Source organism: Ambystoma mexicanum, chromosome 10 (assembly GCF_040938575.1).
Source record: "Ambystoma mexicanum isolate Mex_15411 chromosome 10, UKY_AmexF1_1, whole genome shotgun sequence".
Classification (NCBI taxonomy): Eukaryota; Metazoa; Chordata; class Amphibia; order Caudata; family Ambystomatidae; genus Ambystoma; species Ambystoma mexicanum.
Genome location: NC_090932.1, coordinates 904,188,992 through 904,261,080, shown reverse-complemented (window position 1 = coordinate 904,261,080; position 72,089 = coordinate 904,188,992).

Here is a 72,089-nt window from a genome sequence, read left to right as displayed (position 1 = left end):
ATGTACCTGTCAAAAAAAGAATTCAACCAATTCTCTAAAGACCATTTGATTTGAAGTAATCAACCCAAACCTTATTATTTAGGACAGAGGTCCCTGACGTTCCCATGTGGTTACTTAGCCATGTTTGCCCTGGGGCAAGTGGGAAACATTATTTGAATTCATCACAGAATTAAGATATCAACTTGTCATGGGAGCAATGCACTGAAGTAGAAAAGAACCCAGATGCCACCTGCCAGTGATGTGCTGAAATTGATTAGCACACTGGCCGCTTTTAGTGTGACTCTTGCCATAGCCCACATTTTACAGACATGTTGCTTTAATCACAGTCTTTTTGAAAGAAATACAGAGAAGAATGTTACATTTTTCGAATACACGCGTCAACTGCTCAAACGGTCTCTACAAATAGCAGTCCGATCTATTGCGGCGCAGATCAGTGGCTACACAATGGAGGCCCCTTACTGCACCAGCCTCCGATAACAACATCCTTTCTGAAGGCCCTGCTTGCTGAATCCAGATGAACATGTTTAAAAAGAAAACTACTCCTTCAGGAGAGATTGACAATGAGTGAAGCATAGTCTGTTCAATGTCAAAAAGGTTATTCCCCCTTATGCTGAGTGCTCTACCCTACCACAACACTGCCCTCATCCCCATTCGTCTTTGGAGGATAGCTCAGTGTCAACGTGCGCGCCTTGGATGCAAAATGACACGCAGCACGCAGGTTCGATCCCCGGGTCCGCGCTTAGAATCCTCTGGGTATTAAGAGCGTTATAAATAACCTATCATCATCATCATAAATAACCTATCGTCAACATGTACTTTGCTTCGGGGAATACCATGCCCCTCTGAAATAATCTGGAAGACTAGTTCATGGAGCATCGAGAATGACAATAAGTACAGAGGTAATCATTGCTGAGCTAGCAAAGACATTTAAGTGTATGTAAAATATTCTATTGAAGAAAAAAAGATACTCACACCGGGAAGCTATATGTGTCGCCTGTTTTAAAATTCTCCTCCGGCCCTATAAACAATTAGAACTTCACAACACCGAAAAGTGTCAGTAAATATCTTCATTGCCTGAATATCTGCTTTATTGCATGTCCTTTTACCAAAAAATGCACACAGACAGAATGCCCCTCAGCTGTGGGTATATTAAATGACACAGAGAATGAACAACAAATGTTCTTTAATCATTCTTTGCACCAACCTTTTCAGGAGAGAAGAATATTTGCATACCGTACTGTAGCGTTGCATAACTGCTGTGCGTGTTGTTGTTGTTGCTGAAACACTGTCATTCCTTGGATTTTGGGAATACAGTTGCAATCGCGCATTGGCAACAATTACAGAACAGCGTGTCTCCTAGGAGCAGGGAAATCCCACTATGGCAGGTGCGTCGGCATCAGCAGAGTGCTATTTAAATTTTCCCAGTTCCCCTAAGGCAAAACAACTTAACAGACACTGTCATGTTCGATGCCGCTGAAAAATGAATTGATGAACCGCGTAGCAGTATAAAAAAATAAAAATAAAAAAAAAACAGATAGTGTCCCCTTTTCACTGCGTTGGACGGCTAGGCTTTTTCGTTTAATTTGTTGAGAATTCAAAATTACAGTAATTGTCTTTAAATAACTGACATTATTTGACACTGCAACAACAGAGGAGTGCCACTGAATGACAATAGCACAAAGGACTTTTGTTATCTTTGTTTGTCTGCCTGAATGAATCTCAACAAGTTTTCGGGGATTTAAATTTGCTGTGCACATAATAGTCATTAAATGACCGATCCAATTGGCTTTAATCTCCGCTCCAGTGATACTCGACAGAGTCGCGCGGAGCCTACTATGAGCAGGAACGGTTTAGGAAATGTACTCTCATTGAACACGATTATTGATCACCTAGAGATCCTTGTGCCTTGTTAGGTGTTTGCCAAACAGTGAGCGAAAGGCTTTTTCCCTAAATGTTCTTGACTGAGTGCAGATGAATAATTTCATTTTCCACATTTTTTTTTCCATAAGCACTGTGAAAAGATATTGAGGGCGGGAGGGCACGTAGATTGTGCTGTGAAATAAAACAGAGGCAACATTTTCTATTGTGTGATAATAATAGATGATTTGACCATGTCCGTAATTCGATTGCTTCTAGTAGATGTCCTACTAAATATGGCAATTGTGAAATATAGTTTATTAAGAACATAACATGCTTCTTTTTTTGATAAATTTCCTTGCAAGATCATTTCCTTGTGTGTCTAAATGTTGACCCAATCCTGAGATTCTCCGAATCAATGGTTTTAATCAATATTATTAGTTCATTGTTACCCTTAAATGAATTCTAATTCTGAAATGCCGCATTGCAACTAATAATGACCAAAGCAGCATGACACAGGACATTGTCACAAAGAATAAAGGGTTGTGTAAGTAAACCAACGAATGGAGCGAAATCTCCCATTTGGAAGTGCTCCTCATAATCTGCAGATTAGGCCCACACACATTCTGTATAATTCGGTAGGGGGGCTGTGGACTAAGGGGGCGAGGGTCATGTGCGTGGGCTCTCACGCAGAGACTCTCACAGTAGCCCCCTTTTAGCTGAGATAGTTCTCTTTATAGATAAAATATAGCTCTTTAAAGCAGCAGTCAACCCCCCAAATGGCAGGCCCGCGATGCACGGACGTGCACAATGTTTTGTGAACACTCTATTGTGCTCCTGTTAGAATTAAGCACTATCCACTTCTTAGAGTCCCCTAATTTGCCAAGTCTTGACATTACAGGAATGGATAACGCATCAGCCCATTGGCACGGTTCATGCACGAAGCACAGCATTGCGGCAAACAAACCCATCTTCGGAACACAATCCCATGCAGACGGTACCAGAATAACACATATTGCGCTGGGACTGCATGCAAACAAACCTTTAGGAATGAGAGTAACATTTTGGGAATTTCAAAGGTGTTTGAGAAGGTATGTATAGAAGCAAGAAACAAGCAAATCCACTGCTTGAGTCTTTGAAGAAGCTGTGCTGTATTAGGACCACTTTACATCCAGTTCCGGTTTGTGTGCATGGGCACTCTACTTAGTAGGAAAGTCCTTCAGTTGACTAGGCGTGAGCCATTTTGAGAGCTGGCTGGTTGATGGTGGAAAAGAAGGAAGGTGATGGAGTGGCATGGAGGAGAGGAACATGCATTTTAAGCTATGGTAACAAGGCAAGGTGCATATTACAGTGCAACAGTGTTGCGCCTCATACAGCAAATTGTGACTTGCTTGGAGAAGGTCTTGCTATTTTTCTGAGGTTCGGTCACATTGCACTGTATGTACAGTGTACAGTGTTTTAAAATCAACAATTTAATCAGAATTGCTTGATCTTACGTCTGCACGTGTTGTTGTTATTGTATTTGTTTACATGTTTAACTTAACAAATGTTAACAAATTGTGTCGTGCTTCATGTGGCTAATTTCCCCTTCAAGCAATAGTTATTACTGCATTCTTAATGACATCAAATCAACGAATAATTAAAAAACTCTTAACCTGACAAAGAAGAAATATGCTTTTGCGTTTTCTTTTTGGAAAGTGTGCTTCATTCTTTTATAAGTTATAGACACACAAAGAACATCTCTAAGAATGTGAAGACGAGTAATTCAGAAGGAAACATCTACATCCCAACATGCGGCAGGTCAACATGCATACACATAACCTTTGTTCATGTTGCATGGAACTATTGAATATGCTATGTTTTGTTATGTTATCAAATATTTGTACGTTGCCCATCACCACCATAGCGATCTCACGGCGCCTGACCTTCTCTGAGAGGTGGAATATTGTGACCCCTCCAGGGTGTCACTAGACTTTAGTCTGTGGATAGTAAAATAGATGGGAGCAGGAGAGCCATGGCAATAGAAAAGAGGGATTAGCCAATCAACAAACAATTCAGTGCTATAGAAAAATGACTGAGCTTTCGGGATGAAAATCGTGCCTTCTAAAATTCGCAGCTCATAAGTGCAATGCAGTATTTCAACCAATCAATGAAAGTTTATTTCGGAATTCCACATTCCATGTAATGCAGTGTTTGAAGACAGACATTCCGCACCCGAGTATCAAACAGCTTAAAGTGTGCACGCTGCCTCTACCCAGCCACCCACTCACCGCCTAGTCATCCACCGATGAACTTCACTGAGGTACTCCTTTTATCTGAATGTGTGTATTCTTGGCGTATTGTGTATACCTGCTCATCTGCTCCTGCAGCATCTGCTGAAAGTTCAGCGAGCTAACCTACTGCGTTTCTGAGTGTGTGTATCTGCAACGTGTCATAATGTAATGTTTCTGATGTACTGCACTGTATCCACATTCCAGCAAAAGAAGTAATTACCACTGTAAAGTGTCAGTCTCTTTCAACTTACCATTTTGAGGGACTGCATCCATCTGTATGTATGCACCTGCAAAATGTGTCATAACCTTTATGTGGTAATGTATGCATTTCTGCCTAGTACCTGCAAATTATAATCTGTCTCTGTATTATTGCATGTATGTGTAGCTATGTTGCTGTAGATCATGCCATAACATCATAGGAACTGTGTGTGTATGTATGTAGGCACCTGCTGACCGGCCACAACCTTTCTGACATACTGCTTGCAGCTGTATGCAGAGACGTTTTTATGGGAGGGCAAAAGGGGTACTTGCCCAGGGACCCCACCTTGGAGGCGGGGGGGAAGGCTGCCTGATCTCAAGAAGTAAGATTCCATTGTTCACCAGCCTTAAATCGCACACGTCAGGATATTTTATGCGGTGCTGCTGAGGCTCTAAACCTATTGCCTTTCTGTTTTGACAAGAACATTCTGCCTTGATCAATTCATCATGTATTGCTTTCTGTGTTAACTATGTTCCTTACGGCACAACTCTGTAGCATTTTTTCCTTCCTGTAGGAACTATGTTGATCATGTGCAATAGACAACAGTGAAATGCACATTGATAAATTGAGTGCCACAATGGTTCAGAAGATAGCTCAGGGTGTGAAGCACCCATTGCAGAGATGTGTTCATATGCAAAATTAGAATATCAAATTCCAGCCAGGCTGGCTGAGCCTTTCCTATTTCTGAGGTTTATAAAACTGCCTGCATATGTACTTGGTTTTGCAGAAAAACATCTGCTGGTATCATCAATGTACCTGCACCAGATAGGGAATGCTATAGAAATGAACGCATCATTTGTTTGGTGAAGGTCTAGAAATTGGTTTGTGCAGATAGGGTGTTGTAAAACCTAGGCAATTGCCTCCAACAATGGCATAAACTTTTAGTACAAGAGGTGAATAAGTATCCAAATTCAAGACGATGGAAAGAAAGTGTTCATGCGTGTATCCTGGATTTGCCAGCAGACAATACAGTGATCCTGGTCAAATCATCTAATATATCTTACATTATTTTGCTGTCTTCTGTGAGGTTTGCCTTCTTGCTTTCTGCTGGTATCGTTTAGCCCATTACTTGATCTTTCTTCTTATGTAGGTCATTTTGGTGTAAGGGTTGGTAGACAGAAGAGAGCGGATCATATGTTGCAGGCCTCAGGCAAGCATATTTTAAGGTCTGCTTGTTTGACACAAAAAATGGTTTGCTTTTTGGTAAATGTCAAAGGTTTTTATGCACATTTATAAATGAAAATGTCACAAGCCATTGTGTTGGAAGTATTTAAAGCTTTAAAATACAAAAGACAAACACAGATTAAATGTGTTAAGTCACATTGGGCCTCATTACGACTCAGGCGGTAAGGGGTTTACGCCGGCGTAAACAGCGCCGACCCTTACCGCCTGATTCCGAGGTCCCTTAGCGCCATGGAGGTTTTAACACCTGCTTTTAGCAGGTGTTAAAATCCATGGCGCTAAGGGACCATGGAGTTAATTACGCCACCGTAATTTACGGTGGCGTAATTAACGCCTTCCCCACTCCCATTATGCCCTATGGGGCAAAAATGGGAATGGGGAAGGGTAAATGGGGATTGGGGACTTACCGCCCCGCCAACCTCGGAATGGGGTGGTAAGTCCGCCAACCACCATGGCGTAAACATAGTTTACGCCATGGTGGTAAAGTCACGGCCCAGGCGGTAACTTACCGCCTGGGTCGTAATGAGGCCCATTGATTGGTATGCTGGTACTTATATACTTCCCTTGATGATGGAGAGAATGAAGCTGGAAGCATTCACATTTTGCATAACACCGTTCTATAATATTTTGTTAAAAAATTGTCATGTTTGGTAATGTGATTTGTGTACTTTCCAAGTCCGTTTTTATAAAATGAGATTGCTTTAGTTCATGCTAAGAACTGGAAATAAAGTGTTCAGATGCAGAAATTGCAAAGTTGGCACACTTCCGAGCTTCACCCCTTCAGCCCTTAACCAATGTGTGATCCTGGGCATCTCATTTAATCTTATAATGTCAGCCCCTAAACTTTTCAAAATTGTCAACCCTTCAGAGTGATTTCCTTCTCATGGTATGATCTTCATAAAAGACGTATTCATGGTTTCACTGGCTATAGGGTTGCTTCCACTTTAATAGTGAGCATATTTATATCACACACCACAGGCATGTTTTCCTTTCATATCTAATGGCAACGCTATTTGAAAACCATATCCCATTTCTAATCTCAGTCTGTCTGGATAAAGACACCTTCCTGGTAGCTTCTAATCTGCATCCATTATCCATGCTACGGTATGTGTAGCTTTCTCCTACCTTTCAATTGGTCTCCTCTATCCATGCATGAGCACTTTTGCATTCTGTGAGGCAGCTAATGTGAGTTATCTGTCTATTAGGGGTTACATATTTTCATACAGTTCTGAATTAATACTACAGGCTGCATACCTTCCTTGATGTTACTGACAACAATCATCCTGTATGCATTAGACTAGTAACCTCTTCGTAGACTGCTAATGTTGGTCTTCATGCTACTTTGTTATCATTCTGATTGGAGCAAGATTGAAGAAAGTAAGGGGACTTAAAGGGAGTAAACATACTTATTGTGCTGTGAGACAGCATATCAACCTATCAGTTGTAAGCGTGACGGGTGGGGGCAGGGGGACGCTACCAGTATTCTTGATTCCTTAATTCCTTTGGTTTGGAGGAGGGGGGCCCCAAAGATGTCCGTGCCTAGGGCACCAAAAGTGCTTAATAAGGCCCTGGCTGTATGAACATAAAATAATGAAACATGGCCTTGTACAGCATACCTTCTGCTGTTTGGATGGTGTTGTGAAAGAGAGAGGAGTTACAATTAGGTGTCAATACAGTAAGGTGAGCTTGAGTTGTATAGATCAGACTAGATTGGGGAACTGAACCCAGGAAATGGGTGTAATGAGAGACTGTTGAGGAGTAACAGGGATATGCGTTGGGATGGTATAGTTTAACATATCCATGGCGTAGCAAGCTATTGAACACTATAGGATTGTTAGAAAAGCCCTGTGTATAAGATCTTTATGAATGTACTATAGTTATGTGGTGTCTGAGTGACTATATGGCTTGTTCTTGGTTTTGGATCTGGCTTTTCAAGAATTCAGCCTCTTTGTCAGACTCATTTCAAAGTCAACATTACTATTTTGACATCAATTGGTGATGGTAGGTTACTTCTAGGTTTGTTTGTGCTGATGCTTGCAGTTAAGTAGCTGGAGCCAATGTCCCCCCATCTTCAATGGATTAGGAATAGGGTCTGGAATATTATTCTTCCTATTATTGGTAACCTATGAAGGGCTTTTAGGGTCGGTTGACAGAGTCATCTTCAGTCAGGACTAGAATTAAGCTGGACGCGTTGATCTGGATCAGGTGGAGTTAGTGCAGTAGGTTTCTTCTTAGACACAAGTACTATGCCTCTGCATATGGTCAACCTTTAACAAAACTAGTGCTCTTGGTACTTTGCCCTATTGGTTTTTTTCCAGGTATAGTACATTTGTCTTGATAATCTGGAGTCGGAAGTGTTTTCTTTGTGCCACCTAGTTAATTCAAGGAGATGCAGTACAGCTCTTATGAAATGTTACTCCAAAGTGTTTATATTTTCCCAAATGGAGACATTTAATTGGTAGAGGGTTTGTAGAACATTATCTCTGTTTTTTTATGCATTTTTATGCACAGAGGTTTGTTCATTCCTGGATATTTTGTAACAATGCCTGCTGGTGTCGGTCTTAACATTGGGCAAAAGCTGTGAGTCATGCAAGTATATTTGGAATGTTAAGGAGAACAATTCACTTAAGCCAATCAATGGTCTGACGTACATATTAAATAGCCATGTGGATCCCAACACGTTACAAAGGATGAGGCAGATTTGGAATCGTCTATATTTACTTGGGTAGATCAGTCATGTAGTTTGCTGGAGAGCGATACTTATACAATGCCCTTCCTATCCATCAGGTTATGCAACCTATATATTAGACATTGGTAATTTACTAAATCATAGGTCACTGATAGATCTGGGAATTTGCATTACTCTGGAGTTATTGTTCAGCGATTTCATTTTTTTCTCACTGGAAAGAATGCCTATTTCTGTACTTTTTTAGGGTGGAATACTGATGGATTTTCATGTTTCAGCTACATTTCATGATTGAGAGGGTGTCATTCTTTCCATGTTTTTAGATGTGTATGGAAGTTTGGATATTAGATGGCCGATGTCCCTGTTAGTAGGATCAGCACCTGCTTTATAATACCAGCATGATTCTGCCCGACATGAGAATATATAGAGTATATCCTTTTATCCGCGGTCTATTAAACAAAACTATGTGAGGTTACGCTAGCATGTGTATTGATTATTTTGTTATTGTAGCTGGACTGGGATGATTTTAGTTTTATTGTCATGTTGCGTTTAGGTCTTGTTGACTTTACGTACCTCATCTATACATATCATTGCAAAGGCCAGGAGATTTGTCGTGGTTGTGGTGGTGCTATTGTCTATGCTTGGAGAGTCACTGGATCTTCTTTGCATTGCAATGCTGTCTTTGATCTTTTTCGTTTTTTTTGGCAACCGAAGTCTAGTTTAATTCCATGTGCGACATATGGTGTAGGACAAGCATTTATTTGTTGAGGGTTAGTAATTTCACTACACATTCTGAACAGGTGCATCTATTTACCTTCTACAGCAGGCTGAGCCTCTCCCATGTATTACATGTTTTTGCATCTGTGTACTGTATGTGCTTTTCCTAACTTCCCTTCCCTTAGGTCCTGCAGGTGTCTGTATCCACATGCTTGCAAAAACTAGCACAGCCAATTTCGTGTCGCGTGAGGCATGTATGGGTGCACTTGCATGACTGGAAGTGACCCGCTGATGTGTATGCATGTCTTTCTCATCAAAACCATACCACCATTACACATTATGATGTTGTGTCCATATTCATAAAGTGACACATCTATAACTGATTAAATTATCGGTTTTTGTATGGGCAAACAACCTCCCAATCTCACCACCTTGCTGTGACTGGACTATGACAAGCCGCAAACTCAATCAACAAAACGTTGATTAAAGGTTGTTATGGATGTTCTTGCAACAGAATTCCTCATAGTTTTGCAATTGTTTGTTCTTGAAAATGTTGCCTTTATTGGCTGTGCTTTGATGGCATGCACTGTATAAACCCAGGGCTCTAACTTTCTATTGACAGAAATTGTGCCTCTCTAACAAAACTTGCATGTCTATATGTTTTTCACCATAGTGTGTTAGTAGCCCTATAGACTGATGGAGGGTTCGTTATCTCTTGGGATACCTGCCATTTCGGAACTTAGGCCCCTGCTTCACCTGGATCCTAATATGGAATTATCTCACAGTGGCTATAATGCTCAATTAATGGCTTGAGCAAAACAAAAGAGGTCATGATTGGAAAGTTTAGAATTCATCTTAAAGGCTGTCAGCTGTTCCAGACGATTCTCCAGACCATTGTTCTTCAGCTTCCAAGCCATTATAGAGAGGGGAAAGGCCATATGCAAATACGGCTTGGTCCTATTTCACAAGGGTTGGTCTAGGCTGAACTGCTTGGACACATCCCTTCTCATGAGACCGAAACTGTGGTGGCATGCAGAATGGATGTGACCAAGCAGTTTGGTCTGGGCTTCCCCTTTTGGGGTGGGAGCAAGCCTGATGTGCATATAGTCTTTCCCTTTTCTGTAATGGCTTGGCAGCCTGACCAGCATGGTCTGGAGGTAAAGACGAATTTCAAACCTTCCAGCCATCAACTCATTTGTTTTGTCAATTAGTGACACACTACTTCAAACCTTTATTGGTCCCTCTTTGATAGAAGGCAAGTGTTGAGCATTTATTCGTAGATCGTTTTACACATCAGGCTAATCGTAATGACCTTCGCCAGGTTTCATCGATGTGCATGACGTTGATACATATGTTCAGACATCATGGATCACTCAAGAATGGATTAACTCGGGGGATTGCCATATGGTGGCATCAAGGAAGGTTAGCAAACTGGCAACACATGTGCAGGCATCCATCCTCACAGAGTAAGACCGTGTAAAATGTTTCTACTTTCAAGATCAGTTTTACAAAGGGTTCATATCTTTTTGAACCTCTACCCTGATACCTCTGTATTTTGGCGTCCATTTATAACAAAACCGTGGCAAAGTCTGGATCCCCAGATCAGCAAAAGAGAACAGAGATTTCTTGATGGGTCTTTTATCAGAGAGTGCAAAACACATGGGTCATGTTTTCATTCTCGTTTTTGAACTTATAAATAATCCGCCCCCCTGACCCCCCTCCCCCTCAGGAGATGTTTATAGACAGGGCAAGTCCCACCTACAAACACTCTTACAAAGCACAGAATGCATAATAATCATTGGGTCATTTCTAATTACCATATTATGACCACAGTTGTTACTTCTCAATCCGCCCATGTCCTAGTAACTTCCGTGCGGTGTGCAGTTATGCACACGTCTGGAAGACTTCTAACAGAATTCATCAATTTCATTTAACAAGGGTATATCCTCTGGCTGGTTTGTTTCCAAACACCTGGGAGCAGACAGAACCTTTTCACATAGAAGGGAGCTCAAATACTTCCATTAATCTGTACCCCTCACACATGTCTGATAAACACTTCCTGATTGTGTGGTGGGAGGACTGGCTACTCCCAGTGCAACATGGGATCTGCTGTGCAGTCAAGGTCATCCCTGGGCTTTCTGATTAAAGGGTGTTCTTACCTGTATAATAAACTAGATGCCTTAAAACCCACTGTGGGTTGGGCTGCTAGGGTTAAGTGGACCACCTTTCTAAAGCTTCGCTCCTTCTAGCATTGTTGGGGTCTACTTCAGTATACTCAGATGAACACCCAGGATGGGGGGGGCGAGTTCCAAAGCTAACATTGAAAACATACATACATGCAACACATGTTTGATTGTATATAAAGGTATATGCTTTACATAACCAGAACTCAGTTTTAGAATTCGTTCTCAAAATGTCCCAGTTAGATTGTACTTTGTCAGCGTACTGGATAATTCACGAGAGAAGTGCTCGACTCTGACATGGGGACAGCCTAACAGTCACAAGCTCAAGACCCAGCAAAGCTTCCTCCTCCTTCTTAGGTTGATGAACTGAGCATCATTTCACAATACAACTTAATTTGATAGCGCTTAAAATTGGGCAGAATATATTTTTTATTATGATAGGAAAAGGTATAGACTTTGGGATTTTAATTAGGTGCCAGCATGAGTTGGACTAAAACAAGTCACCCTACCAGCTCCCAATCAGCTCCCAATCAGCACACAGGCTCCCAATCATCACACTGTCTGCCAATCAGCACACAGGCTCCGAATCAGCACACAGGTAACCCCTAGAGCTCTCTTCCTTCTCCTTAAATGCATTTGGGGAATAACTGCAAAATAGCTCAGTAACAAAATACAGCATTATATCGCTGGGGTCTTCCTGTCCTTGTCTTACCAAACCCTAAAGAAAATCCCACAAATAAGATGCAGCTTAAACCAGGAATTCTCCCTACCACGGATCACAGCTGTGGAATTCACTTTTGGCAAACATTGACCAAAGCTAACGACCTTGATTTTAAAATGAACCCTCCAAAGACTCATTACAAAATCTGAGCAAAGTTGCGAGCGCAATTAATAAATGTTTGCACCAGAGCAAATATGGCACTGATGCCAGGACTAGGGACAGCATTTTCCAGTGGCAAACATGCATTGAAAGAATATGTTGTTTGCACCTTGGCCATTTTTGCGCCAGTGCTAATTTTCTGTAACATGGCTGGAAAGCGTATCTTTTCGGAATTTGCAGCCACATCTCTTAGCCAGTGACGACCTGAGGAGATTACCTTGAATTAGTGCTTCTTTACAAGTCCCGCCTTCATTGAAAGAAGCGGCATCAAGGGCGGCAAAATGGGCCGAAGTCGTAATCCAGAGCAATTGGTTGCATTCAGAAAACTTGCAAACACTGACATGTTAGTTCTGTGAGTGACCTCGCTAATATGGCAGCCTACTACAGAAACCTTACACAATGCAAGTGCAATGAGCATATGGGTAAACATTTCTCAGATGCAAAATGCATTTACTTTCAATGCATTTTCTGCACCACGGCAAACGACTATGACTAGAACAAACATTGCCCTTGTGCAAAATGCACTGGACGAATATATGTATTGCACTGTGGCAATTCCTTCCCTGGTTCTAATTGCACGTGCACTGGCGAAATTGCATTTAGCACCAGGATAAAAATGTCCCTAGTGCAAAACATACATTTCAAGTGCATTTTGCACTGGTGCAAAGTTTCTGTAATTCTGCCCCCCAACTCCTGCTGCCCCACCAGTTCAACGTACCCATGCCGTACGATGGCAACATTAGAGGTAACGTTTTCCAAACGCAGAAAGCGATGTGAAAAAAACAAGAAGGATGTTGTAAGAGAAACCCCTCATTTAAAGGTGCTGGGGTCTCAGACGCATTTTAATTGGACACCAATTGATTCCGGCGTTAAACACACCAATTCTCTGTTGAGACATTAAGAAGGTTGCCCACATATTTTTGAACACTATTACAATTATGTTTTAATTTTAAGGAACAAATGTCTGATTTTTCAGAGAAGCACCTTGCAATCTGGCTGAGCGATTTAAAGCGCGCCCTAATAGCATCTGTTGGGCTTGATGTCTTGGCCATGGTTGGCGGCAGGGAACAATGGCTGGGCACCCCAGCGCCGCCCGTTGGCTATCTCTGTGTGTGCTCTCCAGCCGATAGGATCAGCAAACTTCCTACAGCTCGCAGGATGAATGGATGTTTCCCAAAGACTTGTTTGGGAAAACAAGGGAGGCGAGTGTTCCTCCTCTTTCATCCCGCGCCCCCCAAGAAAGACAACGCTCAGCCGGGGATTACCTCCTCGTGGAGCCAATTCGGACACAAACACAGGACAAGTTGCTGTGACAATGTTATGCTTGAAAATATTTGTTTATGCAACTCCATCAAAGCGCCCAGGAGATGTGACGTGCATGCTAAACAGTGAAACCTCTAGTGCCATCTTACAAACATTGTGCATAGTGCCACACAAAGTGTTCGCCAATACATTTTTGAACCCAGGCAATTTTGGACAGAATTTGATCTTTCGCAAGAACACACTAAAATAATACTTGTTTTGTACCAAAGTAATTTTGTTCCCTTAGTACTAAAATGTCTGTAATATGAGCCCTAATAGTTGTGGGCAATAGTCTACAACCAGGCCTTGTGTAGACTTCCTGAAATTAGAGCAAGACTGTTATGCAGATGTATGCATTCTCTTTCAGACCCTTCTGGCCTGATGATAGCACTAGACTCACAGTGCTCTCTAGGGCAATAGAGCAATACTCAAAGGCAAGACAAGTAGGCCTTTGTGGGATAGTTTTCTGGGCAAAGGTGTGCCACCTTAATGACAAAGGTCCTCATTCCGAGTTGGGCGGTAAGGGTTTACCGGCACCGGTAAGGATGCCGGTGCTGGTAAACCCTTACCGCCCTATTCCCAGGTCTCTTAGCGGGACCCGGGGCTAATTATGGGCCCGCTATTTGCGGGTCCATAATTAGCGCCTTCCCCATTCCCATTGAGCCCTATGGGGGCTCAAATAGGAATGGGGAATGCTTTACTGAATGGGGATTTACCGGGTCCTCCAAGGTCGGAATGACCCGGTAAATCCCCATTCAGCCAGACCGGACCCGCACCCGGGTTTGGAGGCAGCCATGGTGCTAATAGCACCATGGCTGCCTCCAAACATGGAATGAGGCCCAAAGTCAGCTGCGGCGTTGGTATAGCTGACCCAATATAGTTTAGAAAGGGATAGCCACCATCTGGCCTCCTGGGGCATCTCATGCCATTTTACTGTGGTGTTTTATGGGGGGGCAATCCACCATCCTGCATTTTCACCCCACTAATCTCTACTTAACAAAACCCCCTCATTCAACTCTGTATGTACCACCCTATACCATATACCCACTACAAACCTACTGCAGTCAATGCAGTGAAATTTCCCACAGCAAAATGCGCTCACCGGTCAGATGGAGGGAAACCTTAGAAAGTACCCTTTTCCACCAGGTACTACTCAATCATTTTTCAAGAATATGTATGTGAGCCACTTTTTTTGCATGCCCAGGGCCTATTTGAATTCTCTGTCCGTCCCCATATGCGACTAAAATTATACGAAAGCCTTTGGTGAGTGCGGGGCTGGTGCTTTGGTCAATTTTCCGTGCTGTGACATTCTGCCAGTCGGTGATGTGATGTCATATATGATTTAAGAAAGAATCATCCTTTATGAAGGAAAGTAAATCTGTCTGTGCCAAATTAGTATTTGCACAATTTACTCCAAAAGTCAAAGGAAAGAAGAAGGTTCAGAGGAAGTGGCAAGCTGATCATCCAATGCTCAGAGGCCTGCAGTATGCATACGCTGCATAGAACGCTGTCTCACATTGAGACATAAGGACATTCAAACCATATGTTTTTTTTCTCAAGAGCAAACACTGCAAATCCAGTGCACTACACGTGATCTTCGCTATGACTTAACAGAGTTTTTTCTTTTTCTGTTGTAGAAGCGTGCATGGATTGCCGAACCTAAATCGAACATGAATTCAGAGCACAAAGCTTTTCATTCATTTTTAGGTCTGGCAGAGGAAGGTTTAGCTTTCTCTCAGAGCTCTTGGAGGGGTATGTAAAATGAGCCTGGTGTCAAACAGCTGTTCTGCCATGAGGAATACATATGTGATTACTCCATTACACTTCGTTGAAGCCTTCACTGAAGGCACTGGCAGTAGAGTTCTAATCAGGGCTTCTGTACATGTGTGGGGAGGTCAGGGGGGAATCAAAGCTTTTTCTGTAAGATTTCATCATCTTCCTCTTTCTCTCTCTATGGTGATATTATCGCTCTTTGTACTCCATGTAATGCCCAAATCCCCCCACCAGTCTTTTGCGCGCATCTTGTGGACCTTTTAAATCCATCATGGTCACAATCGTTCAAGTGATCTTGACCTGAAGATTGGAATAAGGAAGCTACCCAATCTATCATGGCCGACCTTGACTGAGCCTGCTAGTTATACAAAATGTAGTAGCACATAATATCAATTTTCTCGTGCGATCATTATTAGTGCAATTATTTTAAAATACCAGGAAGGTGCTTTTTTGAAGTGTACAACAGAGTATTTATAAAAATCGGTGAGCAACTTAAAAATAAAAAAAGTATCAAAAGTGAGGGAGATTACTTTAAGCAAGTTTAATCATACTATCAAGATAATATTACTAGCCCCAGGCAAAGAGTGTTATGTTTTTATTGAGAAGCCACCCTCAACACGGGGAGTTCCTTCTCGCCCCTCTTACGGGGTCATGCAACAAATTGTTTAGCAGTTTTTTTTTTTACCCGCATCTCAGACACATATCATGCCCCTTGTATCCCTTTCTCCTGAGCTAACAATGAGCCAAGAACCAGGCCGGTGTATGGAAAATATCTTGGTATTTCAATTAAAAGTAACAGAAATTAGAACGAAAATGTCAACATCACTCTGTGGCACAAGACAATCAACTTCTGTCAGCATAAATACATCACAAAAGTGAGTTAAAAAGAACACCATCACACTTCTTCACTTTCTGCAAATTTCACTTCACGAAAAAATTACACTGATCAATAACAAAGGAACTTATGAAATGTGCGATTTGGATTTTCCTGCAGGCTTAAAAGGGTAGCAGTAGGATTTCAAGATTGGTAAAAAAACATATGCCAATTATAATATCGCCCACACTTTTGGCTTAAAATAAACACAGGATTTGTTTTTCAGACCCCCCTTCCTTTGATCTAGGTTGGGTAATCAGACAGAAAAATTGGAATCCTTTGGGGAATTTTGGATTTACGACTCCACTTACTGAAATGCCTGTATTGGGAAAGCTGGATAAAAAGAGTGGACAGATGTAAGAAAAAAGATACACCTCTTCCTTAAAGAATCCGGGGTCAGCTGGAGAACAAGGATTACCCAATTAAATTATAGGCTATCATTTTTAGCGCACACTGGGAACTGAGCTGTGTTCATTTTGAATTATAACAAAATCCACCCTGCAGTGTTCTGCAAAATAGGGAATTAATTAAATTGATTTGTTAAGTTAAACAGGCTCAGGATCTACACAGTTGTGCCCCCTGCCCACCTGCACAAATATAGCAAGAGCTATCACTGGATCACGGTTGGACTACTGCAATGTTCTCTTCCTAGGGACCTCCACAAAAAATCTTGAGAAACTGCAAGTTATTCAAAACAATGCCTTACGTGCAGCACAAGGCATTTCCAAAAGAGATCACATCTCTACTGCCAGAAGAGCTTCCCACTGGCTCCCCATAAAAGAGAGGATCATCTTCAAAGCCCTTACCCTCACCCACAAATTCATTCACCTCGCGACACCAGCACAAAGGACCCACCCTGCCTCACCCTCAAGATCAACTAGGACCCCCTATGCAAACCTACTCACCGTACCCATGGTAAAAAGAGCAAGAGCAGGCGGTGCCAGATTCCCCTACCTAGCTGCCCTGCACTGGAATGTCCTCCCCACTGCCCTGTGAGCTGAACCATCACTCACCGACTTCCGCAAAACCTTGAAAACCACCTTATTCGCCTGATCACCATACTCCTGTCATGGCATCCATGGATATGTTAACTATGTTCCTTTTATGTATAACTTGTATTACATCTGTGCGGTCCAATGTTGTAACTTATGCATAATGTAACTAAGCTTGCTGCAAGTAACAGCGCCACAATGTCTGTGCGCTATATAAATGTAAAAAATAAAAATAAAATAAATAAAGTAAAGGGATTCATGGCAAGCAGACTCTCCCACCTTTTTTGGTTTCCCGGGGCTCAGTTCCACTTACACAGCAAGCCTACACAGCAAGCCTCTGTGTAAGGTTCAGGAAAGCCAGCTGCATCTCAGGACACTCTGAGATAAGGCAGGAGTCTGGTCACTCTACTCTCAATAATTGACTCCCATTCTCCACCATAAGACCCAGTCAGCTTTGAGACTTTCCTAGAGATAGCCGGCTCCACCCAGATGTACTCTCAGCAATCTCCTCTCGTGTCTCCTTACAGCTGTCAGATGGTAGGTTTCAGCACACTTCCTGATGGTCTCTCTCTTCATTTTGTCCTCCTGCCTTTCTCCTTTTTCTGTGTCCCGTCCTAGTGCAGTCCCCCTTATGTAGCAGCGATGACACCACCAATTTTGCAATCTTGGAGTGGTACCCTGCAATCATTCCTGCAACTAGAATTGGACAGTTACCCTTCTTTCTCCGCCCAAACCCATCCTCCAAGTCAGGATTGGTTTAGGGGTCTGGAGGAACATCTGGCAATTCCCATTTGTCACCATCCTGTGTTCTCTTTTCAACTTTTTGGCAAAATTAGTTATGTATCACAACTTCATAATTTTACTTGCAACTGCCAAACTAAACATATTTTCTGTTTCTGCTAATCATGGGGAATTTGATGAGCTGACCACCAAATTTGTATCATGTAGCATGGCCATGTGGCACCTTAATGCCATTTCCATCAAAAGCACAACAGTTATGAATATGTAAGTTATTAAGCATATCCCCAATTTCAAGTTCCACCCGCTCACCAACTCTCACATTTGGAACATATTAATATCAGCCAGAAACCGAGTTTAACTGGCCCTTACAGTTCCCAGTGTCACAGGAAGATGAATTTTATATCCCCAAATTGCCTGGAAATTACATATAAAATGGTACATAGATGAAATCCATCTGCCTCTTGATGGCTGAGGAAAAGGCCTAAATGATAATAGTCCTTTTAAATAAATTGTGAATGTTCATGTGGGACAAATGAGCCTGCTCCTGCTTCTGGCCATTTGTTTTCAATGGGTGAGCCTGTACTTCTATCAGTCTCTTTTGTGTTGGAAGCTTGCTTTTTGAAGTGGGTGCTCCCATTTTCACATATATTAGTCAGGCTCCAGCCAAGGCTCCAGCCAAGGATGCCTTTTCTTGAGTCCCTGCTTTCAGTGCCAGCAGGCCTGGAGTACACTGAATTTTGACACCTTTAGCAGGACATTTCTACTGTGGTTAGTCGTTAGATGGGAGATGTGCCATCCAGGCTGCAAGTGGAAGATGTCCTTGTGAAGTTTTGCCCACAGCCAGAAAAACAGTCTGCCTTGGACTGACATTTAATGTCACTGGAGTTTTGTGGGTAAAGCTTAATATACATTTCTCTTTGCCAACTCACACATCATGTTTTGTTTTCCTGACATTTTTCTGTGAGCAGTGATATTTTTTTCACTTTTACTTTTTCAAAACCCGTTTATTTGCACACACATGTGCAGGCCGTTTTTGTTTTCAATGTTTAAAAATCCTATTTTCCGTGTGACAGGGATCTTCGATAGCTCCTTCATTTGCAAATTAAAATGCTGCTTATCCATTATTAATCCATTGTTAATGACAGGTACGCCCCTTTCCACATGGCTCTTTAATTGTACTTGAAAAACAAAAACAAATGCCAGCTGTTTTTGTCTGTGTTTAAAATGTTGCTATTAATGTCCAAGTGACTTCTGTTTGTGGCCTTTATATGCATTGTTCTTCCATGACTTTCTGCTGAGGATGAGCAAGGCATAGTGGGGGTTCATTGGGTGTGATTTTCCTCATCAGGGAGTGGGTACTCCTGTCCTCCCTTCCATCTCTGGGTTGGGGGTCAGGCATGGCACCCCCTTTTTCCTTCTTTTGGGATTGGGCACTCCAGTCTCCCCTTCCATCGTTCTTTTAAAGGGCATGCCACAGCACCCCTTTCTTCCTTCCTTTCCAGGACCCTGGGGTTCTCACTGGACTCCACTCTCACCTCCAGGCTGGAAGTTAAGGAGGTTGTATCTCTCTACCCCCCGCTTGAGGCCAGCCAGTAGGCAATGTGGAGTTTTCTTTTAGTCCCTAGAATCTCCCACATCTTCGCCATCACCTCACTAGTAAAATGGCTTCCTCAGTTTGATTCAATCCTTTACGGTAGGCTGAAATGAGAGAAGATGTGGTGGATCTTTAGTGCAGCTGCTGTCCCTGCCATACAATTCGGGTCTGGAAGACAGTCTACCTGCTTTGTGACAAGCATGTCACAGTCAACATGTACTTGTTTGCTCTGAGGAGCAAATCACTGCCCTGATGCAAATCTGACCAAGGCAGAGTGTTTCCCCTTTTTTGTAGGTGAGCTCTGTGTGTGAGTGAACTAGGTTGGAATTGAGCACACACAAGACACCCCTTTCGGTAAGTGTCGAGGTCCGGGCCCATGTGTGGCCAGCAGACCACCACGCACACAATTTCCAATGTCGTATGAAACCCCCTATGACCAGCAGTGGCTGCATCATGGGTGTGGTTCAACATCAGTCTTCGGAATGAGGTAGGTACCACCCACTGGTTACAGCCAACTAGGGCTCTCCTTACCAACAACCCTTCTTGGATCCGGAACACCTTGGAAAACTTCATAAACACCTGGAGATCCTGTTTACTGGCATAATCCAACTCGGTTAGAGGAAAGCTTGCAGGGTCCCAATGATCAGGTCCTCTTTCTTTGCAATCATCATATCTGCATCTGGGTTATCTTTACTCCACTGGGCTTTTGCGAGTTTACTGGTAGCCAGAGTTTTGACCTGGTGACAGATGCCATTTGGATTTCACCCAGCAGGAATTCTGTTTCTTTGAAATCCTCCTGCAGAGCTCTGGTTGTAGCCAGCCAGTCAGCCAGGTCATTCCCAGTCTTATCTGACCCCTCTATCTTGGAATGACATCTTATCTTCTTCCAATAGATGATCATCTCATTTGAGGTCCCCAGGTTGGCGATTGACTGGATCAGTTTTCCATGCTTCAGGACTTTATTGAAAGGAACAAAGCATGCCTCAATACTTCCAGTTAATCTGTTGCTCCAAAAACCCATTCCTGACATATTCAGAGTCAGTGATTATGACCACTTCATTTAGTTTGTGGTGTACTGCAGTGAGGATGGCTTGAAAAACAGAGATCAACTCTGCAACCTGATTACTTAGAGTCCTATTTCATAACCAGCAGAGGGTCCAGGGTATTAACCCAGGCATTCCCACTACCAGCCACCAGTTATTTTTCCCCATTGCTATCAACATGGTAGGAGCATGCATCCACATAAACTGTGGGTATCCCTTGACACATGTCTTCTTCATAGACCTTGTGTGGGGAAGTTACTGGTCCATGTTGTTGCTGGTCATTAGACTTTCATACTCAAGACAGTTTTCTTGAGCACAATCATGCAAGTCCGTCAACCCTTGCACTACGGGACTCTTCTTGTTTTGGCCATATCTGACCGCCACTGGAAAGCCTTCCATAGAGAGAATTCAGTAAGTAATTCTGGAATTACTAATGTTCCCGACCCAGATTCTGTCACTTTGTTGATATTGCAAGGGTTGATGAGGAGTTTCGACAATGATGTGCCCCCTCTGTATGAATGGGCAGTAATTTATAAGTGCCCACACCATTGCCAGGAGTGCCTTATCGCAGTCATTGAATTTTTCCTCCACAGAGGGGACAAAGTCTTCCCCGTGTATGAGATGACCTTGTTGATCTTGTCATGCTTTTGATACAATACTGCTAGTAGGCAACTATCTGAGAACTCCGTCTCCAAGAAGAACTCCTTGTTCTTTATGGGGTAAACCAACCAAGGAGCCTGTGAAAGGCTTCTTTTCAGTTGTTTAAGTGCCTCAGATTGTTCTGGACCCCACTCTCAACTGACTCCAAACTTTAATAAATGGTCCGAGGGTTGAGTCGCTTCTCCATAGTCTTCAATGAACTTTTGACTATAATTAGTAAATCCAATAAGGCTTCTTAATTCTTGCAGAGTGGTTGGCTCTTTTACTTTCAATAAGGCTTCCACCTTCTTTACCTGGAGATTAAGACCCTCAGGTGTGATCTTGTGCCCTACGAAGTTCACTGAGGTCTTACACCACTGTTCCTTCTAAAAGGACAGCTTTGCTCTGGCCTTCTGCAACAGGGTTAGAACATAGCAAATTTCTGCTTTGTGTTCCTCCACAGTTGAGCTCTTTATTAAAACATCATCCACATAGTCCAGGTTTCCCCTTTAGCCAAAATCGGGCATGGCCTTATGTAGGAAGATGTTGAACTCATTGATGGAGTTTATGTATTCAAAGGGGGGTTGGGTCGAAGTTTATTGCTGCCCCCAAAGGTAAAGACAAGCTTGTGCTGGTCTTCTCTACTCATGGGTACTGTCCAGTAACTGTTGGTAAGGTCAATGGCGGTGTACACCATTTACACTTGGATCTGGGCCAGTCCCTGATCAATGTAGGGAAGGGGCCATCTTGACATGTGAAGCCGTTTGTTCAACTCCCTCAGGCCAGCACAAAGTCTCCATAGGCCGTTTGGTTTAAGGATTCCCAGTACTGGGTTGTTGAAGGTACTATGGATCAGATGAATTATCCCACGTGATTCTAAATTCTGAATAATCTCTGTGAGTGACTCCATGGATGCGAAAGGTAACCGCTATTGTTTTACATATATGGGAGCCATCTCAGGGTCCGTGGAATGGTGGTTGAATGAATGGATGTGCGTCCACAGTCATATGAGTCCACTGAAAAGATATCTTGTAATTCCAGGAAGACCTGTTTTTGCTTTTTTCTTTGTTCCTCACTCTCACAGGCATCAGCAAGATAGATCCTTTTCACAACCATCTGCTTGAATCCTTCAGTTGGGTGGAGTGATCTCTCTTTGGTGGTGTTGACCTAGACAGGGGAGTCAAGGTAGTGGTAATTCACTCTGAACACTACCTCCTCCCTCCTAATGTCACAGGAATCCTCTTCCACACCATAGGGGCAGGAAGATTACACCAGGAAATTCACCCCATGTCTACTAAAAGTATGTTCGGTAGGAATACAGTCACTGATGTCGAAACAAACATTTGGGATTGATCCCATGATTTCATTACCTAAATAAATAGAATAATGTTGGGCATCAACTGCCATTCCAAAAAGGTGTCTGCGCCCAAAGTGATACTTTGAGGGTCAGTGTTACCCACCAATATTCAAATGGTGTTGTGTTCTAGGTCTACTATAGGTGTCAGATTTAACCTCTTCTCGCACATGAACTTCAACTGCATAAGGCAGCAATTGAGCTGACAGGAATGCTTTTTCAATGTTTTCAAAACCCATGGGGTTACTCCCCAGTCAGGACCAGACTTTATTATTAATTAGGTTCAAATTGATTGCGAATTGGTTGAGAATGTCACTTCCCAGATAAAAGGCTGAAAGGAAATCTCTCACGACCCATCAATTATGGTTTATACTTTTGTTGCCAATGGACATTCTTAGCATAAACCTTCTAGGCAGGAGATGTTAGGAATTTGGAGTTTACAGACCTACTTCCGATTTGTCAATCAATTTAAAAGTGGGAATGTTCTGATCTTTTGGGAATTTCCTGAATAATTCTTCGCTGATGAAGCTCCTTCAATTATTCAAGCATATTCTGGTGAGCACTGGTTCCTCACCCTCATTTATCTGAATGGATAAAAACAACTGCTCAGCCTTTTTCTGAATGTCCGTCAGACTTTGAGCGGATTCTTCATTTTCTGGTTTCACAGGATTCAAAGTTTCTTCTGATTTTGGACTGGTGTAGAATGTTAAGGTGTTCCCTTCCAGTGTGGATTGACACTTAAATATGGGACAAATGTTGATTGTCAAGAATGGAGAAGGGTTCCCATCACCGGTTTGTTCTCCTACGGAGATGACAGTGATGTCTTGGACTTAGTTATTTTTTAAATGGAATTCTACATTCTCAGAACGTTGATCAATTATGTAAGAGGTACCATTCAGGCGTACGTAATTGGTACTCATTTTAAATTTGATAGGGCAGTTAGTCCGTACACAGTCGATCAGAGATGATAATCTCCTAAAGAGATTGTTCCCCAGTAAAGAAGGTGTGCCCACTGGAGTCACAACAATCACCAGATGTTTCAGCCGGTGCTGTCCAAGTTTATGTCCAGATCCGCAGTCCCTTCGATGGAAATATCATTCCCATCGAAATTCTGGAGTTGTCTGGAAAGTGGTCTGAGTGGAATTTGGTGGCCCTCCCTCCGTCCTGAGTTTGGTTGGTCAAGGGTTCTTTTTGACAGGATGGTGGCTTGGGATCCAGTATCCACCAGAGCAGATAATTCACACTGACCCTACACCTTAACTGGTGCATAAAATCAGCCTTCTTTCTCCTCCAAGGTGCAAAGAAAGTGGGAGTTTTTTGACAACCTGGTGGTCCTTTTCTTAATATTGAACTTTGACACTGTGTGATCTTGGGCAGTTTTCTGTGTCGGAGTTCGGGAATCTGTAAAAAAAACTTTGCAACTCGCAATGTGAGTTGTTGCAGAATCCTCCCAGCTCTTTGGCTGTCCCCCGTTACCAGGCAACAGTTCTCAGAACCTGTTTAGAGAAAGGACAACCCCTCCATTTCACTTTTGATTGGCTCGCATGTTTGCAGTTTAATAGTTTCTGGTTCTGGGTCAATCTCCATACTTACCCTGTCCCACTCAAGCTCTTTTGAGACCCATTTTCTTTGGGATGGATCCCCCCATTTTTGAAAGAGAAGGTCTGTGAACCTGAATCTTCCAGGGATTCTTCTCTTTCAAAGGGGATAACCCAGAGTTCCTCCACAATGTGGGTTCTTCTTTGGCCTCTCCTACTTACCCTTTGCTCTTTGGGTTCTAACATTTATGGGGTAGAAGAGACTCTTTCAGGCTGAGAGGCATTTAGGGATTCTGTTTGGGTGAGAAAGGAAACTTCCTGAAGGGCTTGGCATTGCCCCTCCATGTGGGCCACCTGCCCCGGAACCTGTGTTTTGTTGGTGGTTTCCTCCTGTCATTTCCCATTAGGGCATCAGACCTTGGTGTTGGGGAATTCTGTGAAGCAGGGTTAGGTTGAGAGTTGGACTGAGCCCTCAGTATGTGCCCCAGATTATTGCTCAGTTGCTGGACCTGTTGCCTCAGTTGCAAGACCTTATCTGGGTGGTAGGGAGGTCTCAAGTCAAACCTCTGCTGCTCCTAAATGGGGTAAGTGTCCCTTCTCCTGGAGTAACTCGGGTACTGGAAATTCCCCCCATAATTTTCCATCCTGAATCTCCCTTCTTCTGGATTCTGGGGTCTATTTTCCTGGAACCGGGGAGAGAGAGGAGGACAGTTTGGAAGTTCTGGTTTGGGGGATATCTGGGGAAAAAGTTCATATTGGGAGGTGGAGTGATACTTCTCTCCAGAGGGAAGTTTGGAGGGAAGTCTCCTGGGCCAGTGCTTACTTGATGAGTTCCCCCCTTGGGCTGGGGGAGTGCCTACAGACGCAGAATTGGTTTAGTATCTTGTTCCAAGGACTTACGTAGGTGGAAGGTGACTATCATTCAATTGGGCAGGATTGGAGGTCCCTTCTGCTTTCCATTTTGCTTGTTGGCAGGAGGGTTACTTTGAGGTGCCCCGTCTCCAGATCCAATGGAGGGGGAGTTTTTACCTCTGGCACCTTTGCAGCAGCAGGGTTGTTAGATGGGTTGGGGGTTTTGACAGTATTTTTACTCTCAGCAGGCTTTTGGACCTCATAAATCCTGGTGGTCTGTTCAATCACCCAATTCAGGGTCCTATGCTTGGAAAAGTCACACACCAACTAAGTCATTATGTATTTAGGGAGAGCACGGAAGTATGTTGTTAAACTCCCTACTATTTGTGTTCAGCCCGCCGGGAGTTCTGAGCAAATGTGTGCTTTAGCTCCGGCACAAACTTTGTAGGTACCTGATCTCCCCAACACTCCAAGTTATATGCAGTCTTATGAGCATCTTGTGGGTTCCTATGGTTGGAACAATGTTTCAATATGACCACCTTATAAGTTGACCATGTGTGATGATCCTGATCCTCCAGTCCTGCAAAGAAACTGGAGTACTCAGGTGAGAACATCCATTAAGTAAATGCTATACAATTCACATAATTCCTGATCTAGAATGATGCCATCATCTGATCATAAAGTTCCAGGTGCTCCCATACTGAATACTTGGCATTCATGTGGTATGGGTCAGGAAGCTCTTTATGGCCTTGATTTGTCTTATTGGGTCTTTCACAAAACGCTTTCTTTGGTTCCCTACATTTTTCTTCTTCTGCACCAGAGTCCATGCACCTTCTGACTCAGGATTTCTACCGGAACTCCCTTGCCTGTCTTCTAGGTGCTCCCAATCTCTATTAGACTGAGAATATCTCCCATAACCACAAGGTCTGGACACCTCGTGCCTGGATCCAAGTGAACTCTCTGGGTCACTCTCCCTGGAGTTCCTTTCAGGCCTAGGATACAACCCAATTTCCTCCTCCCTCCTCCCAGGGAATCTGAGGAATTCCCCCCTTCACCTGAACATATCGAGGTTTTTAGAATGCTCTTCCTAGTCTGGAGGTATGGCTTTTCTCCTTCAGTGAAGCAGGCAAGGTGGTTGTCTCCTTGTAGTCGCACCTTCAGCCAATCTAACGCCCTCACTTTCTCCTCATAAGTGTTTTCATGGTCTGAGGTACTTATCATGTTATTCCTTACTTCCCACGATACACAGATCTGGCCACTTTGACTTCTGTGAGGTATAGAGGAATACTCATAAATATCATACAAGGACAGGCCTTCTTGATCAGTTGAGCTAGGCCTGGGTAACCCTAACTGCCTCATGACAACCAGTTCTTGATAGGTGGCATGCATGAGATTGGTTCCCATTTGTGCATGAGAGGTTGTAAATTACTGGCATGAGGCCCCTATTTTAAAGGGTGCCTCACCTTTATCAGTGGGACTCGTCCAATATCCTGATTGGTCAGGGTGCCTTAGGTCATGTTTATAATTTTCGATTTCCTTGGTGAGGATCTCACATCTGTTTCTCTCTTTATTTGCTGTTGGTAGTCAGAGAGCTGGCTTTTTAATTCTGACACTAAGGCCTGATTAATCTCATGCACCCTGCTCTGACCTACAAACCGATCCTTTGTTTGCTGTACCTCCTGCTGAAGTGATTCATTCTCCCTTTGTGAACCTTGCAAGGCGTGTGCATATTCAAGGCACTTTTCTTTCAGGAGACTAGTCTCTTTCTTTTGCTCATCCCTAAAATGTTCTGCCTCTAATAGTTCAGCTTCAATTTGCCTCACTCCCTTTACAAGCTCATTCCTTTCTTCTTTAATTCTGGTCAGTTCCTGGGAACCTGACTGTTCCCTTTCTACCTCCATTTCCAACTGTTTATGTTAACCTGATTGAAGAGGTCTTTTCCTGAGCCAGCTGTGTCCTCTGTTGTTTCAGAGTACTTACCTGCTGATGTGAGTGATCAAAGTTATTTTGGGAACCAACCCCATTGATAATTTACTGACTGTTTTCATTTTTCAACTGCTTTATTTGCAATTGAAAGGCCATAATGTCATCCAAAATGACTCATTTATGAGCAGCTTTGACATTTAGCTTGTGTTGTAGTTTGTTCATGTTCTCTACACACTCTTTATGTGCATTGGTCAGCACACAGAACTGTGTTTCATGCTTTACATTCTCTTGTTGCAGTGCTTCCAGCTCATCTGTGAGTTGTGCAGCACAATCCTGGGTCTGTGACAGGTCTCCAGCCTGATTCATCCTAATAGCCTCAGTATTTTGCCAATGCTTTTCTACTAAACGCAAATGAAAGAATTATCTGAGACATTTGGATCTGTTCATCACGAGCAGGTGTGCTCATATAATATGCTTCAAGTGCTTTGTGCAATATCCCGGCTTCAATCCAAATATCATTGCTTACTGAGGTATTCTCCTGCATAATTCTGGTTTGCCAGTTTACTGCATTGTCCTCAACCCATTATCCTTTGAGAAATAATTTAGTTAGGAGATGCTCTGTGGCTTCCCCAATTTGTACAGTAGTCATTTTCACAATTGGCTTTTTGCACTTTAATAAAACATTGTTTATGCCGGGGCAAAATCACCATGCTCCTGCTTGATTAAGTCACTCAAATACATTCTTACACACTCTTAATGTAGTACCTATGCCCCATCGTGGAAATCAGGAGTCAAGTCCTAGCGGCACTTTAACAAACAAAGATGACTGTCCCTCCATCTTAATGCAATTGCATCAAAATGAATAGACTGTCACAATGTACTTGGCATGGGTCAGGAATAGGAATCTGAATCCCGGCCCGATCCCTCAGTTTGTAACAGTTTATTGAGAAGCCACCCTCAACACAGAGTTCCTTCCCTCCCCACTTAAGAGGTTATGCAACAAACTGTTTAACAGATTCTTTTTTTATCCCCATCTCAGACACATGTCATGCCCCTTGGATCCCTCTCCTATGAGCTAACAATGAGCCAAGAACCAGGCTGGAGTAGAGGAAATATCTTGGTATTTATTTCAATTTAAAGTATCAGAAATTGGAACGAAAATTGCAACACCACTTTATCCCTGGCACAACACAATATACTACTCTCAGCATAAATAAATCACAAAAGAGTTAAAAAGAACACCATCACAATTCTTACTTTCTGCAAATTTCACTTTACGAAATAATTACACTAATCAATAACAAAGGCACTAATGTAATTTCCGATGTTGATTTTTCTGCAGGCTTAAAAGAGTAGCAGTAGGATTTCAAGATTGGTAATTTCGCCCACACTTTTGGTTTAAAATGAACACAGGGCGAGTTATCGCTTTGTTTTTCAGATGCCTCTTTGCTTTGCTCTAGGTTGGGAAGTCAGAGAGAAAAATAGGAATGCTTTGGAGAATTTTGGATTTCAGACCCACCCATACTGAAAAACCTGTTTTGGGAAAGCTGGATAAAAAGGTTGGTCTGATTTAAGAACAAAGACAAGTCTCTTCCTTAAGGAAGTTGTGGTCAGCTGGACAACAGGGATTACCCAATTAAATGATGGGCTATAGTTTTCACTACACACTGGGAAGAGAGCTTTGTTAATTTACGAATTTTAACAAAATCCACCCTGTAGTGTTCTGCCAAATGGGGAATTTATTACATTAATATTTCTGGTTAAATAGGCTCAGGATCTACACAGTTGTGCCCCCTGCCCACTATAAAGGGAAGGGATTCAAGGCAAGCATACGCCCCCACCTTTTTCTTTCCCAGTGTTCAGTTCTACTTACATAGCAAGCCTTTTTTTAAGGTTCAGGAAAACCAGCTGCATCTCAGGACACTCTGGAAAGATAGGGCAGGGGTCTGGTAAATCCACTCTCAAAGATGGCCTCCTGCTCTCTACCATAGGACCCAGTCAGCTTTGATGCCTTCTTAGAGATAGACAGCTCCACTCAAATGCACTCTCAGCAATCTACTCTGGTGTCCCCTTACAGCTGTCAGATGGTAAGTTTCAGCAGCCTTACTGATGGTCTATCTCTTCTCTCTGTCCTCCTGTCTTTTTCCTTTTTCTGTGCCCTGTTCTAGTGCAGTCCCCTTTATATAGCAGCGATGACACCACCAATTTTACAATCTTCGGGAGGTACCCTGCAATAATTCCTGTCACTAGGATTGGTCAATTACCCTTCTCTCTCCACCCAAACCCAGCCTCCAAGTCAGGATTGGTTTAGGGGTTGGGAGCAACATCTGGCAATTGCCATTTGTCTCCGTTCTTTGTTCTCCTTTCAACTTTTTAGCAAAACTAGTTATGTAACACAACTTCATAATTTTACTGCCAACTGCCAAACTAAACATATTTTCTGTTTCCGCTAATCATGGGGAATTAGAAAAGCTGACCACCAAAATTGTATTATGTAGCACGGCCATGTGGCACCTTTTTGCCATTTCCATAAAAAGCACATCCCTAATTTCCGACCCGCTCACCAATACTCACATTTGGAACATGTTCAGATAAGCCAGAAACTTAATTTAGCTGGCCCTTACAGTTCCCAGAGTTACAGGAAGATGAATTCTATATCCCCATAATCACCTGGAAATTACATAAAAAATGGTACATAGATAAAATACATCCGATTTATGATGGCTGAGAAGAAGGCCTAAATGATAATAGTCAGTTTAAAGAAATTGTGAATGTTCATGTGGGACAAATGGTCCTGCTCCTGCTTCCGGCCAATTGGTTTCACTGGGTCAGCCTGTACCTTTATCAGGCTCCTTTGTGTTGGAAGCTTGCTCTTTGAATTGGGTTGCCCCATTTTCACACATATCAGTCGTACTCCAGCTAAAGATGACTTTTCCTGAAGTTCCTGCTTTAAGAGACAGCAGGTCTAGAGAACACTGCATTTCAAAGGCTTTAGCAGGACATTTTTTATTGTGGATGGTCATTAGTTGGGAGATGTGGCATCCAGGCTGGAAGTGGGAGATGTCCTTGTGAAGTTTTGCCCATAGCCAGCAAAAGGGTATGCCTTTGGCTCCCATTTTTTTCATGAAGACAAAGTGGCTCTTCAAATGTCACTGGAGTTTTGTGGGTGAAACATAATATGCATTGCTCTTTGTCAACCCACACATCATGTTTTGTTTTCCTGACATGTTTCTGTGAGCATTGATATTTTGTTCACTTTCACTTTTTCAAAAAAATCTTTTTATTTACACACCCATGTGCAGGCCGTTTTTGTTTAAAATCTTTAAAAATCCTGTTTTCCATGTTACAGGCATCTTAGGTACCTACTTCTTTTGAAAATTAAAATACTGCTTATTCATTGGTAATGACAGGTAGGCCCTTTTCCACATTGCTCTTCGATTTTACTTGAAAAACAAAAATGCCAAGCCGTGTTTGAGAGTTTAAAATCTTGCTATTCGTGTGAAAGGGACTTCTGTTCAGTGCCTTTAAATGCACCCCATTGTTTTCCCCTAATTGTTTTAAACATTCACCCTGTTCTTGTGAAACTAGAAAACATGGCTGTTTGTATGATGGATCACGTGGGTTTTAGATTTTGTTTTAAAGGGTGAACCGCCCTGTCTGCACTTTCCCTCCCTCAGGGACTGATATAACTTTTGAAATATTTCACCAAATTTGTTTTACAGAGTCGCCTATCATTCAGGTAAATGTATGTATTACACAGCCACGATAGTGGCTGTGTAGCTATGGTTAAGTTGCTAATCCCATAGGAAGAGCACTTTTTAGGTGGCTTATAACTTCGCTCCCTCTGGACGAACCCTCAACAAACTTTGCAAAAAAAGTATATGGTCCACTATGAATTTTTTTTAAAGGTTTGGTGTGGTTTGGTCAAGGGGGGGCAAAGTTATGGGGGGTTCCAAAGTTTCTTGTTTTCCCATAGAGTGAATGGGGAAAAAACTTTGTGCACGCCTACAGCTCAAACCGCTGGATGGATTTTCACCAACTTTGCGACAGGAGCAGCGGCTTGGTCCCGAAAGCGTGCTTTTGTAAATTTGGTGAAAATCCGTCCAATATTGTTTTTTTAAACGATCAAAAAGTAGATCTAAAAAAAATGAGTGATATCCATGTCCGCTCCGCGGACACACTTCCCTGTTCGCTCTGCGGGCAGGACACTGATTGGCTAATCGGCTCGCGTCATGTCTGCGGACACACAACATGTCTGCCAATTGGCTGGAATGAGGAGCGATGCGCGTCAGATTGTTCCAATGCGCCTGCCATCTTGGATCCGCCGACAGCGCAGCGGCAAACAGAAGCGAAATGCAGTTTTGGGGAGTGTTTTGGTGTGCAAGAGTGCTTGGGGAGGTTTGGGGAGTAAGAGATGGGTCAAATACTGTATTTGTTTAGGTGGCAGGTGCTACTGATGTATTCACCATGCCCGCGCTGTCCGGGATGTTCGTAATTAGTGAAAATGATGGGTGTCCTAAGGATAGTATTCCCGTCTGTGCTGTCCGCAGGTAAGTTAAAACTGTTCTAAGGACACGTGCGGTGTCAGCAGACATAAAAATTGACCATATGCCACAGTTAAAATGTTTGATTCTATGGGTGTGATATGCTGCAGTGGTTGTGGCGAGGGCCTAGAGTCTTGGGTGCATGGCCGAATGCCATGCACCCACGAGTGAAGTTATAAACCACTATGGATGTGATATGCTGCGGTGGTTGTGGCCAGGACCTAGAGGCCATGCACCCAAGTCCGAAGTTATAAGCCACCATGTGTGTGATATGGTGTGGTCGTTGTGGGTGTGATATGCTGCGGTGGTTGTGGCCAGGGCCTAGAGTCTTGGGTGCATGGCATAGTTTGTATGTGAAGTTTTGGCTATGTCATGTCATTAAGATTGTAGAGTTTGGTAACACACACTGTAGTATAACATATCAATGGAAGTGAACATTTTGTATTGTGGTGTATGGTTAGATGTTTGCTTCAATGGTTCTGTTATGCAGCTGTATTAATGTGTTCTATTAGAATATACTTACTGTTTGATTTTTTGAGATTTTTTTCATGAGTTGGGTAACTGGAGCACATATTCTTTTTCAATTCCTGTGATAAAAGAAAAGAGCATGTATGTATTTTATAAAGACTTATTACATTGCATAATAGACATTCAGTTTTTTTCGACCCTCACATTTAGTAGTTTACAAACCCGTAGACTGTGCAATTTGCTCAGTTTCTGTGTTTGTTTTTCAAATCATTGGGTCTGTGGGAAAAAAAATTCATGTTGGATTAAAAACAAACCTTTTTCTTATGCTACAGTCTATTTGTTTGTTTGTTTTCAGTGTTCACTTGTTGTTTCTAGCTAATGTTCTATCTGTTGGCTTGTTGTAGATTTTTGGAGCAGTTAGATCCGTGTTGGCGTATTCTAACTGTCTATTTTTTGTTATAATTTAGTGGCATTGACTTATCTGTTTGGTTGTTGCAAAATCTTGGGGCAGTTAGATAGCTGTTGGCGTATTCTAACTGTTTATTTCTTGTTATAATTTAGTGGTATTGACTTATCTGTTTGGTTGTTATCGAATCTTGGGGCAGTTAGATACCTGTTGGTGTATTCTAACAGTTTATAATGTTTTAATTGAGGTTTTGTTTATGTTTAAGTACAGATTAGTTATACAATTTTGGTTTTAAGAAGATTAAATAAGCATTTGTAAGATTTGCTGGTAATCTCTGCTTTGGCATTACATTTGAACCATCCACATTTCTTTTTTATATATGCAGTGTAGTGACCTACATAGGTTGTGGCTCCTGCGTGGTAGATTATACCTATTGTTGTGAAGGTTTTCTTACCAAGTGATACTTGACCATGTGGGAATCCAGTCAACTTGCAGGTTTTTTTTGGTACCATCTGCATTGTAACGTAGAAGCATTAGTATTACGTATTTACTATGTGTTTGTATTAGTAAGGTGGAGCGGTTATCTGAATTGCAGGTAGTACATAATCTACCATGGTTTGCATTTTGTACAAGTTGCTGAAATGGAACGGATCCACAATTAGGTATGGATACATACACGAAGCGCTCATTAGGGATTTGTTTCTGTGTCACATTGTTGCAGAGAGTGCATGTATGTTTCCACATGTATGAAATCTGGAAAATTTAATTTATAGGTATGTTTTTGTTTACCAGTACTTGTAGTAAGTACATTAGACATTCTTGTGGATCTTCCTGTGAGTTTATAGTGACTTTCACCATTCCAGCACAGTAGTCCAATTCTTGTCTTATTCCATGAACACTATGTGTTGTCAGGATTGTTTGTTGCATTTCTATGAAGTACTAACATTTGCAAACACAATTGGTCTGTACTGTGTAAGTAAATGTTGTCAACAATGGGTGGCAATTGAAATAGAATATTCATTGCTACAATTGCGTAGCAATTTACACCAGTTATATTTGAACAATTGAATGGACCAGATAGTTCTGTGTCCAAGTCATCTTTTCGGAGTGTGTGTTGCTTCTTTGAAGAAGTACCTGAGTTACTTTGAGTAATAGGTTCTTTTTTGGTTGTGGTAATTGATTAAGTATTAGCTTCTTTTACTCTCTTTGGAGGATTTGCAGTCAGATCCGGTTGCATTTCTGTTTCAATTAGTTTTCTTTTACAACGTTTTCCTTTTTGTGGAACAGGATATGTTTTTAGATGGGGGGTGTATAGTGAACATAGTCTATTGTATTCTAAAATGCAAGGAATATCAGTGTTTACTTTACTTGCATCAAAGTTGATTAGAAATAGACAGTCAAGTGTACGTAAGCGTGATGGTGCTACGTAGCTCCTGCCTTCTTTAAAGACTGTGTTACCAATATCTATCAATGCTTTGTCTAGGGTAAGACCTTGTGATTTATGAATGGTGACTGCGTATGCTAGAGTTAGAGAAAATTGTTCTCTGTGTACATACATGTCTTTGAAGAGAAGGAATCGAGCTGATGAGCGCCCTATCCTTTTTACTTCTGAAAGTTTGTCAGAAAGAATATTGACAAACTGAATGTTGTTGTCATGTGGGTAAGTTTGAAAGCCAACAACTGTACCCAGTGCTCCATTAACTAGTCCTTGCTCCACGTCAAGTTTACGTTTAAGCATTACTCTACAGTTTAAGGATAATTTTAACATTTTCTCTAAACCAGCTGTGTTGGAGATAGGATTTTCTAAGGTATTTAGTCTTGTTGTGGCTTGTTGACACATGGGTAGTGTCATACCATGTACGTCCAGTTTGTCTGTGGAGCAAATTTCAATTATTGGTTGCAATTCTTTTTTCAACATTGTTTCATTGAATTTAGAACAGCTTGCAATAATTGGCATTAAGGACATACAATTGACATGTTTGTGCCCTAATTGTTCCATAACATCACTAGCACATGAGTTATGGCCATAAAGTGCATGGATGTGCCCGGTTTTTAATACTGATTCTGCTTCTTGAGATAGTACACCAACTCTAATACTTTTTAAAATGTTGGCGTAAGTGAGGTCTGCAGATTGGCACATGTTTCTGTTAATTCTCTGTATTGGAAATGTTGCCAATGGTTGACATTTCCTATGCTGCCAACAGTTTTACGGCAGAGTTTGTGTCCTAAGGTTTTAAAAATAGGTTCACCTTTCACTGGTGTCAATTGAAGAAGATCTCCAAAAACAATAATGTGTTTATCTCCAAAGAGCTCTTCGTAGTTTGTTTTAAGTACTTCTTGCAATCAAAGGTTGGAGATCATGCTCACTTCATCTATTATTAGCATGTTCATTTGTTTTAACACTCTGCATAGTTCCATTGCAGCTTCTGTACAAAGTTTGTAATATTGTAATTTGTTTTTGTGTTCTTCTTGAAGGAGTAGTAATCAGTGTAAAGTGACACTGCCTATGTTGTAGGCAGCTAAACCTGTGTGGGCAGTTACAACAGCTGACAGTTTGTTGTTTGTCAATTGTTGAAGGAACTTGGTGATGATTTTGATTAAGAATGTTTTGCCTGAACTAGCTTCACCACTGACGTATAGTAGTATAGGTTTGTAATTTTGGCAGGTACATTCTTTATTTCAAGTTGTACACCATGTGCAATTTCTTTTGTTACTTCTTGAAAAATGGTGCGCTGCTCTTTGTTCAGTTTTGATTGTAGTACAGTTAAGTCTTCTGTATCTTCTTCATAGTGGCACATGGTGTTCTCTACTTCTGTCATAGCTAATTCTTTCTCATTTGCTATTAGTGGCTGTCCCAGTGGTTCTTGACTTCCTGTTACAGAAGGTTGACTACTGTCAGGAGTGTCCTTATCTAGTTGGGCCTGGAGTTCTTCTTTGTGTTGCCGTTCATTGTGCAACATTGTTTTGTACTGTGTAAAGTTTATATTGGTGATAGTGCTTTCATTTGCTTTGAAAGCATCTTCATAGGAGTCATAGTTTTCTAGTATCTCTTCTTCTTTCTCCATGGTTTAAAAAGTTGTAGCAGGGACATGTAATATAGTTCCTTCTGTTGAGGAGTTATTGATGACAATTTGATATGATTAATTAAGCTTTGTTTGTTAAGTTTCACTAAGCTGCCTTCACAATCTGTCACTCTATATCTACCTTTTTATTCTATCAGGTTTTATATTATTTTTGTATGTGAAGTTTTGGGCTATGTGGTACAGACACATGGTTTCCAATGTGGTACTCCTGTTCGGGTAGTATGTGTCTAGTAAATTGTTTTTCAAAATGTCTTGGCTGTTGGGATCATTTTTGGGTATTGTTTCTATGTCCTCATATGATTTGAGAACGCTTTTTATAGATTTAGCAGGACCAAGACTTAGCCATACTATATTTTCAGATTTTCCATACAAATACTGGTACCGGTAAACCCTTACCGCCTACCGTCTGTTGTTGGTACACCATTTACTAAGACAATTAAAGACAATTAAAGATAGCTCTATTGGACGTTGCACTCCCAGAGTGTGTACATTTTCTTTCAGATCTAATGGTAAATAAACTACTTTGCCATAAATGCCTTTCTCCAATTCAGAGGTAGGTAATTTTGCTGTTTTTGGTTGAAGGCGAATTATTGCTTGAAATGGGTGCACTGTTTGAATTATGATGCTCTCATATAAATTCAGTTGTTGCAGGGGTTTTGGTAGTGGGAATAAAATAAAAGTTATTTGTGATAGCACGTGAAGGAGTTTGGTTGTTCTCAAGTTTTGTAGTGCAGTAACTGCAGTAACTGCAAAGTATTAAGGGGTCAGTTATTTCGTATTTGTTTTCTGCTATAAGGTAGAGAGCTAATTGAAACCATTTGGAATCTTCATTGGGGGTCATTCCGAGGTTGGAGGTAAGGAATTACCGGCACTGGTAAGGGTGCCGATGCCGGTAATCCCTTACCTCCGTATTCCGAGGTCCCTTTGCGGGTCCTTCCTTACCTCCTGCTTTTAGCAGGAGTTAGGTACGGGACCCGCAAAGGTACTTCGGAGGTAATTACGGTACCGTAATTTACAGTGCCGTAATTACCTCATTCCCCATTCCCATTGAGTCCTATGGGGCAGAAATGGGAATGGGGAAGGGCAAAAGGTGAATGGGGAATTACCGGTCGCTCCAACCCGGGAATGAACCGGTAATTACTCCATTCACCATGCCGGATTTGAGACGGTTTCGGAGGCAACCATGGAGCTAATTACTCCATGGTTAGCTCCAAACCCAGAATGAGGCCCATTGTCTTCTATTTTGTATGTTACGTCTATAGTTTTTGGTTTACTTTTATAAAACGTTCTGCGGCAACACACACACACATGGTTTGGTACTTCAGCGGATGTACTTTTAATTTTTAGTATTTCTTTTTGTATGTTTGTAGTAGAAGGTTGCTATGTGCAGAATTGTTGCTAGTCTGTTGTAAAGCTATTGCATTTTGTAAGTGGCTTTCACTTCCAACATATTTTCTCTGGATTTGGTTGATTTCTTCTAGTAGGTCTTTGGGTGTACTATGTAGAAGAGTGTTATTTAAATTGGCTAGTGCTAAAGCAGGACTTTTAGCATAATACAGTTTATAGACACGATTTCTTATAGCTGAATGAATATGTTGATATCATTTTGATATGATGGAAGGTGCTTTTGCAAACAGGTCCTGAAATGCAGGCTAATGAATGTCCTTGTATTCCTGTGTATTTACGCACTGGACAGGTATCCATATTTTGCAGCACTTTCATTTTGATTTTGTCTTTGCCTATCACATACTGATTGAGGAACTGGCGTAAAGATTTGAAAGATTTTTTGGGAATGTTACACAAAGGCCATTTGAATACTGGACGTTCTGGTTCAGTCGAATGGAGAGGTAATTCTGAGTTTTCTGGGGATATTTTTGCAAGCAGTATTTCTTGTTCCATTATGGTATTATTGATTTTTTCATAACCTCGTCCACTGCTATGGATGGCAATTGTGTTTGTTTGGTTTTGTTTGTATGCTTCTTCATTAAAATATGGTTCTGTGCTCGTGGTGTGACTCCATTCACCTCCACAGATATTTTAAAAGTTATTTTTGTTGACATTCCGTTTATTGAGAAGTTTTTGTGTAATTTAGTAGTTAGTTTTGTTAGTGCTTTCATTCTGTTTAACACTAAAATGAATAACTGTATTTTGAGAAGGATTGCACTGTCTATTAAAGCTTCTAAGATTAATTTTCTACGGTCGGTTTGAAGGGCTGTGCATGATTTGTCTCCAGTTTTTATAAGATTCTGAAGGACTTTGTAGCGGAACATTTTTGCTAAAATACTTTTTTTGGTATGGTTACTTGCTAGTATATCAAGATTTATAGGAGCAGTTTTAGCAGTAGTGGTAGCCAAATTCTTGTTAAGCATTTTTTGTTTCATTTTACATTTTGATAGAGGGGGCAAAGTTTCTGTACTGGAAGCTTGTTTTGTTTCGCTAAATGACTGTGTTAGCTGGTTTTTTTTAACATTTTGTACAAACTCTGGTATAGATGTATGCTTATTTTGGACAGATTTATTTTCATTTGCTATATTTACATGTTGCTTTCTATGGACTTGCTTTTTGGTAGGCATTCTTTGCGGTCTATTGCAAAAAAAAATTAGGTATGGGTTGGGCTGTTCTGCAATGTATGTGTGCTGTGTCTATGAGTGTCTGAGTATGATGGGAAAGATGTATGTGGTTGTGTGTGATTGTGCATAGGGCAGTTACAATTAGTTGAGAAGGCTATTCTTCTATTTGTGTGGTACTAAACTTCGGTTCAGATTAGAGTAGAAAGTGAGCTAGTGGTGAGGAGAAGCATTAATAGTAAATCTAATGGTTTAAAATTAAACCAGTTCTTTGTTTTGTAGTACTAACATTGTAAGGGTTGAGTATGTTATTTGTGGTCCAAAAAAACAGGGATTTGTGTGCCATTCTGCCTGCTAATCTGTGTTTAATAAATGGGGATTTGTGTCCAGAATGGTTCAGAAATCGCTGTTTTTTTGGAGCGCAAATTACATGAATGAACCACACAGTGTGTTTGAGGAACAGTAAGAATATTAAGGTAGTATTGTACTTACTCTTTTTTTGTGCAATGAGCAGGTCTCTTCGGATATGTTGTTTGTAGTTCAGATGCTGCTGATTTTCAGGAGAGTGGTGTTTTTGTGGTATTATTCTTGTTTGATATCTGAACATAGTGTATGCTTGCATTTCATTTGACTATGTCCAGCCTTTATATTTTATTTACAATATGTTAGTTCATCGGTACACCCACTCCCTCCTTCCCTGCAGCTCTCTGGCCTGCCTCCCTTGGCCCCCTCCCTGCTCCTACCTGCAATGCAAAAAACCTTGGGGTCATCTTCGACTCCACACTCGCCTTCTCTCCTCATATTTCTGACGTCGCTAAGAAGTCACACTACCAGCTGCACCTCCTCAGAGGTATTCTTCCCTTCCTCTCCTTCCCCCAGAAGCTCACTGTCTCCCGAGCCCTGGTTCTCTCGAAGCTGGATTACTGTAACAGCCTCTACCTTAATCTGCCTGCCTCCACTCTCCGCCCTCTGGAACTCATACAGAACAGAACTGCGAGACTTGTCCTTGGCCTCAAGCCCAGGGACCGTATCTCTCCAGGACTGAAATCTCTACACTGGCTCCCAGTGGCTGCGAGGATAAAGTTCAAAACCCTCTGCATTGTCCACAAGGCCTTCTGGGGCCTTGGTCCTATATACCTTCAACTCTCTCTTCCCAAATATCTTCCTTCCCGAGCCCTTCGCTCATCGGCCTCCAACTCCCTCAGGGTCAGCCGCTTCTCGAAGCAACAGCACTTTGCTCAATGCAGGCATGTGGCAAACAATTTCGATATTAAAGGAGTGGAGGTGGTGTGGAGCGCTGTGCCTGAATGCAATGTAGACGAAGTTCTGCAAGTTTGTGAAGATATGCGCAGGATGAACAGTCCCCATCTGGTAGTTTTGCACTATGGTGCTTTCCATTTGGGCTATGTCAGTGCCCCTACTTTGTTGGCAGATTTGGAAAAGTTGGTTCAAGCAGTAATGAACATCCTTCCAAATGTGAAAGTAATTTTTTCTGGATTACTACCTAGGCCAATATGGGACAATAATTCTGTTTTTTGTCTTCAGCAAAACATTGCTAGGTGTGCAATCGATGAAGGCATTTGTGCTTTCATGCTTAGAGCTGGTATGTTTTTCTGTAATAATGAGAATAATGATTGACGTAATGTTGTTTATTTTGAAGAAGATGGCATTTCTTTATCTTTTTTGGGAAATGTCATGCTGTTTTGGAATGTAAGGGTTGCTTTGGAGAGGGTTATGTGAAGATTTTAGTTGTAAAGTAAGAAGAAAACTCCCCCAAAAAATACAAAATAACAGGTGTCTGTCAGGCATCTGAAAAAAAAACTAAAAAAATACTGCTCTTTTCAGAGCCCACCTCAAAGTGGAAAGGGGGCACACTATTTAAATATATATTCACCACGCTCAGATTTTCGATATGTCCGTTGAAATGGTGGTAGTCTGCGGACAGCGCGTATTACATACAGGGATTTTGGGGTGGAGAGGCATGCAAATGAGAATGAGCGGAAGTACAGATTTATCAGTAAAATATATTGGCTGTGTTGGGTAAGGAGAGATTTTGTCAGAACGTCTTTTTCCTGGGAGAAGCTATGGCTGTGTGTTTCTGAAAACAGATTATCTGGATGTTGGGAGACTCATGGATACATTGGTTGGAGATGCATGCAGAACGCTGTGGAGTAGCTGCAGATCTTGGATTTCCTCATGTGGAAGTGCACTGGTATGGAGTGCATGGAATGAAGTGGCTGGACTTGGTACGTGTCTGTGCTACTTTAGTGACAGAGCATCATCCAGACATAATTATAATTCATTGTGGAGGGAACAGTTTAGGACATGTGTCTGGAATTTCTTTGCAATTTGCAATGAAAGAAGGACTTGAGAAGGTCATGGACATGTTTCCAAATTCCCAAGTAATGTTTTCTCGTATTGCACAAAGACAAATGTGGCTGCGTTCTACTTTATTTGGTCCACAAATGGAGAAAGCGAGGCGCAATGTCAATAAGGATGTTTGTGCCTTTCTAAGAGATGTTGGAAATGTCCTCTTTTCACAATGAAAATATTATGTTTCGTAGCACATACATTTTTCGCAGAGATGGAGTCCATCTTACTTATGCTGGCAATCAGATTTTTCTGAGAAATGTGCAAAATGCATTGCGACCTTTTTTGGAATTATAGTCATCTATTTTGCAGTAGATGTTGACGATTTCAAGTTTTTCAAACACACAAAAACACAGCCAAAAGGCTCTTTTCAGAGCCACCACTTCCTACCAGAGAAAAGTGCATTGGTTTTGCTAGGGCAGCACCCTAAAATTGTATATGTCCGAGGACTGTCCGCAGACTTCCAAAAAATGCACAGGGCCCTGCACTGTTTATTTGCCACTTCTATTTTTAAACTGTGAAAGGCGGCTCTGAAAAGAGTCTTTTTTTTTCTTTTATTTATTTTTTTTTTTTACACACGACACACTAGGAGAGGAGGAGAAAGGTGGGTAAGGAAGGGACACCAACTACAGGGATAAGAAAGGGCAGGCGGAGAGAGGAATATTTAGGGTGGGCCTTACTTAGGGAGGTAGCAGGTCTTCTGGTGCTCCGTGACCATAGTCTCAAAAGCACTTCGAAGACTCCCCCCCTGCAGAGTACTGCGTTGCAGTACATACACAATGTTGTGACCCTCAAAAGGTAAGGGTCAACAGCATTGCGAATGGCCTGTGAAGCAGCTGGAGGGATGCGCTCTCCCACAGGAGTGTCTCTTGTGGTGAGAGGAGTGGAAATGGAGGATGCTGTAGAGGAACTCAACCTACTATGTTTATCACAAGGCACAACCATGCGAATGTCCACACTGTGGAACGACTTTAGGTGTTGCTTCATGGATGTCATACCAAAGCTGTACAAACCACATCTTCCATGACTCAGCACTATTTTGCACTGGTTGCAGGTGAATTTGTTTGCACGTGCTTTTGGTACAGTACCACGAACGGTAAATAACCGCCACACCGAACACTCCCAGCGAGTGCTGTCAGTAGGGAGTTCCTCAACCTCATTCTCTTCATCCTCGTTCTCTACATCCTCACGCGTGTTCCCCTCTGCAGGCCCTTGGGGAGGTGGTGGTGGTGGAGGGTTTCGGGGTGGTGCTGAGGCATATGTAACAACAGCAGCCATGGATGCCATCAGGGTTAATGAGATAATCTCAGCAAGAGCAGCAAAGGCAGCAAAAGTCAATCTGCAATAGCCAGAAGTACAATGAAGATCAGCTCTGGGGTGTGGCCTTATATACGGGTAGAGGGGTGCGCTTCATGAACAGATCGAACACCCAAAAAGGTTCAAAAGGTTACAAAAAGTATGTGGAAAGCCAGGGTCATTGTCTGGGACATGTGCAATGGTGAAATGTTACTGTAAAATAATTTGGATTGTCTGAATAAGTTATTTTAAAATTTTGGGGAACCGGACAGTGTCCGCAAATTAGGACACACGCTCAGCGTGGGTGTGGTCATATGATGACATCGGGAACACGTCCATGAAGGGAATGGGTGTCCGCAGGACACCAAATGTACAGGAACGGTTGTGTGCATGCGCGCGGGTGTTCTTCGGACAGTGTTCAGGTCCTCAAACAAATTAAAACTAATTAAAAGTGTGACACAAGGAAGACGGACAGTTACGGACAGGCGCGATGTTCGCAGATTTACGGGTGTGGTGCGCATGTGCGTAGATGTTCTGCAGACTGTACGGACAGGTATAGTGTCATCAATGACATTTGGGATGTCATCTTTGATGTCCTGGGTGTTAGTCTTAGCAGTGGACGGTGGTGGCGCGAGTTATGGTTGCTTAGCTTACCATAACTGGCGAATATCACGTTTTTTTCGGATTTACTTGGAACAATAAGGTCCCTTTAACAAAGTTTTTTTTACTGAATATAATAGGTTTTTAGTAGCGCAACTGAACCATAATGTCCCTTTAATAAAATGTTTTACTGAATATATATAATATTATAATATAGTATTGTGACCAAGCGGCGAGGAAAGCTGCAAAACGCGTTAACGTTCCCTACGCGCACAATATTCTTTGCACTTTGGGAGAGCCAAACTTTGATGGCTTTTTAATTTGTTTGTGTTGTTTGCAAGGCACTAATAAAAACTGTTATTTTAACTGGATTTGGTGTCCGGACTTCGTTTACATTGGAGAAGTGAAAGTGCTACTCATCCTGCCTGATTCAATCAGTGCAAAATATATATATTCAATTAAAAAACGTTGTTAAGGGCACGTTATGGTTAAGTTGCACTAATAAAAACCTATGAAATTCAAAGAAAAAACTTTGTTAAGGGGACGTTATGGTTAAGTTGCACTAATAAAAACCTATGAAATTCAATGAAAAAACTTTCTTAAAGGGACGTTATGGTAAAACCGAAAAAATAAAACTGCAGTCACTGAACACCAGAAGATCTGCTAAATAAAGCTCACCCTAAATCTTTCTCTGTTCAGGTGCCCTTTTTTATCCCGGTGGCTGGTGTCCCTTGCTTACCCTCCTTTCACCTCTTCTCCTAGTGTGCCGTGTGCTGTTAAGCAATGAACGTAAAAACAACAAAAATTACAGAAAAGGCTCTTTTCAGAGACTCCTTTCACAGTATAACAATAGAACTATGAAGTGACGGCCGTAGACCCTTGCAGAGTTCTGAAAAAATTCACGGACAGTCGTAGACGAAAAAAGAGAGGGTGCAAGCGGAGCAAATGCAATAAAGTGTACGTTGGGAGTAAGTGGCGGCTATGAAAAGAGCCTTTTGGTGGTGTATTGAGTGGTTCAAAAACAGTGGATTGGGGAAAACGGATTGTCAGATAGGTTAGTCGGATTGCAAAAGATGTCGCAATGCATTTTGTACATTGCAAAGAAAAATCTGATTGCCAGCATATGTGAGGTGGACTCGATCTCTGCGGAAAATGAAAGTGCTGCGAAACAAAATGTTTTCATTGTGGAAAGAGGACATGCCAACATCTCTTAAAAAATGCACACAAAGCCTTATTCACATTGCGTCTCGCTTTCTCCATTTGTGGACCAACGCAGAAGAACGCAGCCATATTTGTCTTTGGGCAATACAGGAAAAAAGTATTTGACAATTTGGAAACATGTCCATGAGCTTCACGAGTCCCTGCTTCATTGCAAATTGCAAAGAAATTCCAGATACATGGCCTAAACTGTTTCCTCCACAATGAATGATCAGTGTATCTGGAGGACGCTCTGTCAAAAAGTAACACAAAGATGTACCAAGTCAAGCCATCTCATGCCACGCACGCCATGCCAGTGCACTTCCGCATGTGGATATCCGAAATTTGCACCTTCAACCAATGCATCCATGAGTCTCCCAAAATCCAGATAATCTGTTTTCGAGCATGGAAAGCCATGGATGTGTGGTCTCCTGTGAGGGAGATGACGGTCTTACTAAAGTACGTCGGTCAGAACACACCTACTGAACTTTATGGACCAATCCCTAGCTCCGCTCATTCTCATTTATATGCGGCTCCACCCTTGAATCCCCGGTGGTGATATGTGCTGGCTGCTAACTACCGCCATGTTCGTGGACATGTACAGGATCAGAGCGTGACGACGGTACATTAAAGTACTATTCCCCTTTTTCCCCTTTAAGGTAGGCTCTGAAAAGAGCTGTTTTTTAAAAAAATTTGGCCAGATACTGTACAGACATCTGGTATTTTATGTATTTTTTTGTATTTTTTGTCCTTACTTTACTCTTGCAAACATTACAGAACCTTCTCTAAAGCAAGCCTTACGTTCCAAAAGAACATCGCATTTCCCAAAGAAGATAGCGCAACACCATCTCCTTCAAAGTAATGCGCATTAATTGGAGCAATGTTATCTTGGCTACAAAAAAACATACCAACTCGTAGAATGAATACACGCATGCCGCAATTGATGATACACCTCCCGATGCTTTGATCTGGACAGAAAACAGAAGTGTTGTTCCATTGTACTCTCGGGAGCAAAGCAGAAAAAATTACTTTCGTTGTTGGGAAGATAGTCATGAGTGCTTCAACCAACTGTGCCAAATCTGCCAACAAAGTACGTGAAGTCAGGTATCCCAAATGGCAAGCACCGTAGTGCAAAATTACCACATGAGGAGTGATCATTCTACGCATGTCTCTACAAACTTGCAGAATTGCCGCAGCATTGTCATCAGTGTCAGCGCTCCACACCACCTCCACTCCTCGCACATCGAAATGGTGTGCCACATGCCTACTCTCGGCATAGTGTTAAGCCTTGCACAAAAATGTCTACAACAATCAAAACCCTGACCCTCTCCACCTCTGCCATCTTCAGTGTGCGCACCGTCTTTCCACACAAAAGAGTATTGTGAACATCTGATTGGCTGATGCCTACAGTCGCCTTTCCATGCAGGATTTGCTGTAGAAACCTGTACGTGACACGCCCTACCAGCGGACAAGCGTTGCCTACGTGCGGCACGTAACTCTTGCTCAGTCCTTCCACCCTTTCTACAGTGGTACCAAAGCGAGTCCCTCATTGGTCACAACTAAGCGGTTGCACAACCATCCACCAATCACATAGAATATCGTTAATTTTAACTCTGTCATCAACATTGAACACTTCAAAATTACTGTTGATGATTCTGAATGGTAGTCTCATACCATTGCAAAGCACCTACTTCACAAGCTACTGTGCAAGGATTGTGAATTTCTACGTACAGCTCCATACATGTCCACATGCATCAGTATAGAGTACAGGTATGTATATTTTAATCAGAGAACATGTGGAAGCCCTATGATTTAAATTAGACAAACTAATGCTGCTAAATGTCCATAGGGAATACATAACAACTCTCACCCTTTAAAGTGCAAGATTGTCGATTTGTCATTCACAAATCGCATGACTGCTTACTATCTTCCGCATAACCTGTACATACGTTGCAAGCATGCCTATTTAGGGCAGACCTCAATTTTGTATGTGAAAATGTTGGAATTCTGTATTCTGTACGGCCTACAGTAATGCTACTTGCAATGTGATCTTATGAGAATAGTAAGCGTTCCCGATTGTAGCGCTGACATTTCCTTCTGAGGGTCTCCCGATTTTTCGACATTGTGCTTTTCATTACAAAATGTTTCCCCATCTAGTACTTTGCCCTATCGCTAACAAACCTCTCTCCTATACATAGTACACTTTGTAAAGAACAAGGCATTTCCATACCCTTAAAAGATTTAGTTAGTTTGAAGGACTTTCAAGTACCATATTGCAAGTACTGTGCAAAGACTGCACAGAGTGAATTGAAATGTGCACGTGCACTGGGTTGAAATATCAAAGTTCAATCCTCTGACGAAAGAAGCACAAGTAATGTCTGCAGTATGATCACTGCTGCAAACACACAAAGTAATTGATTTTGTTTTTTAAATTCCCAGTGAAGACTACTCTCCTGAGAATCAACAGCATCTACATTGCAGACGACATATCCGAAGAAACCTGGTAATCTTGTACAAAAAATTAAGTACAGTACAACCTTTATATTGCAACTACTCCTTAAAGAGGCTGCATGGGTTATTTGTTTATTTTGGGCACCAAAGCAAGCATTGATTTATAAACCACTCTACCTACAAATATCCATTTATTGAACAAAAAATAACAGGCAGAATGGCTGACAAATCCCTGTGTGTTTGGTACTGAAATAAAATAGGTAATCCTTAGAAGGTTAGATTGTGAAAAGAAGTTGCTATAGCAAGTTTTTGGCATTTTGGTTATTAATAATGGTTCTTGTCACAAGGAGGCCACTTTGTACTCTCATCTGAAGCACATTGTAGTAGTAACAAACAGTAAAGTAGCCTTACCAAATGATTGTTAGAGTTCACTGTACATTGACACACCATATCAAAGAGCTTCCCCATCAGACTTAGGCACACATGCACACTGCACACATACATTGGACAACAGACCAAAGTATATATTTTTTCTCAACAGACACCAAAGAATGCCTACCAAAAAGCAACTGTAGAAAGGAACGCAGAATTAGAGCAAAGAAAAATAAAGGTGCCCAATGTAAGCATCCACCTGTTGTAGAGTTTGTAGAGAATCTTGGTACAAACCAGCTGATGCAGTTAGGTAAAATAATAAAGTAAGTCTCAACTACCGAAACTGTACCTCCTCCCTCAGAAAGTGTCACAAAACACAGAAATGTTGTCAAAAAAACGGCTGCCAGTACAGCTAACAATGTTCCTAATAATCCTGATAGTGTAAGAAGAACCCATAGTAAAAAAATTATTTTAGCAAAAATGTTTCATCACAGAGTCCTTCAGAATCTACTAAGAAGAGGACCAAAATCATCCTCACCCCTTAAAATGTACCGTAGAAAGTTAATTCTACAAGCACTCGTGGACAGTGCATTCCTTCTCAAAAGGAAGTTGTTTTGTTCAAATTAGTGTTAAATAGGATGAAAGCACTAACAAAACTAAGTACCAAACTACAAAAGAAACAGCAATAAACGGAATGTGAACAAAAATAATTTCTTGCATGTTTGTGGTGGTGAATCGAGTAACACAACAAACACAGAACCATATTTTAATGATGAAGCATACAAACAAAATCAAACAAACAAAATTGCCATCCATAGCAGTGGACGAGGGTATGAGAAAATCAATACTACCATCATGGAACAAGAAATACTGCTTACAAAACTATCTCCTGAAACTCAGAATTACCTCTCGATTCAGCAGAACCACACCGTCCAGTATACAAATGGCCGTGCACATCAATGTGTGCCATTCCAAACAAAGCTTTCAAATCTTTACGTCAGTTCCTCAATCAATATGTAAAAGGTAAAGACAAAAGTAAAATGAAAGTGCTGCAAAATATGGATATTTTTGCAGTGCGGAAAGATACAAGACTAAAAGGACATTCATTAGCCTGCATTTCTGGGCCTATTTGCAAAAGTACCTTCCATGATATCAAAAGAATATCAGTACATAACTCCAATGTAAGAAGTTTAGTGCATAAAATATACTATGCAAAAAGTCCAGCTTCAGTATTAGGCAATTTAAATACCACTCTTCTGCATGGTATACCCAAATACTTACAAGAAGAAATGGACCGTATTCAGAAAAAGTATTTTGGAAGTGAGAGCCACGTAGAAAATGCAACAGTTTTAGAACATAGTAGCGACAATTCTGCACATAGCAACCTTACACACATACAGAAAAGAAATAGTAAAATGTAAAAGGTCATCGGCTGAAGTACCAAACCATGGGTGTGTTTGTTGCCGCAGAACATTTTACAAAAGGAACACAAAAAATGTGGACATAGCATACAAAATAGAAAAAAATGAAGACTTTAAATGGTTTGTATTAGCTTTGTACCTTTTAGCTGAAAACAAATATGAAATAACTGAACGCCTAATATGTTGCAGTTACTGTACTGCAAAATTAGACAACCACACTCCTTCACATGCTATTACAAATAATTTGGAATTGTTTCCATTACCAAAAATCCTGCAACAGCTCAATTTGTATGAGAGCATAATAATTCAAATAGTTCACCCATTTCAAGCAATTATAGGCCTTCATCCAAATAACAGCAAAATGACCTTCCTCTGAATTGGTGAAAGGCATTTATGGCAAAGTAGTTTACTTGCCATTAGATCTAACGGAAAATGTACACACTCTAGGAGTGGAACGTTTAATAGAGCATTCTTTAATAGTCTTGGTAAATGGAGTACCAACAAAGGACCAAAAAAATTGCCAACAATTAGTGGACTTACATAAAGTTAGACAAGCATTGCAATATCTAAAAGACAATAATGAGTACTACAAGGAAATAACTATTGATGAAAGCTTAAGGCAAACAACTGAAATAATTCAAGAGCCATCAGAAACTGGACAATTCGAACTTCTGGATCCAGCAACAGTATCCACTCTTTTGGACCATTACACAATTCATCCATTGCATTCCAATGAAAGCATAGATGATGCACTAGAAACTTACCAAATGCAACAAACCAAAGGGTCACCAATGAGTATTTGGGGAAAAAGTATAGACGCACATGCTTTTCCACTGCTATTTCCTACTGGCAAAGGTGGAAGATACGATGATAGACCCACTCAGATTGGGGCATCAGAATACCGCTCATTACGAATGTATTTGCAAGATCCCAGATTTAGACAAAATGTGAAATACATATTCCACCTACTCTATGAAAGTGAATTAGCAACACTATGTTATGGAGTTGCAAACATTCTTAAATCTGGAACGCACTTTCAAAATATGTCAGCTATGCAGTTAATACAAAAAGTACAAGAAAAAGATGAGGTTTTACAATCAAGTATAACAAATTTGTTTGCAAACATGCATGGTACAAAGGAATACTGGTTCAGACAGCACAGAGACGTGCGTTGCATGATCAGAAACCTTGGACCAGAAACTTGGTTTGTTACGCTAAGTTGTGCAGAATATGCATGGGAAGATTTATATGAGTTCCTACGCATAGCAAACAGCAACAAAAACAACATAGATATATTAACACCTGGAGAACTTTGCTCTCTAGATACAGTTAATGTCTCAAGATATTTCCATCATTGTTTCATTGCAATGCTACACTTTATTTGCAATAAAACTGTTCCTCCCCTTGGAGAAGTGCAACACTTATTTTGGAGAAAAGAATATCAAGGGAGAGGAGCACCACATATTCACATGTTGTTAACAATCAAAGGTGCACCGAAATTTGGGCATGACAGTGATAGCACTGTTTTGCAGTTTATCCAAAAATATGTCACATGTGAAATCCCTTCACAACAGACACATAGTGAGCTGCATGGGCAGATTTTACAATTTCAAAGACACAAATGTGGCAAATATTGTCCCCGCAAATACAAAAACAAAGATAAATCCTACACCAAATGCTGCTTTGGTTTCCCTAGACCAGTTACAGAAACAGGTGAAGTAAACAACTTCATGTCTTCAGTTCGACATAGTGTTAAAGGTAAATCACCTAAAACACATATTTCATAAAAAGAAGGGAAGAATCAAAATATATCAATGATTACAATGCAATCATTGCCCTATTATGGAATGCAAACGTAGATGTGCAGTACATTGCAGACAATTGAACTGCTGTTGCACGATATTTTACAGCCTACTTAACAAAAGCAGAAAAAACAGAGTTTTAAGACCTCTGGAATGACCTAGCATCAGACAAAACATTATCACAGAAATTGTACAGCCTAGGCATAAAAATGCTCTCTCATAGAGAATGTGGGGCCTATGAAGCAGCAGATCATTTAACTGGCACTGCTTTGTATAGACAATCAGACAACATAGTATGGCTCAGTCCTGGTCCTGCAAAATCTAGAAAAATAGTGCTAAAATCATATGAGGACATAGGAACAATTGCCAGAAATGATCCCAACAGCCAAGCAAGACATTCTAAAAAACAATTTACTGGACACATACTATCCGAACAGGAGTACGACTCTGTCAAGCATGTGTCTATACCACATAGCTCAAAACGTTCTATACAAAAATAATGTAAAACCCGATGAAAGCAAACATAGATATAGAGTGGCCTATTGTGAAGGGAGCTTAGTGAAACTTAACAAACGAAGCTTAATTAATCAGGTGAAATTGTCATTAAAAACCCCTCAACAGAAAGAACATTATTACATGTCTCTGTTACAACTTTTCAAACCATGGAGAAAAGAGGAAGACATACTAGATAACTATGAGTGCTATAGAGATGCTTATAAAGCAAATGAAAGCACTATCACTGATGTGAACTTTACGCAGTACAAAACAATGTTACACAATGAGCAGCAACAGGAAGAAGAACTTCAGGCCCAACTAGATAAAGACTCTTCCGACAGTAGTCAACCTTCCGTAACAGGATGTCAAGAACCATTAGGACAACCACTAATAGCAAATGAAGCTGAAGTAGCTATGGCAGAAGTAGAAAACACCATGTATCAGTATCAAGAAGATACAGAAGACTTAACTGTACAACAAGCAAAACTTAACAGCGATCAGCGCACCATTTTTGAAGACGTAACAAAACAAATTGTACATGGTGTACAACATGAAAATAAAGAATGTACCTGCCAAAATTACAAACCCATACTGCTGTACGTCAGTGGTGAAGCTGGATCAGGGAAAACATTCTTAATCAAAATCATCAGCAAGTTCCTTCAACAATTGACAAACAACAAACTTTCAGCTGTTGTAACAGCCCCCACAGGTTTAGCTGCCTACAACATAGGCGGTGTGACTTTACACCGATTACTACTGCTTCCAGTAGAGCATCAAAATAAATTAGACTACTACAAACTTTCTGCAGAAGCTGCAATGGAATTACGTAGAGTCTTGAAACAAATGAAAATGCTACTAATAGATGAAGTGAGCATGTTCTCCAACCTAAAGTTGGATTTGATTCATCTCAGATTGCAAGAAGTACTTAAAAATAATAACGAAGAACTCTTTGCAGGGAAACACATTACCGTTTTCGGAGATCTTCTACAATTGACACCAGTGAAAGGTGAACCGATTTTTAAAACCTTAGGCCACAAACTCTGCCAGAAAACTGTTGGTAGCATAGGTAATGTTAACCTTTAGCAACATTTCCAATACAGAGAATTAACTGAGAACATGCGGGAATCTGCAGATCTCACTTATGCCAACATCTTAAAAAGTATTAGGTGTATTATCGCAAGAAGCACAAGCTGTATTGAAAAAACCAGCATATACATGCACTTTATGGCAATAATGCATGTGCAACTGAAGTTATGGAACAAATAGCGCACAAACATGTAAATTGTATGGCCTTAATGCCAACTCTTGCAAGCTGTTTCAAATTAAATGAAACAATGTTAAAGAAAGAAATGCAAGCAATAATAGAAATTAGCGCCACAGACAAACTAGACGTACATGGTATGACAGTACCCATGTGTGAGTAAGCCACAACAAGACTAACGGGATAATTCATGGAATTTCGCACACAAGTGGCACACGCGGCTGGCGGACAGTGTTCCCGTGCGATAGACTGCGCCAGCCGCGTGCGCTAAAATCCATTTCCGCGCACAGTGTATTCATGGATTCCAGCTACCAAAACCAGCCGTGGTGCACAGTGGCGCAGCGACCCCGCAGCAGCGCCAGTTACGCCCCCAAGAACGCCCCTCGTGCAGAGAAAAGCCATCAAAATCCCCAATCCAGCGCAAAGGGCTGCGCTAACCCTGTACCAGCATGGCAAGCGAGGAACGTGTATCAATGGAAATCGCGGGAAGTTTCACACGCGACTGGCCCTGTGCAAGCGGGTTACGTGTATTACTGGGGTGCGCGCGAAGTTTCACATGCGATTACAGCAGGGTCTGTGTATTACTGGGGTGCGCAGGAAGTTTCACACGCAATTTCAGCAGGGTACGTGTATTACTGGGGTGCGCGGGAAGTTTCACACGCGATTTCAGCAGGGTACGTGTATTTCAGGGGTGCGCAGGAAGTTTCATGCGTAATTTCAGCAGGGTACGTGTATTACTGGGGTGCGCGGGAAGTTTCACACGCGATTTCAGCAGGGTACGTGTATTTCGGGGGTGCGCAGGAAGTTTCACACGCAATTTTAGCAGGGTCTGTGTATTACTGTATTACTGGGGTGCGCGGGAAGTTTCACACGCAATTTCAGCAGGGTACGTGTATTACTGGGGTGCGCGGGAAGTTTCACATGCGATTTCAGCAGGGTACGTGTATTTCAGGGGTGCGCGGAAAGTTTCATGCGTGATTTCAGCAGGGTACGTGTATTACTGGGGTGTGCGGGAAGTTTCACACGCAATTTCAGCAGGGTATGTGTATTTCGGGGGTGCGCAGGAAGTTTCACCCACGATTTCAGCAGGGTACGTGTATTACTGGGGTGCGGGGGAAGTTTCCCATGCGATTTCAGCAGGGTATGTGTATTTCAGGGGTGCGCGGGAAGTTTCACACGTGATTTCAGCAGAGTACGTGTATTACTGGGGTGCGCGGGAAGTTTCACACGCGATTTCAGCAGGGTACGTGTATTTCAGCGGTGCGCAGGAAGTTTCACACGCAATTTTAACAGGGTACGTGTATTACTGGGGTGCGCGGGAAGTTTCACACGCGATTTCAGCAGGGTACGTGTATTTCAGGGGTGCGCGGGAAGTTTTACACGTGATTTCAGCAGGGTACATGGATTTCGGGGGTGCCGGGGAGTCCTACACGTGATTTGGCAGTGTGGGTCCTCCCAGGTGTTCCCTGTACACCCTCCACGGTCCCTGCAGGCAGCCCACACCACAGGGGACTACCCTGCACCCCTGGTCATGTCCCGCAGGCAGCCCAAACAACATGGGCATGCCCCCCAGCAAAGGCACATGTCTCCTTGCACTACTGATCACCAACTCATGTCCCCTTGCACCCCCACCCCCCAGCATTGTGGGGCACCTGCCAGCAGGCCCCCACTCATGTCCCACTCATGTCCCCCTGCACCCCCACCCCCCAGCATTGCAGGTCACCTGCCAGCAGGCTCCCACTCATGTCCCACTCATGTCCCCCTGCACCCCCACCCCCCAGCAGTGCAGGGCAGCTGCCCGCAGGCCCCCACTCATGTCCCACTCATGTCCCCTTGCACTCCCACCCCCGAGCAGTGCGGGGCACCTGCCAGCAGGCCCCCACTCATGTCCCACTCATGTCCCCCTGCACCCCCACCCCCCAGCAGTGCAGGGCACCTGCCCGCAGGCCCCCAGTCATGTCCCACTCATGTCCCCCTGCACCCACACCCCCCAGCATTGCGGGGCACCTGCCCGAAGGCCCTGACACATGTCCCCCAGCCAACACGTCATCACAATCTGGATCCCTGGCCCTTATGGGCAGCCTCCACATGCCAAACACCTACCCAAGTATTGCATCCACCCACTAAGAAATGCCAATTACATGATACACCCCCAATGGCAAGTATGTAAATGAACACATGTCCCTCACATACACACAATGGGTGTAAGTGAATGTCAAAACCCATATCATGATATGCATGAAACCAATGAGATGATACAACACATTGAACTGTGATGAAAAAAATGTATTAAAAGCAACATAAATGGAATTAAAAATAAACAAACGACAATGTGAATTAAAAACCAAAAGCAGCATGTCCGTAAAATAATGAAAAAACACAAATCATAATCCAAAGGAAAGGTGTCCAAAGTCACAGTCCAAAAAAGTAAATCCAAGGGAAAAACAAAACCGAAAACCATTGCTCCATGGGTAAATCCAAAAAAAAAAACTATAATCCAACAGTCAACTAAATATAGAAAAACAATCCAGGGTCCATGATCCCAACTGAAGAAATAAAACCTATCCAAAAATACTACCTAATAAAAAAACTATATACAAAAATGTGGTCCATTGTCCAAAAGGTCCAAAATAAATAAAAAAGCAAAGGAAACCTAATACTAACTACATACCTATTTACATGGGCAGCGGGCTAGTCCGACAGCTCACTGGTTGATGTCATGGGCCAGGGCATCATCGAACTCCTGTTCAATGGCTTGGAGGTGGGCATGTTCCCTGGCCCCGAGGTCTTGCAGGGATAATGCGGTGTCCAGCTCCAACTCCCTGCGAATACCCTCGAGGCACTCAGTCCGCCTCAGCGCCCTCCGCATGGAGTTCTCCGCCCTGGCCATTGTGAGCCGTTCCTCCTCTGCCCGCTGCCGCTCCGCACCTATCTGCTGGCCCAACCGCTCCAAAACAGAAGACACTCCCATTCCAGGGTTCTCCTGCGCTCCGGCCGATGCCTGCCCCCCTGATGTTGATGGCCCAGAGCCATGATGCCTCCCACGTCGAGCCTGCCGCTGCCTCCGATGCAACTGCCTGTTCCAGCACGACGGCATCCAGGCTGATGGAATCCACCGACGCCGTCGTGCACGTGCCCTGCCCGATGATGCCGTCACATCCTCCATCTGCTGGGGTCCAGTTGCTGGTGTGTCCACCCCTGCCGGACCTCCGACTTCTGACTGTGGCAGGGATGGGATCCCCACCGAGTTGGCTGTGTTGGTCGGGGCAGGTCCACAGGGGGCCCTGATGGCATCTGGGCCGGAAGACGGCATGGAGAACGACTGGCGCATAGCCTCCACAGAGGAGGAGAGGGTCGCCAGAGTGGCCGACACATGTACGAAACCCCCGGCCACGGCCGCTCCCAACTTGGCCACGTTGGTACGGTGCTCTTCGTGATGACGTGCGTGCTCCCCCCGTAGGAACAAATGCACAGTTAGAATATGCCTACAGGTATCTAACTGTTGTTGAAAATGGGCAGTAAGGCAATAAACATAACATTGACAAGAAAGATGAAGAAAACACTGAAAGGAAAAAATGAAGTAGTTAGTACCATAGGCAATTAAGCTTTTTTTAATCCGACAAGGATTTTTTTCCCCAGACCCAAGGATTAGAAAAGCAAACACAGAAACTGAGCGCAATGCACAGCACACTGGTTTGTAAACTAAATATGAGGGTAAAAAAAAATGTTAGCTGTCTATTATGCAATGCAGTACATTTAAAAAAAATGCAAACACTAACACACCTTTTTCTTTCAACACAGAAATGGAAAAAGTGATACTTCCGCCAAGTACGATAGCCAATTAAAAAAAAGTATGTGGATTCTGAACAAAGTAAGGAGTAACTATATTGGCAGGCATTTTCTACACATGGGAATCTACATGTCTAATCTATGGCACTAATATGCTGCAGTGCCTGTAGGCTGCCCTTCCACCTTCAGTGAGTAACCTACCACCTACGCCTTACAACCAAGGTAAAAGGAGTATAGTTCCTATCCACACCCTTTGCTGCATATGCAAACCATGGTCCTTGTAAATTAGCTGCTTATAAATTTACTTTTCGGACCATCGTCTGCAGCCATGAAGTTAAGACACTAGAGCATCAACACAACTAGCACATTCCACCACACCCATATTGACTTGTAACTCCACTGCTTATGACTTCAGTCTTGCGTGCATGGGCTTTAGCCATGCACCCAAGAGTCCAGGGTCTCCCCACAACCACCTCGGTGATGTGTGGTAGTGGGGGTTATTCTATAGGTGTCTTATCCTTCAGTACCTCTGCCCAGAGGCTTCCCTCCTAGCTGTATGTCTGTGGATCTTACATGGGATGGGTGTGCAGTGTCTTCCAAGTCTAGTACGTACCACTTTGTTCTTGGTTGCATGGCCTTCGGCCATTCACCCAAGACTGCACACACTCCCCACAACTTGCCAATCAAAGCGCAACCCTAGGGGTGTATGCATGGGTGGCACATGCGGTGGTGGTTGTGGCCAGGGCCTACAGTCTTGGAAGTAAAGCCTTCGGCAAGAGTGCCGGGTCACCCCACAACCACCTCAGTGATGTGTGGTAGTGGGGGTTATTCTGTAGTTGTGTTATCCTTCAGTGCGTCTGCCCAGAGGCTTCACTCCTAGCTGTATGTCTGTAGATCTTACATGGGATAGGTGTGCAGTGTCTTCCACGTCTAATACTTACCACTTGTTCTTTGTTTGCACTTACCCAACACTGCACACACTCCCCACAAAATGCAACACTACAGGTGTATGCATGGGTGGCACATGCGGCAGTGGTTGTGGCCAGGGCCTACAGTCTTGGAAGTAAAGACTTCGGCCTTCGGCCGACGGCCATGCATCCAAGACTCTAGGCTCTGGCCACAACCACTGTAGCATGTGCCACCCATGGTGGCATACTAATGAATATAATAATAGCCATTGGAAAAAATAATGCATTTGCGGCATGTTGTCAATTTCAATGTTCCCTAACACCACACATGTCCTTACAAATGTAACAACTCCCCCGTGCACTGCACTGGCTGAAATACTGGCCTTATTGGACCCCTCATTTTCTGTGCGTACAAGGAGGCCATAGAACATACGTCATTAAGTAGGTATAAGTGTACTGTGCGTACAAGATGTCCATAGAAATTACATCATGATGACCGCCCCCCAGAACAAATGCATTGATCACCCATCTCTTAAGATTCTAGCCCCTGGCCACAACCACCGTAGCATGTGCTACCCATGGCGGCGTACTAATGAATATAATAATAGCCATTGGAAAAAATAATGCATTCACGGCATGTTGTCAATTTCAATGTTGCCTACCAATACGTGTGTGCTTTCAACAGTTACAAATTTCCTGTCCACTACATGGACTGAAGTGTTACAAATGTCCTGCCCACTACATGGACTGCAGTGCTATCGTTATTACACCCCACATTTACTGTGCGTACAAGGTGTCCATAGAAATTACATCATGACGACCAAAGAACAAATGCATTGATCACCCATGTCTTACTGTCTGAATCTTTCCGAATGCTCTGTGACACAGCAAAATAGTTTCATGAAAAAAGCATGTGTACGCTGGTTGTTGCTCCGCTTTCCGCAGATCCAAGATGTCGGGCGCATCCAAACCATCTGACTCAGAACACGTCTCGCAGCAGCCAATGGGCAGAGATGCTGTGTGTCTGCGGTCATGACGCCAGCCCCTTAGCCAATCGGAATCTTGTTTGTCGACCGAAGTGTGAGCGCGGAGCGAACATAGATATCACTAATTATTTCAGACCTACTTTTTGATAATTATAAAGAAACATACTGCACGGATGGTGACCAAATTTACAAAAGCATGCTTTCTGGACCACGCCCCTGTATCTGCCGCAGATTTCGTCAAAATCCGTCCAGCGGTTTCACCTGTAGCCGTGCGCAAAGTTTTTCCCCCATTAAGTCTATGTGAAAAAAGATGTTTTGGGACCCCACTATAACTTTGCCCCGCCCTAACCCAAACATCTCCAAACTTTGCCAAACAATTCAGAGTAGCTCATATACTTTTTTTGCAAAGTTTGGTGAGCATTCGTCCAGGGGGAGCGGAGTTATAAGCCCCCCAAAAAGTGCTCTTCCTATGGAAACAGCAACTTAACCATAACTACACGGCCACTAACGCGGTTGTGTAATTACATGGCCTGCGGCAGCGGCCATGTAGTCGTGGTTAAGTTGCTAAACCCATAGGAAGAGCACTTTTTGGGCATCTTATCACATTGCTCTCCCTGGGCGAACCCTCACCAAACTTTGCAAAGGTATATGGCCCACTCACTTCCCTGTTCGGTCCGCGGACTGGATTCTGATTGGCTGTACTGTCCGCAGACTGGCATCCGATTGGCTGGGAAAATTCACTGACTTTTGCGTGGTCCGCGGATATCGGGACACAGCCGCTGATTGCGTGGTGAGAAAACGTGAGATGCGTCGGTTTTCCTGGAACAGTTGCCATCTTGGATTCGCCGACTTTTTTTGGGGTCAACAAATGGCGCTGTGAAAACATTAAAAAAAGCAGCATTTCACTTGTCAAACTCAACAAACAATCTCTGGGGATCTGGGGGAATGAGGATTGGATTGGATATGGCCATAAGAAGCCAAAAAACGATTTGTTTCACCCCCCGAAGTCTGCGAACACTCTAGATGTCCTGGGGCAGTCCTGTGGTGTTCGCAGACACTTCAGATGTCCTAGGAATTCTGTTAGGACAGCTGTACCTATTTCTGCATTACAGGGTTGGGGAAAAGCAGTTTTTGGATGGCTTATAACTTTTGCGCCACTCAATGAAAGTGCATGTAATTTTGCAGTTTTATTCTAGAACTAATTCTAAATGGTTCTGCAAAGGTTTGTGGGATTCTGTCAGGAGGAGGCAAAATTAGAAGGGTGTCCCAAAATGTTGTAAAGGCATATAAATGTGGTGTAATTTGACGAATCTGCACAACATTTGGCAAAATGATTTTGGATCTAGATATAAATGGTTTTCTTAAGTTTGGTGGGATTTTCTCAACAGGCGGCGAAATGAGAGGGGAGTCTCAACATTTTTAGATGGCTCATAACTTTGATGCTATTTGACGAATGTGGACAAATGTTTTGAGAAAGATTATAGACCCAACCTTCAATGTTTGTATAAAGACTGAATGGATTTTGTCAAGTGGGGCTAAGTTATATGACTATTGTATGTACATACATTTTGACACTTTTTTTAAAAATAAAACATGGGCAGATTTCGAACAAACTCATGAGGAGCATTGGCAAGGACATTTAAGCATAGTTTTGCAAATGTGCCCGTGTTTTATTTTTTTGACAAGTGTAATAATGTAGGTACAAAAAATAGTCATATACCTTTGGTGACTGAGGTATAGCCTGTGGCTGTGGGCAGTAGCCAGATTGTCTGGGTCGGGGCATGAGGTCATGACGCGGACAATCTGGCTACTGGCCATTACCGCTTTACTGCTAGGGACGAAAAATGGTGTTAACGTGGCTATGTCTATCTGGGACCGGCTATTTGGTAAAGTTATTCGAAGGTAGGATAGGTTTGAAAGGGAAAAAAAGTTCTTGTGATAGTATGTTCATAGGGTTTTGCAGGCTGCCATGGCAAGGGAAGGGGGCTGTGTACGGAGCACCGCCTTCTGTTTCCATGTTGGCTGTCTTGGAAAAGTATTTTCCTTCCTATAGTGGGACGGCGGAGGATAATACTTCCTTCTTACAGCGGGACGCCGCAGGAAGTAAAATCTATGTTTTAGCACCCTGGGTTCTCGCTTTGGGAACCAGGGATGCTAATGGCCTTTATCCCCCATTTTAGGGGCTGCAATGGATGATAATGGTCCATAGCCCTCCTTATTTATTTATTTATAATGCACCAATGCCCGCAGACATCAGGCTGTGTGGTTACAGTATTTGTTGAGGAAGATGAGGTGGAGGAAGACAGCTTACTACTTGCTGAGAAAGGAATAACCTTTCTGAGAGCATTGCGGTCATTGGATTTGGTGTGGCGGCGCATGGAGGTGGTCCCGTAGGAGTACTGTCCAGGTAGTCTGCGACTGAGTACTCAGTGCATTTCATTTTGGTAGCTTTAGCCTTTGGTACACTCCCAACAGTAGCAAAGACCTGGCCCACCCACAATTCGATCTTGCTGCTAGAAGTAGGCACTTCCACTACCTCATATTCTTGGTCCTCTTCATTGTCTTTGAAAGTACTGCACTTTTTTTTGTTGTGAAGGTCCTCCAGCTGGTGGTGGTGGTGGCTCTTGGGGAGGAGGGATGGCAATAACTGGTGCCATTTCTAAGAGAAATAGCAGTTTTGATAAACTTCTTCCAAGTATGTACTGTATACAAGATATACTAGATTGGTAATGGATAATGAGTACGAAAATGTGTAGGAGGTGTGCAAGGGAAATTTTGAAGTTGAAAGTTCCTAGATCAGTAGAAAATGCAGAACTCTCTGTGAAGGTTGGATCTTATTGTCAAGTGAGGACAGGTTCTCGGACACGTCATCATGCTGCATGCCAGCGTATAGTCATGTGGCACTGCCTGGAAGGTCCACAATGAAGTCAGATGTTTGTAGATGTCTACGGATGCAAAACTAGTTGAAATAGTTGCAAGTAGTGTTAAAAATGATTCTAGAAGGTTGGAAATGGCCAAGTTTTAAGGTGACACTTTGTAAATTGGACACAAATATAGTTATATTTGGTAAGCATGATATTAGTAAGTTGTAGGAAAATATCATGCACTGGTAAAACCCATGAAACTCACTGACAAAATGTTGTTAAAGGGAAGTTATGGTTAAGTTGGACTAATATAAACCTATGAAATTCAATGAAAAAACTCCCAGGATCCCTCTTGGTAATTTGCATGATAAAACTGCATACACCACAAAAAGTCAAACAGTAAGTATATAATGATTGGACTCACAGACACCACAGCATAACACACCCATTCCAGCAAACACCTGACCATACACTACAATCCAAAATGTTTGCTTCCATGGGTATCATATGCTGTAATGCTTGTTGCCAAACACTACAATCTTGACTGCATGGTCTGGCAAAACTCTTCATACAGCCTCACCAAAAGAAACACTAAGTACATAGTAATTAAACACAGCACCACCACAACTTAACACAGCCATGTAAACAGAAACCTCACCAATAAATACAACCCAAAATGCCTACAGTCTTCAATACCAACTCCTGGAGGTCCCTCTGCTAGACATTAGTCCTGGTTACGAGAGACTTACCCAGAGTATTCAACTCACTGTTTTCCACAGAGAAGACATATCCCAAACATATCAGTCTTTGTCCTGCTCTGGGGCAGTCCAGTACCAAAATGCTAGGTAATTCTCCTCTGAAGAAGAGTACCAATAGCAATCCCATGACACCCCTTGTTTTTTGCATATTTAAGTAACTTTGGGTCTCACCCTAAGTTACTGGGGGAATACAGACGTGGACCCCTTGGTCACTATTCTTAGAGAGGCACCGCTCCAACCTACTGAGGTTCAACCAGACTGAAACACGTGTCTGGGGTTGCTATTGGTACTCTTGTTCAGAGTACAATTGCGTAGCTTTTTGGTGCTGGATTGCCCCTGGGCAGGGCTGCGGGATATATTTACCCACTCAACGGCATTGCCTTACATCACTCAGCTGCCTGTGCACGTGGGCTCCTGTGCACACTAGGGCCTCAAAACTGCTTTTGGCAGCAACAACAGAAAAATGGCTGCACCATTTTGCCTCACACACTTCGTGCAAAATAGAACAAGGGGACACACTGAAAAATATCCCAGTGTGTTCTGAAACATATCTGGAATCAAGTGAAAAGGAAAGCCTGCCATTGCTGCAAAAGCCAAAATCCCCTTCAAAATGAAACCATGTTCACTCTTTCAAAATGCTGCCTTGATGCCAATTTCATCTGTCATTGTGAAACCACTTTGAATAAAAAGGCTCAGTTAAAACCAACTCTCACAGAAATCAAAAGCAACTTCATTTTCATTTGCACGGGAAACACGCATTTATTTCTTGACAAAATGTATCTAGGCGCAGCAGTTCAAAAATACTTTTTACCCTCTGAGCCAGGTCAAGGAGAATTGTATCTATACTTTAGATAAGAGTCCTGCTGCAAGGAAAGTGACTACAGCTGCCAAGACAGCGGCAATATGACAAGCTGCAAACCAAATTAAGGAAAGAAATGATAGCAGTTTTTGACATATGTGGAAAAAAGGCCTGTGCTGACTGAAGAGAAAAAAAATGAACTGTTTAAAACTCAATTGTTAATGAAAGCCTGCTTACTTAGCAATGTAAAGTCATTATGTTAGTGGTGACAATGCACACATTGGATATCTTCTGTCATAGGTTAGGTTAATTCAAGACAAAGTAAGAAATTAAACAGTTTATAAAACACACAGGCTGGAGTTGCAAGCTGTCAGAAACCTGTAATTCCAGTTGCCAGCTATGAAACTCCTCCTAGGAAGGGAGATACACCCTAAGTCCAGGACACTTAGGTGCAAAGTACCAGTTTGAAAAACTTTTAATGTGATAGGACAATGAGAGTTCACATGTTCATCAGACATTCGTGTTTGCTCCAGGCTGGGAAAATAGCAGTCCTGGGACACTCACATGTCAAGTGTGAAGGGCAATAAAACCTTCAATTAGGCCTGGAATCCCCCTTACCTGGAAGGAAATGACAGCTGCTTGCAGTTGAAGAAAGAAAAAAAACAGGATCAAGTAACAAAGGGACATCATTTTGGTGCCAGAGACTATATTATAAAGACACTTTAAAGACTCTTATTTTTGTAGCAAGAATTAGCAGAATTTTAAAAGTTTCCATCTAATTTCGTGAGCCATCTTTTAAAACTTGGTAGAACTCATTGCCGCATGGGGAACAGAAGTTACTAAATGTGACAGATTCTCAAGAAAGTATTAATGTGGTAAACATAAGATTTTGTACATACATCCCTGGGGAAAATTTGCATTTGTGTATAAAATTGTAGAATTTGAGGCCAAATCTTTAATGTGAAAAATTACCAAAAGGTGTCAGAAAGGCGAAACAAGGTCGCACAGACTGGGGGTTTGGACTAATCTGTGCCTCACATCATATGTAACCTGTGGGTATAATTTGCCAAGGGATTTCAAGTAAGGAAATGCATGTTTTTGGCAAAATCAGATTTTAAGTAAAATAAATGTGGGAGTGTTGGGTCATTGTAAACTTCACCTCATAAACCTGATATCATCCCATTAGAAATCCAAACAGCAAAGTGGAAGGCGGAGATTACTACCTTTGCCCAATCCTATTGTTAGGGGCATGTGTAGCAAAGCCTGCCCCTGTCATATACTGTGATGATGTCATCTGACATTATAAATAATGGCCTCTGACAACACACAGACACACACTTATTCCTGATTCCTACGCCAGTGTCCTGTTCCTGTCTGTTCCTGTCTTCATCTTGCATCTATCCATCTGAACTCCAGATCCCACCCACAAGGCCAAGCAATTGCTGATCCCGCTTCGGCTAGGCCTCAATTCTGAAATAATCCCCATAACCAAGGCAAGGGCCGTGGTGTTTTGGGGAAGTATCCAGAATTTATCTGGCTTGCTCCCACTCACTGCATGTTGCTGCTATCCTGATGCCCTATAGTATCCAGTAACCAGAATTGCCAGTACAGAAGAACTATCCTTTGGTATCCAGTTCCTGCCCAGATGACGCTGCCCCGCTGAGTTTGTCCGGCTGCCCTGTGTTAGACCAAACCTGTGTGGCAACCAGAACTGCTGACTGTCTACAATCTAAACTAAAAGTGGAATGTGAGTTTCAATAGGAACCATAGAACCATAGTAAACCTTGCCTTGCCTTGTCCTTAGTTCCAATCTCTAAGCTATCCTATTCTGACCCCAATAGCTTATAATATTGTCACAATCATACTTGCTACCCTGCTTTGATTCCTTGTGCTAGTGCCAAGTTCTTTTATAATTTTGTCTTGTGAAATCCTAAGCCCTTAGTCCTCCCTCGGGTACTCGGACCTGGTCAGCCAGGGCTGGCGCAGAGATGCTAGGGTTGATTCCACGGATTATCCCCGGTACTTACTTGTCTCAATCTGCTCGCCTAGCCTGAATACCCTAGCATAAAATAAAACTGTCCTTGTCAACATTGATTTCTGTTCCTTTTTCGCGCCTCATTTTTCCAAAAACACACCTCATTCTATACCTCACTCAATTTAACAGCTAGAGACCTCATTTCACTTTCATATTGTATCTAGGATCCATAGCTACACCCCAACCCAAATCCAGATTTACAATATTTCTGTTTTTATTAAAAACCGTTTGGTTAATTTCAGGCGGGAATGAGCTTTTTTGCAAAGTTTTACACATGTTATTTTTACTATCAATTGTTTTAAACTTTCCCTTCATTTTTGAATTGTATGCTTTTGCTCAATCTATTGCTTATGATTGTTTGTAACTTTCCAGTGTTGCTCCCGTAGAGAATTGTACTTATTTAGGGATTTTTTCACACATTTATTGTTTTATTGAGCCATTTCCGAGTGTCATTTTAACCTTGCAAGGGTTCAAATCCGATTTTCTCCCTTGTTTGAAGGTTGGATTCAACTTTTGTTCCTTATTCCTCATTCCTGATTAACTGCTGCTTCCTTATATCTATTTAGAATTGATTATTTGTGAGTTGAGGAATATTGCAGGGGGAAATCCTAACTTGAGTGCTATCTTTCCAAAAATTCAAAAGTATCTCTATTCCCTGGTGTTTTGTAGTTGTGTCAATAGAAGGATAAACTAAGTGCATTGCTTACATTCATATTGTTCTTATCACCCCATTGGTGGTTGCTGCCGCACATATTAAAAATTGTATGATTTCTTTTAATTTTCCAATAAATATTATATTTTATCAACCAGCGTAGTTCATGGTCCATTGTGACCCAGGGTATATGAAAAGGGGGTGTGATATGAATGGTGTATCATCTCAATATAGAATCTAATCTATCACACATAAGCATTTCAATTGTGCACTGCATGCTGGGCTGAGACTAAGGTGTGCGTCGCCTGTTTGAAATCCTTAACAAATTTGGAGGCTCGAGTCCGGGATGGAGTTTGGTTACCAACCATGACAGTCTAACACAGCAGACTAACCTGCGCAGTGGTAATACTTTGTGTGGTTGGAATACTGTGCTACACTGTACAAGCGTCTCCAAAAACAAATATTCCAAAACCAGGCCTGTCTGTAAAAGTAAAATTAAATCAACCCCGAAATAATTAATAAAATCAGAACATCTCCAAAATGGCTGTTCCAGTAGAAATCAGTATGGCTCTGGAGCACCTCCGGCACAAGCTTTTTGTCAGAGGTGAGTGGCTAGAACAGGCTGAACATGTCTGGCAACATGAAATCATACAACAGGTCACTGCCATGAACATGGATACAAGGCAGGGCAATGGCCCATTACATCACGCTCTTAGTGAATTATACATGGCCCCAAAAGTTCAAGAGAAGCAAAGCAAAAATGCCAGAATTGCAGCCTACCTATACCTCCACATAGGAGTGATACAGAAAAAGCAGGCTAAAAAACAATTCTGGAACAGAATCAAAGTGAATTATTGGATAAAATTACAGACTGATCTAGACTCAGAACAAAGGCTACAGAAGAGCCAAGAATGGGAGGCAGAATCTAGAGATTATGTCACCATACTAAAAGGGTATTTGGCTCGCCAACAGCAGGATAATGCAGAGCAAGACACCCAAGTACAGGCACTGAAAGAGGAGTGTAAGGAAAGGGTTGGCTCTCTGCAACAGAGTCAACAGAAGCTGGCGCAACAATTAAATTATAATAGAGCCTGCGCAGAACAGATAGTTACCCTACAAAATCAGATAGAAACCTTGAAAGAGGAAAATAATAAATTATTTGTAAAAGACCTCCACTTTCAAGAGGAATTTGATCAGGAGCTCCAGAAATCCAACACTATGAAAAACAAAGAGATGACCTGGCGGAGCAGAGGGGCACCCTAAATCAAGAGAAAGACGCTCTAGGTCAGGAAATACGTGAGTTACAACCCGACTTACAGGAAAGTAAGTTGGCCCTCCTGGAGCTAAAGGAACTAAGAACAGAGCATGGGAAGATACTGGAGCATGTCAGACGGGTAGAAGGTGCTCTGAAAGAGAAGACTCAAGCCAAAGACACACAAACCCAGGAGATGAATCACTTGCAACAGAGAATGTCCCAGTACTCCCAAAACATTCAGGAAGTGCAGAGGGACAATGAGGCCCTCTGTGAAAAGATTGATCGACTCCACCAACAGGTAGCAGTGCAAGAGTGAATCAATGAGACCAGTAAGGCCTTGATAGATGAACAAAAGGCTCAGATTTCTGCTTATCACCAGGAAATAGGGGCTGAAAAAGAAAAGGTAGCAAGATTGGAGAAAGAGGGTGCTAGACTAAATTGTTACTGGAGGGACTCTGAAAAGGTGGGGAGGGGCAGGGCAAACCCTGATCATAATACAAGGACCTCTGTACTCAGGGACTCAACTCAAACCTCTTCAATACCATGAACACTGCCAGCTTCATGTCGACTGGCTCATATGAACCGGGGGCCATGAGGATGGCAGAATTCAATGGGGTTGGTAAAATGGGACTCTGAGCAGGGAAGAGTCAGAAGACTATTCTGAGCACCACAGGAAAAGAGAAACGAGGCCCCAACATTCTGCAAGCCCTTCTCAAATTCACAGAATCAGGGAGTGCCTAGAGGATCAAGAAGCCACCTCCAGTAGCAGCGCCTCTGAGTCTGAGGACAAGTGGACTCGGGTGACAAAAACAAAGAAGGCACACACACTTAAGAGAGCCATGAACAAAGATAGCATTAGGCAGATCAAGGCCATTAGAAGTGTGATAACTCCATATCATAAAAATGCAAAGTATTCTGTCTGGGAACACTTAGAATTATATGAGCAAATGATGGATACTTTTGATATGAAGGACATCCAGAATCACACAGAGTATGTGAAATGGACATTATCCCCTGAATACTCCAGTTTCTCTGCGGGACTGGAGGACCAGAACCACTCAAGATGGTCCACCTACAGGGCGGCCATCTTTAAACATTTCTTTGCACACAGAAACCCCCAAGAGGCCTGCAAGGCAGCCTACAATCTGCAGTGCGAGGAAGATCAGGCCCCACAAGAATTTGTGCAGGAGCTCAAACGCGTCTTTGCACAGACCACAAGGAGGGTACGCACAGATAGTCGGGAGTTCATCATCACCTTCTTTCATGCACTCCCAAAATACATAATGACCCAGCTGGTGAGGGACTTTCATGAGAAAAGATCACTGGACTGGGTCATAAAACAGGCGACCCGCATTTATGAGGTACAAAAACAGTCAGATAACAAAAACACAAACAAAAACCCCAAACCAGCCAACACCCCTGCTGCTGCTAAGGTGGAGGAGGTGACGGTTGCCCCTATTCTAGATCTGGAGATGGGGGGCCTAAAAATATACTTGTACCAAATGAACCCAATCAAAGACCCAGAAGGCCCTCGTGCCAATTCCAGACAGATGGTAGTCAGGGAGGTAATCCCACAAATGGGACCCTTAGCTCCCCTGATCACATCAGCCCCCAATACAAGGGTAACAGACCCATCCCTTGGTATGTATGGACTCCCCCAGCCCAAGGGGGGTCCAACCAGCTAATTGCAGCCCCAGAAATCTTCCCTCCTAACTTCCCAGGAGGGCAGTAATCCTAAAAATGCTGGGTTGAGTTTCTTTCACTGGTACCCACAAAACCCCAACCTGCAGGACAACCCTCTTTTTTCCCCACTTTCAGGAGCCCAGCCAGCCCAATCCGGGAGAGGGGAGGCCAAGGGTGGAAGGTTACCAAAATTCTCCATACACAGGGTATTATGGGAGAAGGGATACCTGTCCCGTGAATCAACCAGGGTTGACCAGAGACCCCCGTACCAGCCGGAACGGGTGTCCCAACTGGAGCGCCAGGTCAAGAATCTCTCCCAGGATCTGGGTCGCATGTTGAGGGCTCAACAGAACCCTCAGATGAACATAGCGCCTCAGAACCCCACAAACCAAGGGTCTGGTACACCAGAACAAAGAAGGGGAGAGCACCCTGACAACTCACCGGTTCCAGAGGAGGAGGAATGGGGGGAATGGAGGTGTAAAGCCTTAGAGGAAGCTTCCTTCCCCACTCGTAAAAGACCCCTGGACACCCAGGAACTGGAACAAAAACCTGCTACCCACGAAGGTCTGCAACCCAGGGAACAGAGGCTGGGTGAATGTGGGTACTGAGTCAGAATCACCAATCATTGAACCCCAGAATGAGGATCAAGGAAACCACGCTGCCCAAACCAAGTCTGGGGACTTCCTTAAAAATGGGGTGGGGAGTGCGGCCCTGAATCAGAAAAAGGGAATTCCCCAGCTCTCCAAAGCCATTCTGGTGACTGTCACCAAAAGGGGGGGGTAGCCCAGAATCAGAAAATGAGGAGAACAAGACTCCTCGAATTCCTGAGTGCAAAACTTTCCTTCCAGATTCCCAAACTACCCAACTCGATTCTGGGGACTGCCTCCTAGAGGGGGAGCCCAAAACCAGCACAAGAGGATTCCCAAACTACCCAACTCCATTCTGGGGACCGCTTCCTAGAAGGGGAGGGCAGCCCAGAACCCGCGCAAGAGGAACCCAAACCTCACCAACCACTTCTGTTGACTGCCTCCAAAAAGGGGGGGGCAGCCCAGAATCAGAAAAAGGGGAGCCTGAAACTCCCCAAATAGCGGTGTTTCAAAGTTTTCTGTCAGATTCCCCAACTCCAACACAGAATTATGCCCAAACTATCCCTGTGTCGGAGTCAGAAATTAGGAAATTGACCACCCAGCTTACCCAGAATGCCCATTACCTTTGCCCCTTGGAGGAGAAAGAAGGTAGATTCTATGACGACGTCCAAGTGCAGGGACAATGTGCAATTCCAGCACTGGTGGACACTGGATGCCAAGCAACTCTTCTGTCAAAGAGGGCCTTTGAGCAGCTAAATTCAGGAAGGGGGGAGAGACACCAAATCCCTCTCAACCCTTTTCCTGGACAACTCCAGAACTTCGACAGGAAGGAAATTCCTGTCGAGGGGTCTGCAGAGCTGGAAATTAAAATAGGTCTACACAAGATGGGGCACCCCGTCATAGCCATGGCTCCAGAGGGACCCCCTGTTTATTAGGGAATGACATCCTGCGTAGGTTGTCTCCCCTAATAGACTGTGTGAATAAGGTACTCTGGACCCAGACTCACAGGCCAATCAAATTAAAACAGAGTGTCAACCATTTTGGTACATGCCACATGGTTGAACAAAAACCAGATCCAATTAAGCTTTATCTTCAGAATAATTAAAAACCCGACATCACAATAATTGCTGTGGCACAACAAACTGGTGATGGGAACTCCTCTCCATTCCTGAAAATCAGCCTTCCTTCCAGTCTCAAATGGCATTCCACAATGGAAGGAAATTCTATACCAATTCCCAATCTGAAAATCCCAATTCCATAACCCAAATTGATAACTAACCAGCACCAAGTGTAGTTGGCATTCAGAAGAAGGGCGAACAGCTCTTCTTCCCGATTCAGTTAAATGACGGGAAGGAGTCTGTCCTCACCCAAATGGACTTGAATAGCGAAGAAAGCTTCATCAGCAAAGTATTATTCAAGAAACTCCCAAAAGACCAGACCCTACCCGCTATAGAGTGAGTTTATCAATGAGTCTTGGGCCTGGAAATACCCTGTTCCAAACATCTTCTGCTTAGCAGTTGTATGATCAAAATTTATAGAGGTGACAAAAGCATAGAACACAATTGCTGGGTCGTGCAAGGTGTTCCTTATGCCTTTTATATGGGCAGTCACATCCTCAACCGGCTCGAGATTAATTTGGATCCCAGTTATTGCCAAGCCCGGTCCCAACTGGAAAGTAAATCTCAAGGCCCTGGCAATCCTAAAGAAAGCCTTCCGGTTAGCCCCAGTGCTACGGTAGGAAATTGAAGTTCAGAAATGGAGGCGAGGTCACCATCCCAGGCATCGCCTACAGAATCTGCATCCCCAAAGGTGACTTGACAGAAGAAAAATGGGTCCACATCAATCAGCTAAAGAGTTGCCACCCCAGGCACACTTTGCAACAAATAGAGAAGTCCATAAAAAACCCAGTGGGTGATACATCCGAAGCATAGGAATATTTGAATTGTCAATGAATGCATGCGTATGCCACTGCTGTCATCCCGATTGGAGGACAGTTAGTGGGAAATTGTCCTAATCGGTTTGTGTTCCCTGTCATAGATTCGTACTGGTTGCATTTATCTAACAACGGACGACCGCCCTGGCAGCCCAGAAGTGAGAAACCAAAGGAGATCCAGGAGTGTCACTCCACGCCATGAAAGGAAGATCCCAGGGAAAGCGAGGAGGTGTTGTTCCACGTTCTGACCAGAGACAACAAGAGGAGCAGGACACACCGTTCTCTGATGGAAGAACCCTACTGTGACCCAAGGAGAAATTCCACTTGCCCGACTCCCCCTCGACTTGGAAAGCCCAGGAGAAGTCGGGGGGATGTGTGGGATATATTGACCCACTCAACGGCATTGCCTTACATCACTGAGCTGCCTGTGGGCAAGAATCAGTAACCTGGCTGCGCTGGCTCCTGTGCGCACAAGGGCCTCAAACTGCTTTTGGTAGCAACAACAGAAAAATGGCTGCACCATTTTGCCTCACCCACTTTGGGCAAAATGGAACAAGGGGACACACTGAAAAATATGCCAGTGTTCTGGAACATATATGGAATCAAGTGAAAAGGAAAGCCTGCCACTGCTGCAAAAGCCAAAACCCCCATCAAAATTAAACCATTTTCACCCTTTCAAAATGCTGCTTTGGTGCCAATTTCATGTGTCATTGTGAACCCACTGTAAGTAAAATGGCCCAGATAAAAACCAACTCTCAGAGAAATCAAAAGCAACTTCATTTTCACTTGCACAGGAAACTCACGTTTATTTCTTGACAAAATGTATCCAGGCGCAGCAGTTCAAAGAGACTTTTTACCCTCTGAGCCAGGTCAAGGAGAATTGTATCTATACTTTAGATAAGAGTCCTGCTGCAAGGGAAATGACAGCTGCCAAGACAGTGGCAATCTGAGGAGCTGCCAACTGAATTAAGGAAAGAAATGATAGCAGTTTATGACACATGTGGAAAAATGGGCTGTTCTGACTGAAGAGAACAAAAATGAACTGTTTAAAATTGTAAATGAAAGCCTGCTTACTTAGCAATGTAAAGGAGTTATATGTGTGGTGACAATACACACATAGGATATCTTCTGTCATAGTTGGGTTAATTCAAGACAAAGTAAGACATTAAACAATTTAAAACACATAGGCTGCAGTTGCAAGCTCTCAGAAACCTGTAATTCCAGTTGGCAGCTATGAAACTCCTCCTAGGAAGGGAGATACACCCTAACTCCAGGACACTTAGGTGCGAAGTACCAGTTTGAAAAATGTTGAATGGGATAGGACAATGACAGTTCACATGCTCATCAGATATTCGTCTTTGCTCCAGGCTGGGACAATAGCAGTCCTGGGACACTCACCTGTCAAGTGTGAAGGGCAATAAAACCTTCAATTAGGCCTGGAAGCCCCCTTGCCTGGGAGGAAATGACAGCTGCTTCCAGTTGAAGGAAGGAAAAAAAACAGCATCAAGTAACAAAGGGACTGCCTTTTGGTGCTGGAGACTATATTATAAAGAAACTTCAAAGACTCCTATTTCTGTAGCAAGAATTAGCAGAAATTTAAAAGTTTGCAGTGTTAAATCTAATTTTGTGGTCCATCTTTTAAAACTTGGTAGAACTCATTGCCGCATGGGGAACAGAAATGACAAAATGTGACAGATTCCCAAGAAAGTATTCATGTTGCAAACATAAGATTTTGTACATACATCCCTGGGGAAAATTTGAATTTCTGTATAAAATTGTAGAATTTGAGGCCAAATGTTTAATGTGAAAAATTACCAAACGGTGTCAAAAAGGCGAAACAAGGTTGCACAGGCTGGAGATTTGGACTAATCTGTGCTGCACATCATATGTGACCTGTGGGTATAATTTGCCAAGGGATTTCAAGTAAAGAAATACATTTGTTTGGCAAAATCAGGTATTAAGTAAAATAAATGCGGGACTGTTGGGTCATTGTAAACTTCACCTCAGAAACCTGACATCATCCACTTAGAAATCCAACCAGCAGAGAGCAAGGCGGAGATTGCTACCTTTTCCCAATCCTATTGTTAGGGACGTGTGTAGCAAAGCCTGCCCCTGCTATATGCTGTGATGATGTCACCTGGCATTATAAATAAGAGCCCCTGACAACACACAGACACACTGATTCCTGATTACTATGCTGGACTCCTATTCCTGTCTGTTCCTGTCTGTTCCTGTCTGTTCCTGTCTGTTCCTGTCTTCATCTTGCATCTATCCATCTGAACTCCAGATCCCACCCACAAGGCCAAGCAATTGCTGATCCTGCTAGTCCTCAATTCTAAAATAATCCCCTTAACCAAGGGAAGCGCTGTGGTGTTTTGGGGAAGAATCCTGAATTTACCTGGCTTGCTGCCACTCACTGCATGCTGCTGCTATCCTGATACCTTATAGTATCCAGCAACCAGAATTGCCAGTTCAGAAGAACTATCCTTTGGTATCCAGTCCCTGCCCAGCTGACTCTGCCCCGCTGAGTTTGTCCGGCTGCTCTGTGTTGGACCAGACCTGTGTGGTGACCAGAACCGCTGACTGTCCAAAATCCAAATTAAAAGAGGACTGTGAGTATCAATAGGAACCATAGAACTATAGTAAACCTGCCTTGCCTTGTCCTTGGTTCCAATATCTAAGCTATCCTATTCTGACCCCAATAACTTATAATATTGCCACAATCATACTTGCCACCCTGCTTTAATTCCTTGTGCTACGGCCAATTTCTTTAATAATTTTGTCTTGTGAAATCCTAAGCCCTTAGTCCTCCCTCAGGTAATCAGACCTGGTCAGCCAGGGC